The sequence below is a fragment of the Cryptotermes secundus genome, unplaced genomic scaffold (genome assembly GCF_002891405.2).
Source record: "Cryptotermes secundus unplaced genomic scaffold, Csec_1.0 scaffold261, whole genome shotgun sequence".
Taxonomy (NCBI): Eukaryota; Metazoa; Arthropoda; class Insecta; order Blattodea; family Kalotermitidae; genus Cryptotermes; species Cryptotermes secundus.
This window is the reverse complement of record NW_019738959.1, coordinates 1-71,314: the sequence shown is the minus strand read 5'-3', so window position 1 is coordinate 71,314 and position 71,314 is coordinate 1. Positions and strand designations below refer to the sequence as shown.

At 41.6% G+C, this 71,314-nt stretch overlaps 4 protein-coding genes and 1 long non-coding RNA gene across 9 annotated transcripts; 3 read left to right on the top strand and 2 right to left on the bottom strand.

Annotated features, from left to right (window-relative positions):
* Positions 1-21,581: 21,581 nt before the first annotated feature.
* On the bottom strand, positions 21,582-27,440 carry LOC111871404. The gene is made up of 4 exons (XM_023864491.2): positions 27,215-27,440; positions 24,181-24,278; positions 23,291-23,436; positions 21,582-21,847 (listed from the first exon to the last, which is right to left on the bottom strand). The coding sequence occupies exons 2-4, from the start codon at positions 24,272-24,274 to the stop codon at positions 21,680-21,682; spliced, it is 408 nt and encodes a 135-aa protein (XP_023720259.1). The 5' UTR covers positions 24,275-24,278; positions 27,215-27,440; the 3' UTR covers positions 21,582-21,679.
* Positions 27,441-29,660: 2,220 nt separating this feature from the next.
* On the top strand, positions 29,661-33,048 carry LOC111871413 (telomere length and silencing protein 1 homolog). Its single transcript, XM_023864504.2, has 6 exons — positions 29,661-29,884; positions 29,975-30,089; positions 30,395-30,543; positions 30,738-30,953; positions 31,791-31,924; positions 32,763-33,048. Exons 1-6 carry the CDS (start codon positions 29,754-29,756, stop codon positions 32,939-32,941), a joined length of 924 nt encoding a protein of 307 aa, XP_023720272.1. The 5' UTR covers positions 29,661-29,753; the 3' UTR covers positions 32,942-33,048.
* A 1,049-nt stretch (positions 33,049-34,097) lies between these two features.
* LOC111871417 (probable medium-chain specific acyl-CoA dehydrogenase, mitochondrial) lies at positions 34,098-47,301 on the top strand. Of its 4 annotated transcripts, none has more exons than XM_023864514.2 (12): positions 34,098-34,265; positions 35,740-35,799; positions 39,662-39,746; positions 40,343-40,510; positions 41,956-42,056; positions 43,115-43,195; positions 43,333-43,463; positions 44,456-44,564; positions 45,060-45,200; positions 45,299-45,400; positions 46,132-46,302; positions 46,723-47,301. In XM_023864514.2, exons 1-12 carry the CDS (start codon positions 34,260-34,262, stop codon positions 46,870-46,872), a joined length of 1,305 nt encoding a protein of 434 aa, XP_023720282.1. In that variant the 5' UTR covers positions 34,098-34,259; the 3' UTR covers positions 46,873-47,301. The 4 variants fall into 4 exon arrangements, with proteins under 4 accessions (XP_023720282.1, XP_023720281.1, XP_023720284.1 ...); XM_023864513.2 differs by having other exon boundaries at positions 34,098-34,313; XM_023864516.2 differs by lacking the exon at positions 35,740-35,799 and having other exon boundaries at positions 34,099-34,265.
* A 2,138-nt stretch (positions 47,302-49,439) lies between these two features.
* LOC111871420 lies at positions 49,440-62,944 on the bottom strand. 2 transcript variants are annotated; one of them, XM_033754243.1, is made up of 7 exons: positions 61,569-62,944; positions 59,669-60,068; positions 58,791-58,996; positions 55,594-55,729; positions 52,925-53,058; positions 52,126-52,333; positions 49,440-51,708 (listed from the first exon to the last, which is right to left on the bottom strand). In XM_033754243.1, the coding sequence occupies exons 2-7, from the start codon at positions 59,718-59,720 to the stop codon at positions 51,611-51,613; spliced, it is 834 nt and encodes a 277-aa protein (XP_033610134.1). In that variant the 5' UTR covers positions 59,721-60,068; positions 61,569-62,944; the 3' UTR covers positions 49,440-51,610. The 2 variants fall into 2 exon arrangements, with proteins under 2 accessions (XP_033610134.1, XP_023720287.1); XM_023864519.2 differs by having other exon boundaries at positions 62,389-62,944.
* On the top strand, positions 54,320-69,554 carry LOC117282859. The gene is made up of 3 exons (XR_004513772.1): positions 54,320-54,766; positions 67,034-67,133; positions 68,653-69,554. It is a non-coding gene; the product is annotated as an uncharacterized LOC117282859 (long non-coding RNA).
* The last annotated feature ends 1,760 nt before the right edge of the window (positions 69,555-71,314 follow it).

The window sequence follows — 71,314 nt, the reverse complement described above, 5'->3', positions numbered from 1 at the left end:
GCTTCGAAACATGTACCAGGTTACATATCGGCACATCCTAGAGGACACCATATTTATATAAACCTGTTTGTTTAAAATTAACCTGGTTGTGACGAAAGAAGGTTGTCATGGCAACGTGTATATCAACAATGCAATTTCTCCACAGGTTATTACATTTGGAACACGTAATTAAGAGTGTAATATAGATACGTATAATAACCAATCATAGGCCTATAGAGAGTTAACCTTTTTGCAATTTATGTGTATATAGAAGGATTGTTTTAAAAAGGATTGACTTTTGCAGAGCATAGAAATACGACAATCGATTCGAAGGTTCGATACGTCAAGAAAATGGAATTAACCTTAATTTACTGTGATGTTTAGTGCGCAGTGACGACAACAGGTGACCTTACTGTCGGCCTTCTTCGAGGACCAAACTGTTTCATAAACGAAGTCAGAATTATTCACAAAACAGAACATCAATCAGTAGATGGCAATTGTCTTAGAGATATATAAACATTAAGACTCATACATAATTTAATTGTGATATAATACTGAAATACGATATTTAAACACGTATAACTGTTTCTTGTATTTGCTGTGGTATTCAGTCCTCAATTGTTATTGATGATTACAAAAGAAAATATTGGTACTTACATATTAACGGGTGATGCAAGTATTTTTATAACTTACCGCCATGTTTTCCTCCACGTTAGCGCTACCGAAATTAGAAATTTATTTGTAAAACAAGAAACAAAGTCTTATCATAATGATTTGCCTCCAACAACAAAACCAGTAGATTATGTTTTTGTACGTAATCGAATGTAAGACCAGCTGAGAATTCAGAGGGAAATTTCGTCATTCGTTATGTAAGTTCATACCGTTATTTTCCCCCCTGCTTTCTCTCATATTCCCTTCCAGTCCTATATATTATCGAATGATGCATCGAAGCCGAAGTTTAACTTCGTCTGCCACGAATGACACGAACAAATATATATTGCAACCACACTTTACATATCCAGATCGAAACGTACCAGCACCCTGAGAATATACACGATACTCTGAAACAAAATACTCATTCGTGACCGAATATCTAAGTTACTAACATGCAGCGTGTTCACGCTGGAAACTTCGTTGTTTTTACGTCCCGTAATTGCGTAATTATTGAAATATCTCGCGTTTAACAGTATTCTTATGTAGTTAGAAGAAATTCTAAAAATTTAAGGTTAGGTTTTGGAGCTTGTTTTTACAAATACACTTCAGGGGTTGGCTGCACTGATGTAGCTGACAACATGGCGGTGAACTGTACGACTACTTGATCATTCCTTAATACTTGAGTACCAAAATTTGTTGTGTGAATGGAATAATACTGTGTGCAGTGAAACACTGAATAAGAAATATTTTGTGTATGATATATATATATTTAGAAAATTACATAAATACATAATAGATTAGAATCGATGGCCTTTGGGAAAGGGAATGAGTCAAATAAACATCTCCAAGATGTCGAATATAACTCTTTTATTTCATTGTTTACTCTCGTCCAGATGATACCGAACACTCGTCCAATCCTTAACCTCAATACTCGGACAGACACGGCCAAGCCTTCTGGTATTCACCACAGATGTCACTGGTTGCTGTTCATGACGTCATCTCTGACATGAGCGTGGTGTTGGACACGACGTAAGTAGGCTGTTAATAGACAAATTCAGTGCCACGAGGAGGTGGATAAGGGTAAACTAGGCATCTACACTCCCTTGTACTTTTGAAAAGTTAAGATTTGTAAAAAAAATTACGAAATTACTACTCTATTTTATTCCTGTGCCGTGAATACTATAGGGCGATCGGTAGAATAAGTTTTGAATGACGAAATCGTAAACAGTGCGATCTTGTCGGTTGTATAGCCTTGTAGTTCGGAGAAACATATTGCTGCCTTCTTCAGTGTAGAAGTGTTTACCAAGAAACCAGCAGAAGCATCTCCGCATGCTTCTACTGGTTAATTGTTTGTCGTGTACTTTGGACCTGAAGACGGAAGCGATATGTTCCTCCAGAACGTCTGGCTCTTTCCGAACTACACGGCGTCACCCAACCCAGACAACCCTTATTCATGAGAGACCTCAAATCTTCATAAAACTGGTTTCATCCCCCTGGAAAAGGATTTTGGCAACGTTCATGCTGAGACAATAATAGATAAGGTTGATGCTGTGCCCGGGCTTAACTAAGCACCACCCCATGACGACGTGGGGGAGTGGAAGTGAAGCTCTATTCTTAACCCCGGCACTAAGTGCAGGTGAGTGGTTAGCTTCACGCCCCTGCCGTATTACTGCCCGGGATGTAGCCCTCGATACGCGTTGTATAGGAGGGTGGGCCTCAGAGTCTGTCTGATGAAAATTCCCATGCTCCTACCGAGAATCGAACTCAGATTCCGCAGTCATCCAGTCCGTAGCCTAGTCACTACACCCACTGAGCTATACCTCCCAGCCAGTAGTACATTTCATTTCTGAAATTGTGACTGTTAGGTTCAGCAGTGGGGTACTGCACCCTCAGATTCTTGTATTCGACCAACTTGATGATAACTTGATTTCCATTTCATGACTGTACTTTATATCTCCTGGGCCACAGTTTTGAAATCCTTGTTTCTTTTGGATGACATAGAACTGGAACAATTGTTCCACTTTTCTAGTCCACTTGTTCGACTTGCAGCTTAGAGAGAACAGTTTTATATATACATATGACGTATGTGAACGCACCCTTTGTTTTGTGTTAATTCTTGAACATACCCAGTGATCCTGAAAACGAGTAGCCCCGGAAATTACGTCATATAAGTAATGGAGGAGAAACATCAATCAGAGACGTGTCGCTTGCAGGCACGGTTAAAGTAATTTTTACACAGTGTTCAGAGAATTTGGAATGGATGCAGTTTTGTCAAGCGTCACAACGCTTCTTTTGTTCCGGCGTGCTTATATTATTTGCCGGTAGATTTCGCTAGTTATATTATCAACGTTAGAACGGGTGTTTCCATTCATCTGTACAGGTTATGTTAAGTTAATTGCTTTAATTTACGTTCTGTGTTTGTGCTGTATATACTCGTAGTAAACATGAAACGTGAATTCTGTGACATGTTTCCCGTGTCAGTGCACACCAAAGCAGTTCAGACACTATTTTAGTGTCGTACAAACTTCCGAAGTCTGCGTATTGTCGAGTTCTTAGTGTGTTGATGTACAAGGAGCTTGAGCAAAGACGTGACAGGAATCTGCCCAAACGTAAGTGAAAATGATTGTAACCATTAATATTGACTAGTTTTCATTCAATTTTACATATCGCTAACTTGCCCGAAATTTAAAATCTGTCAGTCGGTATTTAATCATGTACAGTTATATAACCCATGAAGCATCAAAGATGAAGTGAAGAACCTTCTTCCTTTCCTTCGCCCCTTTCGTACTATTTATCTCTTTCTTCCGGTCGGTCGGTTAAGTGGCTGCTGGTCTTCACCAGCACAGTCACTCCTGACTTCAGTCTTCTCGAGATCCGTGACCAAGATTTTTTATTCTCGCCTAGACATGTTCGTGTTTCGAAATGGGGCCTCTTCGACGAAAGAGGGGGTCGGCCTCTCTGTGTAGGCGGTACTTTGTTGCGCCACAGTTTCAGCACGGGTATATCCGCGCTCTCACGGCGTCCAGGTCACTGTGGGCTCTGTGTTACTGCACTGCACTGCACTGCACTGTACAGGGGTCGGCCTCTCTGTGTAGGCGGTACGTTTGTTGCGCCACAGTTTCAGCACGGGTATATCCGCGCTCTCACGGCGTCCAGGTCACTGTGGGCTCTGTGTTACTGCACTGCACTGCACTGCACTGTACAGGGGTCGGTGTGTCTATGTAGGAGCTACGTTTGTTGCACCGCAGTTTCAGCACAGGTATATCCGCACTGTCACGGCGTCCAGGTCACTGTGGGCTCTGTCACTGCACTGTACATTTTTTCTTCTTTATGTGAGGGTTGAGTCCACTTGGTACGTCGGGCACTAAGTAGCCTATTGTACCAGCTCCGGATGATGAATTATGAATGTAGATCGGTCGGTAGATTGAGAATTCGCAGGGAAAATCGAAGTACTCGGAGAAAACCTGGGTCCGTGCCACTTTGTCCACCGCAAATCGAACCCGGGCCGCCTTGGGAAGCCGGCCTCTAACCGCCTGAGCTATGGCACGTTCCTTTGCACTATACCAAGTAATATTTATACAATCTCTCTCCTCCTGTGTTGCTTTCACTTTTCTAATAGCCCAACCAATCGCCCCCTTCCTGTATCCTAGGAAAGGCAAAAAATATTTCCGGCTTACCCTGTAACCTATCAACGGAGCCGTAACTGAGTGTAGGGGTTTCCTCAAACGTGTCAAATGTTGGCTGTTATTTACATGTGGATTAAACACGTGACATGCCAAATATAACGTCAGTTTCATGTGGTATCACGTACCATTCGACGCTATGTGTTTAGACACGACGCCTTACGCCCCCCAAAAATTATCTTTTTATGTGCATCAAATTCTCTGAGGCGGTGAAGTTTCCGGCATGTATCTGGAAGTGACCGGTTCAAATCTTGGCTCAGAGCCTCACGTAATTCATTATGGAATCAGGAGAAATAGTCATGAATCTCGTATCGTTGCTTTCCAGACACCCTGTTGTTCTCTGTTGCTCCGACTGTACCTGCTCTTGAGGATTGGCGTTACATTAATACGCTTCCATTCATCTGCCCCTGCTTGGTATGCAGCCCGGCGAGCCCTGCAAGAGGCGAACAGGATATAAAGAGTCTTAGGACGGAGTTGACCGTCATTACACGCCCATAGCCAGTCGCGTGTGTGTGTGTGGCAACCTGTGAAACTCGAACCCACGGTTTCTTCTCTTAATACCGTCTTTGGCAGATTAGACCGAGCAAGTTGATGCAGCAGCAACGCTCTAGACTCGTATTTGGGAGGTGCTGGATTCGAATCTCGGCCGGAACGTCGCTTATCGTGAATTATGTGTTTTGTTGCTTTTCCTCAGTAACTCCCATGTGATTTCCTGTACAGCAGCCGTATTACCATTCTGTGCTGTTGCGTCGGTATGTGACCTCTCTCTCTTCTACCGCCACCTCAGCAATGTTAGGGACTTCTACTTGAAGTGTACGGAGTTCGACAGTCGCTCTAGGCATCATCTGCCCTGATTCTACATTCTTCAGTAGCTCCCGATGTGATGGCTTCTGTTCTTGTTGCTCCTGTTGTGCTGTTGTTTTGTCTGTTTGTGACAACGCTTCTGAAAAACCCAGCCAGTCCTCGTTCTAATTGATGTGACCTTCCAACAAGATATTTATCCAGTGGATTCTGAAAGGCCCTGATGAAGGTGTACGACACTTAGGATTACTGGTTTCTGGACCTTGTCCATCGTTCGCTATTCTGAAGAACTAAGAACACAACTTTTCGGAAACTGGACCTCTTTCCGTCCACAGGTGAGGGGGAGACGTCTACTTTGTTGGGTCCCGTAGAAAGAGCTAACCTCAATCAAAGGGCCAGGTCCTCATGTGAGAGGGAGACACCTACTCTCTTGGGTCCCTTAGCGCTAACCCCGATCACTGGACAACCCGTATCCCATTCACTGCAGCTATATAAATACCTGAGACTAGTTTTTGTCGATGGAAGATGCTTATGTTTGTTACAAAAAAATCACCTCCCTTTCTATCTTAGTTTCAGGTCTGTACATGTTCTTTGACAATTTTTATTGCATATTTTCTTGATATCTCCCTTCGACAAAGCCTGGTCTCAGGTATTTATATATATCTGTAGTTATACTGACATGGGGGGTCCAGTGATTGAGGTTAGCTCTTTCTAAGGGACCCAACAGAGTAGGTGTCTCCCTCTCACATGAGGACCTGGCCCAGTGATTGAGGTTAGCTCTTTCTAAGAGACCCAACAGAGTAGGTTTCTCCCCCTCACGAGGACCTGGCCCTATGATTGAGGTTAGCTCATTCTAAGGGACCCAACAGAGTAGGTGTCTCCCTCTCACATGAGGACCTGGCCCAGTGATTGAGGTTAGCTCTTTCTAAGGGACCCAACAGAGTGTCTCCTCTCTCACCTGAGGACGGGAGCAGATCAAGTTTCCGAAACGGCGTGTTATCTAGTTTTTGTAGGATACCGGGCGACGGGCAAAGTCCAAAAACCCAGTAATTCTGAAGATATTTACCAGTTCATGCAAAGTCACTACACCTTATTGAGACGCGCCGCTCTTTATCGAAAAGCACAAGACCTCTGTTATGTCTGTTATTAAACCCCTCGCTACCCTAAGATGCCCTCTACGTCGCAGTGTGTTTAGTAATTAAGTAGCCGACAGGGAAACAAGTCGAGTTTAATAAACTCTCTTTCTTCTTTCTGTCTCAGCTTATTTAACGATGCTTCTTCAGCTGCACAGGTTATGTAACGCTAAGTGTCATGATAATTATGAAAAATTATATGCGAATTCACATTGAAGGAAGCAGATGGGTATTTTTTGTAAAGTCCTGTGTTCATGCCTATGTTGCGGGACAGAGAAATATTCCAAAGGTTCCTGTGTGTAATTTTCGAGATCCCTTATTAATACTTACTTACTTATTAATATTTACGTGCGAGGACTGAGGAAAGCCCCGGAACTTCTATCACTCTTGTGGCTTTTTATTTCTTAACTCCATCACGCTCTTTATGTTCGAGTGGTAAGTTAATGGTAAAATTGTCTGTATGGCTTAATAAGGCTATGATGATGATGTATGGAGGAGTAGACGTATAGCTCCATGGACTCATAACCTTAGCACTAGATGGAGGTAAGGCCGCTTTACTCTCGGAGGAAGAATCACTCAATACCCATTGGATATGAGGCTTGGTGAGCCGCTGCGCAGGAGAGGAACATTTCTGCCTCTATCGAGAAGCGAACCCCGGTTTCTCCTTAATACAACCTGTAACTTAGTCACTAGCTGTGTTGCGGGTGGAAAGCTGGAAATCGCTAATTTTGTTGGGAAGTGTAACGGGCTGAGACGTTGCAACAGACTGCCTCCCACCCAGCTCACAAACTTACGCTAATGATTATGGTTTCTTGAATGATGCGGCTTGTCTTTGTGATGAGTTGCCGCGCTATGGCACATCCGTTTATTCCGGTCCAAGTTGTACTCTTCTTCAAATGGCCGTACGGTCTCTCTCTACTGCGCATGCGGAGTCACGTCCCAGCAACTGCTGTGGACGGAGACACAACTTGACTCCAAAGTAGGACGCTCCAAGCTAAGTGGAACTGAGGTTGCCACAGCAGTGATAATGTGACGCAGAGCGCTGGTTCAGTATCCCTACAAATTCTTTTTCCGCCAATCCTACCTTTCCACTTTACGTAAATCACAAAGAAATGCAAGTACGGGGCTATGCACCACTTGCTTTGACATTAGAGAACTCTGCAATCTTTCCACACAATGTAATGTAGCATGTTGCTACGCAACGGTTGTTCAGATGGGCGCTTATACCACACCAGTTTCTCGGCAACGGCTCGGTAAACACTTTCCCGCGTAAAGGAAAACAAGAATGATGTTGTTTAAGCGGTCCGTGCCAAGGAGTTAGAAAGAAGAGAATTGTGGCAACCAAGTCAGTTGATAGTTGCCACTGAGTTCTGTACGGGACTTGAGCACGGAAACAGAGGAATAGTTATTGTTAGAAGTCGTTACCAGGAAACGTCTAGTAAGAGATCGAGAAGTCTTAGCGTGTACTATAGCAAACTGTGAAGTGCGTAAATCAGCAATGGCGTTAGAGTTACTTGTAGTTCCGAGTCGTGTGTGTATAAGTAGCCATTAAATTCATTCACCAATCCAAACCCCGTCTTTAGTCACACATATTCCTGACAGTATTTATGTGTTCGTATGATTCTCACAATAAACAGCAGTTATTTTCCCTAAACAGCATTAACCGGTTGGGTTTGTAGCGGTGACGTAATGTGTTTCCTGTGAGGTACGAACTGAATTTATATATATTATTTACATTATCTTCATGCTTCGAAAGGTAAATTAGGCAAGTACTAGCTTAGCTCTTTCTTTGGTTTTCTGTCTCATATATTTTGATTCCTTTACTGGTTTTCTGGCATTTTGGGCCCAGTTTTCTGGCTGCCATTGTTAGCAGCTGTACTGCCGGCCGCTCCGGCGAGGTCTGACAGTTCCACTGCGCGGTGACAAACTGAATTGCCTGGCTCTTTCAATTTTAAACAAGTTCCCTGCTGGAAATCGATACGACGGAATTAGGTGGCGTTTTCTCCCGCAATTCATGGACCATTACATCTTGCAATACATTTATTGCTGTTACAAATCTGCCTTGAACACTGTAGAACATAGCGTCGACTGTATGGGCTTCAGTTGTAACATGAAGAGACTTAGCTTGTGGTTTCTCTCACTCCGTCCAGGCAAGTTCTTCTTCTTTTTCTCCTCCGCTTACAATTCAAGCACTAGGCCCATGGCCTGTTCCGGCAGCTATGAATTCCACCTTCCGCATGGTCTACCAGGATGTCTTCTTCAGTTGGGACTATACCAAAATACCCTGCTTCCTATCCAATGGACGTCAAGGGCTGTTTTCCGGGGAGTAAGGCGGCCGGGGCTTGAAGCTGACCACTCACGTCCACATAGTGCTGAAGTCAATAATGGTGAAGCTATACCTCCACTCCCCACACACATCTTCATTATATGGTGCTTAATTAAGTGAAGACACGGATAATTTTACGTTTTACCGAGAACATCGTAATATAATACACAAAGGAAATGAAATTTCAGTGTCTCCTCAGAATTGGAATGAAAATTATGGATCTGCTTAAATCTAAGTTTAGGCTTTCGATTTTATTTTCACAAATCAGGTTCTATGTTGGCAGCTCTGACGTGACGAGCAACATCGCGTTAGGGCTTCAAAGGTGCTTAGGTGGCCCGATAATTTTTAGTATCAATTCTGGCACATTTTCTTCTTTTCCCAATTTTGATTTTTCCCCCCAGATCCAGGGGATTTATACCTCCACTCCGCCATACGTCTTCATGGAATAATCAATTTTTGATATTAATATTTGGTACATTTTTCTTTCCCCAATTCTTTATTTTCTTCAAAAATCCAGGGATCTATACCTGCACTCCCCCATACGTCTTCAGAGAGTAGTGGTTAAACACAGGGACAACTTTACTTTTACCTAGGGGAGGAGGCATATGCCTGACTCCCCCTCCCCTGTCTGCTCCCATTTTCGGTGCTGAATGAAATCTTAGAAACCTGCTAGGTTGAGACGCATTTGCGGAGCTCGGAATTCGTTTTTGTTCGCAGCCTGTAGTCCTGTAGCCTTGTTACGCCCACTCATTCTGTTGCTGGTGGCGGGGGAACAAATGGAGACGAAATTGCTAATTCAGAGTGGGCCGCGTCGGTTCCTTTTCCTGAACGCGTGTAGAGTTCTGAGAATTCTGAAACCGCGGCTGACGGAACGTGTATGAGGAGCATCCGATAAAGAAAATGGGCATAATAACATCCCAGCTTACTGCAGCCAATTTCCGGGCGTCACGTGATTCGTTGCTTGTTGCGTGGGATGTGACGCAACAATGAAGTGGAGGCATTCGAGACTAGGTCGAAGTTAAAATTTATACGAAGTACCAGAACACAGAAAATATTTAAATATAATCGTCGAATATAAAAAGCAAATTTTCCCCTGTGCTTAACTAATTAAGAACTACGCCGTGAAAGCGAGTAGGGAAGTGGATGTATAGATCCACGTGTTCTAGACCTCCGCACTAATTGAATGTGAGTGGTCAGCTTCACGCCCCGGCTGTTTTACCCCTTGGGAAACATGTAATACATTTTTTGTAATATTTTTAATTTTTGTTAATACGTTTCAATGGAAATTCAAAGGAATCTCACTTAGAGAAGGGGTTTGTCCCCTAGGATTTAACGCCAAGTAGTTCGGGGAAAGTTAACGGACGTTTCGGAAGAACATATCGCCTCTATATTCAGGGTCGAATAGTAAGCTAACCTCTGCTTCCTGCCGTATTCTTACTGGTTTCATGCTGAAGATCACGGTGGTATGTTCCTCCGAAACGTCAGTTGAATTTAATCAGACCACACGACTGTAGGCCTGTTCCGGAACATGCATACTCGTCATGGTGACTGCTATGACAACCTCAACAACGGCACCAGAACCTAGCGGCAATAAATGACCATCTTCGTGTCGGTATTGCAGTGTGCATCTTTGCCGGAAAAAGCTACACTTCTAGACCATTATTTGCGTGTTTTCCTTATTTTCAAAAAAAGAAAATAAATAAAAGGATGCTTATGATATCGTCCTGCTGTCTGTGTGTCTTTCTGTGCCTCCGTGTATCTCCCTGTGTACCCCCAGTATTTTGCCTTCTTCATGCGGTCAACGTCATATGTAAGGAAATTAGGCTGTTAATTCTTCCGAGAACTTATTCTTATATTATGCTTATTCTAAGAGGCTGTCTTTTTAGAATTTTTCAAGTCCATAAATTTCATATTCTGTGAAACTGTGCCCACGTATTTCACTCTAAGCCGGGATACTTCAGTCAGTACAGCAACGGGCTACCGGCTGGACAACCGGGGTTCGATTCCCAACAGGGATAAGAATTTTCTCTTCTCAGTTATGTCCAGACCAGTTCCTGGATCCCACCCAGCGTCAGAATGGTTACCGCGAACAAGATAAAAATGATGGAGCTCTACCTCCACTCCCCAATACGTATTCATGGCGTAGTGCTTAATTAAGTGCAGAGACAGCTTTACTTTTTACCTTCACAACAAGGGCTAAAATATGTAAGAATGGATCAATGGAAATTTATCTGTGGGCAGTGTACTGCCAAATTTTATGAAAATCCGTTCGGCTCTTCTCGAGTTGCTTCATGAGTAGGAGACAAGAGACAGACTAACAGACGGGGCGATATGGACAGGCTGGCCGCCACAGAGATGCCAACATAACAAGTGTCGCTGTTGCATCAACTTGTATTGCGCGGATGGATATTGCAGCGGTTGTTATATTGGTAATCCTGTTTGAGAGCCCCGATTGCGAGATGAGGCGTGTGAACAGAGACTTCAGTTGGTCAGTGTGTCCAACTTGACGTGTTAAAATAACAATAGAGCGCGATCACCGAACAAAAGAATATAAAGTGGAGTACGTAGGGCAAACAATGAAGGTGGGGTGTATCCCTGTAACAGTCGAACAATGGGCAGAAATAATTCCAAAGCCCACTGCGGTTTTAACGCAGGGCATTTACGTCCCGAAATAGCTGCTCTGAGCGTGTGAATGACTAGTATACTTTATTACGCGCAAGTTATTAGCCTAATCCCTTTATTTTGAATAAATTAAAGAAGGTTTATGAGATCCCCTTGCTGTCTGCGTGTCCCTGTGTTTCCAACTTAACTGCTGAAAGTCGGAATAGTGGAAGTAGAAAAGATGATCGTTGCTAGGCAACGGCTCTATGAACACATTCCCGCGGCAACGAATACAAACGGAACAATAGAATAACTGTTCGAAGTGGTGTTTTCTATTATTATTATTATTTGGATCCAAGAGGGGGAAATAACAGGAAACCAGAGTGAACTGCATAATCAGGAGCTTGAGGCTCCAGTGATTTGAAAATTTTTCTATTTCAGAACAGTGAGTCACTTTGATCGGAACTGTTATTTAAGTCGTGTGACTCGAAATGTGAGGCACCCGATTGTCACGGCTACTGGTTCGTGTTGTATCGACTTCAAACTGTGTGAGGCCAACAATCCATCCCTCGGCGGCGAGTAATCGATTATCCAGTGTCGATAGCACAGCTCGTGATGTCACTGGAAATTTGAGGCTACATGCTTACTGCCCCCCGCGTCCCGGCGTGGCCCTCTGACATAGACAATACAAGCTGAAAGATAAAGTTGCCCCAGTGCTTAATTAAACACAAAGACATTACGGCATATGGGGGAGTGGAGGTACAGCACCATTCATCCGTATATAAAGGAGTAGTTAGCCTCACTCTCCGGCCTCTCTACCCCCCGGGGATGGAGCCTACCGTAGCTTCAGAGCTAGTTTGGGCGCATCCCCTGCCGCGCATCGAAAACTGACTCCTCCGTTTCTAGCCTGCGATCTAGTCACTGTACTGACTGAGCTATGCTGGTCCTCTGCAATAAATAACTCGTAACTACAAGTGAGGATTATGCTCTGTACACCTCACAAATCACTGTAGGACACACTATGTCTTCTCAATGTGTCGCGGTCTTCACTAGCCGTTGCTTGGTAGCGGCTTTAAACGCCAGACTTTTCTCTTTCTCTGGGTTCCCGAACGGTTCACGGCCTCAGTTACAAGTTTCTAATGGCAACAGCTCACAACACTTGAATCGCAGCGGTTCTCTGATTGTCTCCTCTTCAAGACTCATTATATAACCCCGGCACGGACCGCACAGAAAACGCCACTTCCCACACGTGACCACGTGATCGATATTGAGCCATAACCTAGCAACTACTGCATCTGCTGGCTTCAGAATTCTGCCTTGAGCAAATATGACACAGTGGTTTACCTATTATCTGATATTCTTTAATCATCATTATCATCATCCATTTTTGCGTTTCCTTTTGTGTCCTTCCTGTAGCTGGTTTCATCTCTGTTCAGTCATCAGAGAAACACGTTCTGTCGAATTTAACGTCGTCTGTTATTTTAAAATGTTATCTTAAGGAAATTGGATGGGAGGGTGAGGATTGGATTCATCTGGGTTAGGGTAGGGACCAGTGATGGGTTCTTGTGACCACAGTAACGAACCCATGATGCTGATACGGCTGTGAAAACCCCTGACCACACATGTTTTTTTCATGCATCGGTGAAATATGCAGACAGACATGCATAAAGCAATATCTGATTTCCCGAAACGACGCTAAGCGTCATTTAGCGTGTTGACATGTCGATCACTGGAGCCTCCATTTTGATTCCACATGGCAGCGTTCCTTTGGACGGTAGGGAATGTCTCTAGTGCCTAGTGCATTCCTTTCTGAGCATTCCATCGCGGAACGAATTTCGGCACGTACAGCCTACTGCTTGGAGCTACCGCTCTATAATGAAATTGCTTAGCATGACGCATGCGCCCTCATGACTCTGTAACGCCAGATCAGTGGCGGCTCGTATGTATTCGCAGCACGAAGTTTATATATTTATCAATTGTAAGAATGAAAATAGCAGTGCATCAACTCACAGAACAAAAAAATATAAAACATGTAATCCATCCATAAATCGATATGCGTTTTAATAATATACTGTGTCTGAAATATGTGTTAGAGTACGCAATCCTAAGATACTGACATAGACAGTTATTATATTCTGTTTTCAACATGTGACCGCAAAAAGACGTGGATAATTTAGCTAAAATACCAAGATCAGTTAAGTGAACTCAAACGCAACACAGAAAACCCATCATGCCCGTAATCTCGATGAACACATGGGACAGTCCGCTTGCCCGCTCGGACCGTGACGTAACCTCAGAAATGGTTTAGACAGACAATAGTCGTAATATGAGTAATTAGTAAGTAATTACAAACCCGAAAACGTCGCTGTAAGATTTGTGCAGGTGACCGATAAATGTAAACAGTTAAGGGAGATGAAGGGGACTATATTTTGGAATGTGACGTCATGTAGCCTGAGAGCAGATAACCGACGTTTCGGAGAAAAGTATATCATCGATGTTCAATATCGAAGAGTAAGCCAAGGAAGCAGTAAGCAGAGTATTGATCCCTGAAAAAGAAAACAGTATTTTCTTCCGAAATATCTGTAAACTACCAGACTGAACGTTTGATATAGAATCCAATACACATAAACTCAAATAACAAAGGGAAGAGACATGTGTTTTTCTGATAATGTCACGTGACAGCATTGTTCATAACGGAAGTGGCCGATGTTCCTGAACGAATTAACTCGTTCGTAACAGGTTAAAGATTAAGCTAAAATCGACATTTCGGAGAAACGTAATGCTACCTTCTTCAATGTAGAAATGCAATCGAAACAGTAGGCGTACTCTGATTCATCTAATATTTACTCTACTCACTGGTTGCTTTACTTGCTGTTTGATATTGATTATGTAGACAGTACGTTCCTCCGAAACGTCTGCGAACTACCGGAATACACATCACAAGTTTTCATAGTTAGCTCTGCGGGAACCTCGAATCCACTGCTTTAATAATTTTCCTGCAATGACAGGGGAACACGTAAAATATCTGTCGGATGACTGGTGTTGCGACCTAGAATCGAACCAGACACCATACTAATGCAGTCTGACTAGCCAGTTACTCATCCAAACGACCTGCTCGTTTCAGAGTTCATGCAATGTATGGGCTGCTTAATGTTCGGGTGATGATAATGCGGTGATAGGATAAACGGGGACACAGTTAGGTCTCACCGCCACAGCGCACTGAGCTGAGCCCCAGTGGTCACAGACCCTCTGTCTCAGTGGCTAGACTATACAGAGTGTGTGGTCGCGCCATAGCTCAAGCTGTTAGTCGCTGGGTTTCCCGATCCCGGGTCTGGTCAAGTGGGATTTGTGGTGGACAAAGTGGCGCTGGGGCAGGTTTCTCCGAGTATTTCGGTTTCCCCTACCAATCTTCATTCCACCAATTGCTCCACAATCACCCTCAGCTATCATCTGGGGCTGGTACAATAGGCCAGAAGTGGCCGCAGTACAAGGGACTTAGTCCCACCCCACTAGCAATAAAAAAATTATATTGTTCAAGTGACAAAGTTGGTACAGTTACATTTACGAAAGTTCCACCAGCAACTTCAGCTCAGTGACTCATCAAACTCCCCACCTTTCATGGAACCTAAAGGCTCATTGCCGTATTCAAAATAGCCTACCATTGGTCCCTATCCTGAGCCAGATGAATCCAGTCCACACTCTCTTTTCCTGTTTCTTTAGTATTATTTTTAATAATTGACCTAATCCTTCCAGCCGCACTATGGCCCTGGGGTCGACTCAGCCTCTAACAGAAATGAGTACCAGGAATTTTCCTGGGGAGTAAAGCGCGGCCGTTGCGTAAGGCTGGCAACCTTACCGCCATCTGTGAGCAGATTGTCTAGATAATGTGCGACCCTCAGCGTCTCACAACCCTATGGGCCTTCACGGCCTGTTACAAGGATAGCTTTACTTTTTTTTTATCCTCCTATGTATGCTTAGGTCGTCATGCTATTGTATTGAATGGCTTAGAATCAAACAATGTGGAATTATATTAATTGAATAGAAAATAAGAATTTATAAAATTAATATGATAAGCACTAAACCTGGGGCTATGTTGCTTTATTACTGGTTGCTGCGTGGGTAAGGAATTGTAGTAGTTGAAGTTACGTTTATTGTTTGGATTTTCTACTGCGATATAAGCTGGAGGAGTTCCTGAATGTTTTTCAGAGGTCATCTCTCCCACGTCTTGGCAACCAGAGCTCGCCTGTTGCTACGGAAAAATTGCCAGCCAGCGTTCCCAACTTCCTCAGCGGCGATCGCTTTCAGAAGACGTCTTGTTCTTGCAGTCACATAGGCTGTCCTTGAGGACAACTTGAATTTTATCTCTGCATAGTCCTTTAATCCTTTCTAGGCTGAAGTTAAACTAAATCACAATGTAAAGTGGTTCTGTGTGAGATTCGAGATACCATAGCAACGAATTGCCTAACGTCAACACGATGCATTAACAAGTTATGCGGTAGGTCACAAACGTGAGCGCAGTGTTTTGAGAGCATCGCGTCTATTCTGTGAGTATTGATAATATTTTGGTAAAGTTATATACAAAGGAAAATACTGCTGTTGATTATTTGTGCGTGCTATTCGTGGCAGATGACGTTAAACGTTGACCTCGATGTATCAGTCAATAATATTGTGACATGTAGACCCGTTGCTGGGAAACGACCGCGATATAAGCAAATATACAACAGCCATTACTAAGTAACGACTTCGCAAACAAATGTGTTTCCGCGGCAATAATTAAATTCAGCAATAAGGAAACGTGTTTTTTGTGTGGTCCATGAGGTCGAGAGTTGTAGTAGCTGAGATCGGGACAGTTCGGGAACTCAGAGTAAGGGGAACTTCCGCCATTGAAACCGCTACCAAGCAACGGACTTTATGTGTGTTGTAGTTACAGTGATTTTTGGAGTGTCTAACTGAACGAGACTGACGTAATTATTTGTAGTTACGTTCTGTAAATGTCCAATAAATCCGATTGCCAATCGAACCCCCGCCTAAAATCACTCAGTCACGTGACAGTATGTATGACTGGAAAGGAATAGAAGAGAAAGGTATTTACTGGAGCTTTTCATGATTTACCTGTCCAGGCAGAGGTTAGGATAGTATATTAAATTAGGCCACGACAGTTTCTTTCCAGATCCCTTCCAGTTTATTATCTTACCGCTTAATGCTACATAATCCCACCCATTACAGCGTCAGCTCTCCGCACCGTTGAATCATAATAACGCTGCGTCGTATCGTGTTAGCACGGTGCTCCCATTCAAATAGCCCTGTAGTTTGTGCACCCCTGATATATTGTAAGATTAGAGATCTCGCGAGTCACGAATCCCTTCATAACAAGAACAACCTTTCATTTCAGTGGCTAATCCCATAATCCCTTGCGGAGATAGCTGGTCTAGCATATCACCTGTACGCAGCAGTCGTAACCCAGCCCACCGACTGCACCCAAAACATGTCCCGCTCTCGACTACATCTTCAGAAGTCTCTCCCACTCTTCCTTGGCTCATTCGTCAGCTGACCGATTCGAGTCTTGGCCAGGATGTGTGGTATTTCAACCCTTTGAAACCTGAGGACATCAGGAACTGTCTGCACCCCTACTGCAATTGTTAGTACAGTTGTGGGGCATCAGTATTGGGCCCAACATGAATAGCTTACCCTGGACTTCTGCCAGTCTGAAGATGCGAGTGTTTGAAACCTGTGAGGTGAGGCACATTGATGCTGCCCTGTAGTTTTTATAAATTCAGTTCGTACCTCACAGGGAACACACTCCGTCTCCATAACAACGCCCAACCGGTTAATGCTGTTTAGGGAAATAATCGCTGTTTACTGTGAGAACCATACGGAACACATAAATACACTGTGGGCAGAATGCAGAGTTTTAGTATCTTGAAGTCCGTACCTCACAGGGAACACAATCCGTCTCCATAACAACGCCAACCGGTTAATGCTGTTTAGGGAAATAATCGCTGATTACTGTGAGAACCATACGGAACACATAGATGCACTGTGGGCAGAATGCAGAGTTTTAGTATCTTGAAGTCCGTACCTCACAGGGAACACAATCCGTCTCCATAACAACGCCAACCGGTTAATGCTGTTTAGGGAAATAATCGCTGATTACTGTGAGAACCATACGGAACACATAGATGCACTGTGGGCAGAATGCAGAGTTTTAGTATCTTGAAGTCCGTACCTCACAGGGAACACAATCCGTCTCCATAACAACGCCAACCGGTTAATGCTGTTTAGGGAAATAATCGCTGATTACTGTGAGAACCATACGGAACACATAGATGCACTGTGGGCAGAATGCAGAGTTTTAGTATCTTGAAGTCCGTACCTCACAGGGAACACACTCCGTCTCCATAACAACGCCCAACCGGTTAATGCTGTTTAGGGAAATAATCGCTGTTTGTTGTGAGAAACATACGGAACACACAAATACACTGTGGGCGGAGTACAGGGTTTCTCTGTGTTAAAGCGAGAGGTGTTATGTGGGGTTTCAAAAAGTTAAACCAAGGATGGTCTTGGCCATTAACTATTTAATGTAAATTGCAGTGACGTATGCTCTTCGTAAGTTTCCTTCAGCATGTATTCGTTTGTATTAATGTAATACACGCTTATGCTCTGTATACGTAAATTTCCTTCGTAGAAAACCATATACTATACAGATGTTATGATATCACAGCCTGAAGTCGGCTGTAAGTTCAATCAGAGAGTTTCAAGTGCCTTACACTGCAATAATTCTGCGATTGATTTCTACTAATCCTGTAGAAAATGCTCCCGGAGATTATCCTGATATGTACGCGACACAAGGTGCCCAAATCACTTGGTGCTGTTACACCATGTTCCCTCGAGCCATCAGCATCGCTACTATATCAGTCGCGTTTGCTCATCACGAACACCAAAGGAAAATCCTGTTCAAATAAAACCCGTTCAGGGACTTTCTGTGTGAATTGGTAAAAGCTTTTTAAAACAGTCACACTGCTGCACCAGGGATGGGTCTCCTTACAAAGAACTCATTGACCTGCTACTAGTACCACTTCGCCACAGCGACCTTGACATCTTAGTTTGATCAAAATCCATCAGCTCCGGGAACGGGTTTCAGTTGAACATTCCTTATACGTGGGGGGGTATGCCGTAGTTACATTAGACATGTCTTTCATAGTTGAATTTAACATTTTTTCCCCACAGATAACTGCAAAATTGAGCAAAGAACACTCGAAAATATGGCGGTAAACATGGCCAACTTCGTGATATACATAATTCATACGAGATTAGGTAAGAGTTCATAACTCCAAAATTGAGCTATGTATCCTTATTTACACCACCATGAGACATAAACGCGTAAATTTATTCGAGATGAAACTTATCGACTAACACAAGCAATTCTTTTGAGTTCATTTTATATACTTTGTTCAAGTGGCCTATTGTAACAAGATACTTTGCCTTCTAAAGCATCAGGGCAACACACAAGATATAATCTAAAGGATAAAGATACATTTCATCCTCCTGTCACTTTACAACGCTTAAAAACGATTTAACAATCATAAACCGAGTTTATTTTGATAAGCAGAGATATTGAAATCCCCACTAAATGAGATTTATCCTGTGGTAAACAGAGGAATGGCTGTAGGATTGGAGTTCGGATCTGAGAATGTAATCCCACTCTCACTGATATCAGGCTCGAACAGAAATATACAAATGTCTGGAAAGTCCCACTAACGTGTTAGTTTTATTGACAGGAATAATAAATTCAATTTCAAAGTCTAACCATTAGGTAACAAGATTGGAGCATTCTGAGATGTGATGCCTTGGTACCTCTCTACCACACTACACGGCGCCACATCCCAGAAGACGGCATTCTGCGTAGTCACCGCCGTGAAAACCTCAAATCTTACGAAATTTATATTTGTTAATGTTAATTTAGCTCGCACATGTGACCACTGTACTTCAAAAGGTGAATACCCGACATCACTGTGGAGATCCTGTCAAAGTGATTGGACAGTCTATAGACTGTTATGGCAAGAGATTGGTTTAAATCTTACGAAATCTTATTAAATATCAACATGAGAATAATTATCAGTGACTGATTGTGGATTTGATGCTAAATGGCTTAATCCCTCTGTCTCTTACAAACAGTTTGATACCAGAATTAGATAAGGTTGTACAGTCGTAACTCTCGAAAGTTACGCAATTTCCTCTCTGTTCTCATTAAAATTCCCCGCATAAGCGAATGGCTCTTTGTACTCGCTTCCTTCAGGGTTGGAAAACTGAATTAAAACGAATATCGGGAGTTCCTTTATTGCTGATAATGTTGTAAAGAATTTGATTTGGGACGAAATTAAGAGGAGATTGAATTCGGGTAATGCTTGTTACCATTCAGTCCAAAAACTTTTGTCTTCTCGTCTGCTGTCTAAAAACGTAAAAATTATAATATATAAAACTACAATTTTGCCTATTGTTTTGTATGTGTGTGAACTTGGTCTCTGACATTAAGGGAGGAACATAGACTGAGGGTGTTGAGGAGAATATTTGGACCGAAGAGAGATGAAGTGACGGGAGGTTGGAGAAAACTGCATAATGAGGAGCTTCATAACTTGTACTCTTCTCCAAGTATAATTAGAATGATCAAGTCAAGTGAAGGATGGGATTGGGAGGGCATGTAGCACGAAAAAGTTCAGCTCCATGAAGTTAGTCAGGAGTTGGGGCAGATTCCTACATCTCCTCTGGCCTTTACCCATGGTCATTCCAAGTCACGTCACAAGATGACTCTGTATATCTCTACACAAGGAGTCAGGATAGCTCTATCTCGGAAACCGTTTCGAATAGGACACATTTTTTGCTTAGAATGACCGGCACTATGACCTCCCGGAATACTGACCTTTCCTCCTGGGAGACTCTGTATATTTCTATATAGAGACAACTTCATAAGATGAGTGACATGAAAGAAAATGAGCCACAGGATAAACTGGAAGATAAGACCGGCCGGCTGAATGTCTTCAGATCGCCGAGATGCAGCCCTACAGGGGGCTCACACATTTCTTCCTCGCCCACACACATCCGTAACTAAGTCAACATCTCGTTAGAGATCCAGCTACTATTTCTCTCTAACAAAATTCTGCATTCCAAAAATGTTATCGGCGTCCAAGTATTACACAGCGTTTTCTTCAGCCGATAGATCTGATTGTCTGCCGCGTGGGTGCGAGATTTTGAGCCATCAAGGACAGAGTTTTATCAGCGATACATGAACATCAAGATGAATGAGTTGTAGGGTAGATCTTGTTCAGTTTTGTTTTATCTGAGTGCGGTACTGGGGTTTCAGTAGTCTTCTGTTATTACATAAACACCTTTCGCTCTTGCTGTCTCATTTTAAACTACTTTCTTTATTTTGAAAAAAAAATGAGAGTAGGCTTATGCTTTCATCATGCTCTCTGCATGTCTGTATCCCCACTATCGACTCCTGAATGCCAACGAATCTTTATGAAACTTGGTACTGAGCCCATCTCAACGGCGTAATTCATAAATCCCTCCCATCAGTCTCTGTGTCTGTATGTGTATCACCCTATCGTTGCTAGGCAACGGCTCGGTAAATTATATCCCCTCCCTTCAATTCTAGGTAATAACTCAGTGAAGACCTTCCCGCGGCAACGAAGAATTTTTGAGGCGTCATTTTCTACGCGATCCATGTCATATGAATAGAAAGTAGGCTATTACTCTTTGCCAGAACTCCTTGTTCAAGTTTCACACCCATAACGCAAGTATAGAATGCCTATAAATTCAATCCCTTTTGGAGTGCCTTGGTTTCAAGTTATGAAACACAGTGCTGGAACCATGGGCCTATGTTTTATGCAATACATATCGCTTTCAAAATGAAAAGAGAAGGAAAATCTGGTACATTCCCAGCCAAAGACTTGATATTCATTATCGAGCATGGACCTGAGCGGTGCCCATTAGCCTGGGTCTTGAAGTAAATAATTTGATGAGTCACGTTAGATAATAAGTTTTGCCGGTCGGTCGGGTAAATTGCTGCTGGCCCTCGCCAGGACAGTCAATCTTGGTTTCGGGCCCAGTGGGACCCATGGCCCATACTTTTCTGTCTCATGACTCAAAATATTGTGAACCTTTATGTATAAAAATATAAATTTCTCTTTCCTGCCGCGTACCCAACAGGTAACACCCAAATGTTGCGACTGGTCCTCCGTGCTGTTGCCAGCATGCGTCTGGTGGCTTAATATGACTGAGAATTCTTGTTTAAATCCTATCTGCTCTGCTCTGATGAGATTGTCACAAGAAAGGAACCATTTTGCGGGCGAGGAATGGATGCTTCTACCTGTAGACAAATTTTTAATAAAGATTTTATTGTATAAGTCGTCTTGGTAGTTTATTCATACAAGTTAGGCATGGCACACAACATAAATTTCCACGTGGGTACATGAAGGCTGGAGACACACTGTAACGGCGTCGTGTCAACAGCAATTGCTACCAACATCCCCGAGGTCCCAGCATCCTGAGTAGGTCTCTTGGCAGGGATAATTATATTGGATCATATGAACAACTTGGAAAATATTCATTCCGAATTTCTGTGTGGCCAGTCTGTAGAGGTGAGTGCTGAATCCACTTGGTGTGTTCAGTGCCTGAAGCAAAACAAGAAATGTCAATCCTTGAACATGAGTTTCATGAAGCGTTGTCTGTTTCGCCGTTCCTTTGGTGGGTCATTTAAGGTCTTTTTCACTGTGTAGACTATACAGGATGTCCTAGGAAGAAATATCAATATTATGGAATTACATCTCGGAATATTTTCTCGTGGGACACTCTGTATAGCTTTAGGCTGACGGATGAATAATGAATGGAGCTTTGGAAAGGATTTGGAAGGAAGCTGCCGTGTTCTAATCGACCTACTATTCCGGTACTTAACTAGAGTAACTGAGTAAAACTGAGAAAACTATCAGGATAGATGATGGTGCTACCGAGATTCGAAAGGAGCACCCCCGTAACACAGTCCACACGTTACTTGCGTGGTGTGTTAGGCCATTGTATGAAGCGAAATATCATTGATAGAAAAATGTTCCTGTTAAATGTGTTTTCACTTGCATTATTTTTTATTGCTAGTGGGGTGGGACTAAGTCCCTTGCACTGCGGCCACTTCTGGCCTATTGTACCAGCCCCAGATGATAGGTGAGGGTGATTGTGGAGCAATTGGTGGAATGAAGATTGGCAGGGGAAACCGAAGTACTCGGAGAAAACTTGTCCCAGCGCCACTTTGTCTACCACAAATCCCACTTGACCAGACCCGGGATCGAACCCGGGCCGCCGCGCTGGGAAGCCAGCGACTAACCGCTTGAGCTATAGCGCGGCCCCTAGTTGCACCTTCTCTGAGTTTTGTTGTCTCTGCGAGCACGCATCCAAGCGGAAGAGACAGACGTTACTGCCGTCAAGTCTGGCAGATCCATGACGTATAGTGTCGCTTCACGGAAACGCTGTGGAAAATTGTGTTGTAATCATCAACGTAGTCTTCAGGCTTTTAACTACAAGCCATACAATTCAGTTAGGATATAACAAAATTTGAGGTGTGCGATTCCTTTCGCTCTATGTTCTGTTAGAAAAATGTAAGGTTACACTGGAGTTGCACGCATAACCGCATGTAGGTCTTCATACAAAGTATCCTTTATTTTTCTTCGAGTTTAACCAAAATTGAAATATATATACAATTGTTGATGAAACTTCCCATTATAAACTTTCATGAAAAACTGTTCAACGGATTTTGAGTTGTTACAATTGGACAGACATGCTTGGGGGTCATCTTTACAACTCTTCACCGCATACTCGCCAAAAAAGAAACAAAAATACGAAGGAAGAGACACAGTAAACAGCGCGAGAGTCAGTCAGTGTGTGAGTGTGTGTGCCGTGCGCGATACAAGAGACACATTAAAGAGCGCGTGAGTCAGTCAGTGTGTGAGTGTGTGTGTGCCGTGCGCGATACAAGAGAGACAGTAAAGAGCGCGTGAGTCAGTCAGTGTGTGAGTGTGTGTGCCATGCGAGACACAAGAGACTCAGTGAAGAAATAAAGAAACGGTTACCTCCAAGTTGGAAAATATTCTGTCAGGTACCCCTAGACCCTCTGGCGTCAGAAGATGGTCTGCGTAAGGGTATGGTTTGATCTTGGATTCAGCGCTGTGCTGAATGACGCCCACAGCCAGCTGATATCTGAGGAACGGCGCCTTCACTGCATGACAGATTCATGTCATTCGTAGTATTAAATCGTTAAACACAGGAAGATTACTTAGAAATGCCTCACAGGAAAGCCTGTGGAACTCATGGGGAATTTTCTGCTATATGGTTTATCAACAGTGGATACTGAACTTTGGATACTGTGGTCATTACAGCGGTTGACGGCTTATCAACCGTGGATACTCAAATTCGAATTGTTACGCTGATACATTGCTACAAATATTATGTTTCTGGACATTGCCCATCGTCCTGTTTTCTCTAAAAAAACTGGCCTTTTTTTATTTACAAACAGAACGTTTCGGAGACTGAGTTCTGTCTCCGTCTTTACGTAAAATCTAACGTTTCGGAGACTGAATTCTGTCTCCGTCTTCACATAAAACCTACCGTTTCGGAGACTGGATTCTGTCTCCGTCTTTAAAACCAACTCAGTAAAACCGAACGTTTCGGAGACTGGCTTCTGTCTCTGTCTTCCGGTGAAACCAACTTACAATAAATAAAAGTGTTTTAGAAAAGGACAGGACGATGGATAATGTCCAGAAACGTAATGTTTGTGTCGAATAATGTAGGTTGTAAATCTGTTTACAGTTTATCAGCCGTTTAATCCTGACTGCTAAGAGACCAGCGAGCATGACATTTCCGTGACAGGTTTTAGCAGAATCTCTCCCTCTCACGGTATGCAGTCTTGTACGTGAATTCTGAGAGGCTCTCTCGTATTGGGAGGAACTAGATTCTGACTTACGCTCGTCCGCCAAATTGTTGTAGAAACTGCCATACTCGCTCTTGGCCAAGCAGGGCCCAGCTGCAAGCAACAAACACACCACCAGGTACTTCATCTTCCTGTGGAGAGGAGAAATTTCTGTCTTCAGGTTTTATAATTTTTATTCTATCATCAGGGTAGAAGGTAGAAGCGTACTCTTCATCTCTGAAGATGGAGGCAGTAACTTCCTCCGAAACGTTGGTAATGATCTACCAGACTACAAGGGGTCATATACCAGAAAACACTAATCTTAATAGTTACTGCCGTAAGAACTCATATCTCACAATTAGTAAATTGGGTAATCAGTTGGTTCGTTAATCTTTTGTTAGGTTTTCGCTGGTGAGTTTAATATATGAGTTTGGCTTTCGGGAATGCACCGTGTAGAATGTTGAAGGTTTTTGTAGAATGTTGAAGGTTTTCGAGCGTTTCGCTAAATATTACGNTGAGTTTGGCTTTCGGGAATGCACCGTGTAGAATGTTGAAGGTTTTCGAGCGTTTCGCTAAATATTACGACTGTTATTTGCAAGGTTAATGCCTTTGTTCGTTGGAAAGTTTCAACATGGCGATGACACGAACTCACTTCCTGTTTACAAAGGTAACTAGAAATATTCGTAGGTTGGGCCTGAATTGAATTGGTAGGTAATTCACTTCTTGAATTTAGTCCATTGACAGTTTTACTCCTGCTACAAGAGATAAGAAGTGTAACTTTCCACCTTAGCCTCAATTTATAACTCAAGGTATCGATTTACAGGACGAGAAAGATGGCGCTTTCATTACGCAGATTTTATTGTCACATCGATTTCGATATCTCGAAGGACAAGCCACATAACGGCTACTGATGTGAGGTTAAATACATAATAAAAGTGGAAACTCGAGCTTTTAGTGGTGAATCTGCGCAGATGGATGCTGCGCACGTCTTACTAACAAAATACAAACGATGGACATTAAAAAAAACAGCCACATTACAAAATGGTTGTAATGTATCACACATAAAATGTATCATTAAAAACGTTTAAATTCTGCTCTATATTACAGTCGTTTACACAGATTTACGACCATCCACATGTAGAGATTTTCATAATACCGTATTTTTTTATTTTAACTTATAAATAAGTTAGCGGGAGCTAAAAATTGTTGCCTTAAAATGCTGAGATATGGCAGAAAATGTTCCTTTTACTGATAATGCCACATGAGCAGTAACACACATATTGCAAAAACCTGTCTCGCTAAGTGACACGGAAAGTTTTAGAAGGCGTCGTTTGTTTGTGTCTGTTAGGTTTTAAGAGGCGTTATGATTTACAAACGCACAGCTCATGAAAACCAGATGCTCAAAATGTTAATGAAGCTATTCTGGACGTTTTCTGAAACGAAAACTCAGTCCGAATTCTCAATAGAGCACAGTTCTCTACCGCTCATTCCCCATGTCATTTCTTCCGCAGAATTTATTTACGCGTTTATTTGTCGTCTGGGTTCTCAGCGGTTGAGGATATTTTCTTCCTGTGGAGTATAAGTAAGACCGTATTCCGGTCGCGCCATAGCTCAAGCGGTTAGTCGCTGGCTTCCCACCGCGACGGCCCGGATTCGATCCCGGGTCTGGTTAAGTGGGATTTGTGGTGGACAAAGTGGCGCTGGGGCAGGTTTTCTCTGAGCACTTCGGTTTCTCCTGCCAATCTTCATTCCACCAATTGCTCCACAATCACCCTCACCTATCATCTGGGGCTGGTACAATAGGCCAGAAGTGGCCGCAGTACAAGGGGCTTAGTCCCACCCCACTAGCAATAGAAAAAAAGGACCGTATTCCAGTAGCTTCAGTTACAAATTTCCCTTCCTCTCTCTTCTAGATGGCCATTTGTCTCGCGTTATTTTATTTCTATTTTCATATCCATCTTACGTTGAATATATTAGTGCATACAAGCGTGGCGCAAACACATACATGTCTACTGTTATATTAGCCCTTTGAAACATAGTGGTAATTATATGTACCACCTGCTTCGATACTCAAAGCTCTGCATTATGCCCATACAGTGTATAAGTGCTAGTTTCGTATTAGTGTGATTATCATATTAAGCATCGAGTATTATCCTAACAGCATTAAGAGATTGTTAAAAAAACGCAATTTCCTCTGAAGTAGGAAATTAACTTTAAAATATTATTTATATAATTCCGGGCTCCATACGTTGTAACTGATGTCCTCACAACCGATGTGCTTGTCCTGGTTACCAGTTAATGTACAAGTAAAATGAGGTTTGTCCCTGTGCCTAACTAATTAAGCACTGCGCCGTGAAGACGCATGGGGGAGTGGATTTGTAGATCTGCGTATTCTTGACCTCGGCTTTGGTTGGAGGTGAATGGTCAGCTTCACGCTCCGACGGCTTTGCCCTTGGGGAAATAGTCCCCGGTATCCTATGGATAGGAAGTTAAATGGGCCTCAGAGCTGGTCTGGACGACGTGGAGAAGAGGAAATTTTGGACCCTACCAGGACTCGAACTCCGACCTCTCAGCCGTCGAGCTCGTACAAGATAAGAGGTAATCCTTAATTAAGTGCACTCACAAAATGTTCACTGCCTGAACGTTTTCAAACAAAACCTCAAACGTTCACACCGCCTCCTCCGTAGTTTGATATAACACGTAATGTTTTCTGAAACAGAGCATGCGCACTGATGGGAATTCCCCTCTGTTATATTTCGTTAAGTAGACGGGACAATGGTGTACATTCCTCTGAAATGAATATTCGTTTTGGAAAGTTACTTAAGACCTCAAAGTTTCGTCACTCAGGAAAATAAATGTGTAGATGTAGGCTCTAAATATTTTCCGCAATAAAATTTCGTATCCATTTTACACTTACGACCGACCTCATTTTCATGAAATTTGTCATTCTAATAATATTTGATGAAGTGTACACTTTATTAAAATCCTGACTATGTAATTTTCGCGAATATGAGACGCCAGAGAGTATTATATTCCAGTAGAATACACACCTATTGGAATTTCAGCGATCTATATTCCCTTGTCTTACCTTGGTTTAAAATATGGAAACACGTTCCAAAAGTCCAGGATACAACTTTACTAGACCAGTCCAGACATTAAAGTGATCTGAGTTATCACAAAAAATCTCTCTCACAATTTCATTTCTGTCCGTGTATAAAAATGGGAAGTTAACTATCACAGACCTACGTGACGTAGGTCATAATAATCCTCTCTTCCAGATAATCGCGATTCAAATACGTAAGTGTGAAAAATTGATTGATCGGTACAGTATTTGTGCAATCATGGAGGTACAAATATCATCCTTCACATATAACCTCAATAAATCTACACCTTATTGCGTGTGATCTGTGAGTGATCAAGGATTAGGAGATTTGTGTTTAAATCCTTTAATCCCACTGCCTTCAGTAAATAAACAGTTAACAAACTCTGACAATAAATAGATAAGACCTCGTAAGAAAATCATCGAGACAGGGCAGGAAATTGCTCGTACAAGAAATATTGCCTAATAGCCCAATGTCCATAAGGTATACAAACGCAATTATTCATAAAGGATTCTGACCTCTATTAATATATGCATCAAAGTATAATGCTACAAATTATTACCAGAATCCTTTTTAAGTATATTGACTTTTTTAAAGAAGGAATACAAGAGAGAGAAACCATTACGCTTGCGTGTTGAAAGAGAAAGTTTAATGTAACCGACATTTAATGTTTTGTGTTTCAAATTAGTGTCAACCATGAAGTCATTCTGAATATTGTAGGTCTGTCGTTGGTTCGGGGTCAGGTACTAATCAACAAACATTAAATAATATCATGGTGTAAAATTTAATATCGTTTATAGGATTTCCGTTGGGTTTTAGCATTTAATAATAAGAGTGTGTAACTTCTTTAACATATGATTCAAAGTTGTGTACCGTAGAGCGCCACACAGAAGTAGTAAAAACAGATCTGATTTCAAAGCAGTCCAAATTCAGTCAAGATTGTATTATTGTTATTATTATTGCTGAAACATCTGACGCGTTTGTTTTTGTGTATTTTACCATTTATGTTCGAGAATAAACGACATCCGTAGCACTATCAAGTATACTTTAATTCATTAATTTAATTTATAAAAAGAATGCATGCAAGGTTTTGGTGGGAAAGCCAGAAGGAAGGAGACCACTATAGGATGTAGACGTAGGAGGCAGGATAATATTAAAATTGGTGTTAGAGAAATTGACTGGGATGTTATGGACTGAAATCATCTGGCTTAAGATAGAGACCAGTGAAGGGCTCTTGTGAACACGGTAATGAACCTCGGGTTCCATAAAATATTGTGGAGTTCTTGAGTGGCTGAGCGACTGGCGGCTTCTCGGGAAGGGCTCAGCTCTATGGGGTTGGTTAATTTATGTATACATACAGGTCTATAATTCAGGTTCGTTTAATTATTTTCGCAAATCTCGCATGTTCGAAAACCATAGTTGAATGTTAATGTGCACTGCTTGGTATTTGCTTCATGCTGGCTTTCGCTTGCCTTATTCTTCAGACCTGAAGATGGAAGTGACTTGTTCCTGGAACGTCAGTTGACCTTCAATAGACTACACTGTGTTATGATCCAGAAGGCAGAACCCTTCTTTCTAAAACATACAACTTCATAAATCTACGCATACCTTCCGTTTTTGTTTAATTAACAGGAAAACCGTAAGATTTACAGAAAATGTGTTTCGGATGTGAAAAATGTTTTTTTTTGTGCAACATTTGTTCAGAACATTATTCGGTCTGATTCATCACGTGAGTACTGAGCATACTTTGTCCATCAACACCAATTTCTGAGAAAGTGGATTTGATGTAAGGTAGTCATGTGCAGTTTAAATGTGACTTAGAACAAAACACACACTAAAATCTCAGAGTTGCAACTGAGGTAAAGCTATGGAAGTGTGTGCAGATAGTGCAACGCAGTATGGAGACTCAGAAAGGTTAATTGGTTCATTTTCGCCTAAAGAAAAATGGAAACAAAACTCAGACGATGAAATATTTAGCAAATTATCCTCGAGGTGTGCGTAAAGAAACGTGTAGGTTTTCGTGCAAAGGAGGTATTGCTTTTGTCCGATTTTACCCCAAATTGGATTGGCCCACAAATATTACTGAAAATCTCTAATATCAAGTTCCAATTAATCTGTTCAGCATGGGAATGCGTGCGCTCATAAAAATTGCTGAAAAATTAGGATCTATATCATTTCCCAACAATTGAGTATCCATGGATCTTCCATATGTCTACCAAAATTCAACTGAAAAATACCTTATAAGACGGCTGGATTATCCGGCGGGCTCATAGGAATTCATGTAAGTTGTAGACATTTCTTAACGTAACAGAAGTAAATTGTAAGCTTCCTTCGAAACGCTGAAAATTACACAGCGGCTCTCTCGCCATCTTGTGATTGTGCGGGTGTACTAACTAATCAGGTTTGTTATCCGTGCCGAATACGTACATTTGTATACTCTGTGTAATTGTGAAGATTGTGAACAAAGCAGAGCAAGCAGACGAAAGAAGAATTGCGTGTAACATACTGAAGTGTTTTGATACAATAATGACAGAAACTCAGGAAGCAATGTTATCAGAAAATATAACATTCAAGAAGAAGAAAACAAAACAGCTTAGAAAACGAACCGACTCTTCCGAGGAAAGTAATCATAGTGAAGAAGAAGATAATGACGTCAGGTAAACAATAGTAAACATAACCTCGTTAGGATATATTTTAATTCTTCCATTGCTAATAGATACGTGATAACTAAAAATAATTTATTTCAGACTAAAATTGGAGGAAATGAAAACCCTACAGAAACTCAGGAAGAGGCAGAATGGAGTTAGCATTGTCACTTTGGCACTTGGAAAGAAGGTCGTAACAGAGGATGAAGCACTGGTGGTAAGGGATTATCACATTGAAAACTAATGAAATTTTAAATGAGGTTTGTATCATAGAAACAAAACTGAAAGCGTATCCTTGTGTGGACTTACTGCTGGAGGCAAAGTCTAAGGTTAGGTTATGGATCTTGTTATAAACAATGGTTGACATCATTAAGATGGTGGTAAATTTTAAAGTTTCTTGCGTCACCCATTAATGCGTAAGAACTGGAGAATTCTGTGATGCATTTATCTCACTTTTATCAATTTTTCTTAACCTTCTTTTTTGTACACCACAGAAATGTGTTTAATTTTTTTTTTTTGTAGACTGATCCGTTTAAGCTAAAAACTGGAGGGATGGTGCATATGAAGACACTTAAGAGTGGCAAAGTGAAACGAATAGATGATGCATATGATACGGGAATTGGGACGCAGTTTTCTGCCGAAACCAATAAGAGGGATGAAGATGAAGAAATGTGAGTTTTGTTTTCTGTTACTGTCACATAGTACCTCTCCAAAGTTCAGCGAGTGACTGATTTCATATTTTTAACCATTAACGTTTATCTTGAATTTGGGTAGGGATGTTTGTTACTTACATACTCACTTATTCATAGGTGATCCACATATCTTTAAAAGGTATACTTTAGTTTTACGTATGCATGTGCTGTAGGATGAAGTACATAGAAGAACAGCTGTCAAAACGGAAGGGCAAAGTAAAGGCAGAAGGCCAAGTGTCTGCAAGTGAAGATTCCAAGTACTGTTCTCCAGAAGAGGCGGCTCTGCAAGCAGTACCTGACTATTTGCGTGCTTCTTCCACGCACCGCTCAGAGGAGATGCTGTCCAATCAGATGCTAAGTGGGATTCCAGAAGTAGATCTGGGCATAGAGTGAGTTATATCAATATGCCATGAAATTATGTTTAGATGTTGTGTAAATACCATGAATGTCGAGATGATGCTTGAAGGTTTACCATCTAGCTGACGCAGTGCCGTAGAGTGTTACTTGAATGGATTCTAATAACATCAACATGAAATTTCCCATCATTAAATAACATGGTACCTAGGTTGGTTGGTTTCCAATGGCTGCATTTGGGATCATTTAACCCATTTTGCTTCCTGCTTCCCAATAGTGAGCGAGTTCTTGCTTTGTTGCATCTCCTTGTTAAGATTAGGGCATTGAAGGTGTTCTTTTCCCATAGACGATCCTGGCAAGTTGCACGGTGTAGATTCTTCTGTGTTATATATTCCTGTCTTACAAAGATGTGCTGCAAGGCAGTCATGTCCTGTATTCAATCAGAAATTTGCAACAGCTTCTTTTCTGGGTTTCTTGCTGTTAATTTCCCAAAGTTTTCATATTTCTGACCATTTCTTGTTGTATGGTTCCTTTCTTTCTTTACATGGTACCTTATCACAACAAAAACACCACACAGGCTGGTCTAGAAGTAAAACTCTTAGGCTTGTATGTGGGAAATGCTTGGTACACATCTCAGCTGGGACATATACTATCATGATTGATGTGGTTCATGGCTTTCTTCAGTTGTTCAGACCACTTTCTTCCAGATTGTTTCCTATTCATCATCCATTAATCAACACTGTCTAGTCTAGCTGGTGAAAGCGCTGTAAAATGACCTGTAAAGAAAGAACACACTGGTCTTCTCACCAAATTTTCCAACCAAAATTTTTGTTAGCTGCATCATTAAACTAGCTTGTATATTTTTCTTTCAGTGCCAAGATACGTAACATAGAAGCTACTGAAGAGGCGAAATTGAAACTATTGTGGGAGCGTCACAGTAAGAAAGATGGCCCCTCACAGTTTGTGCCCACCAACATGGCTGTCAACTTTGTACAGCATAACAGATGTGAGTTCATGTGTGTGTATTTATGCAGCCTATACTCCACAAACCTAGATTCTGCTATACTAATACCCTTAATTTTCCTGCCTTGAACAGTTGTATTTAGAGCATTGATCAAGCGGGAAAGGTATAGTCTTTTGGACACATCTGTTGGCAGACATGCAGGTTTTAACACTTTCAGGTATCTGATATTTATGTTTTGTATTTTGGCGATTTGTTCACATCACAGGAAAACGTTAATTACATGTATGGCCGGTGTAGTTCAGTCAGTATAGCGGCTGGCTATGGGCTGGATGACCGAGGGGCCGGAGTTCGAGTCCTGGTAGGGTGAAGAATTTTCTCCAAATCATCCAGACTAGCTCTGAGGTCCACCAAACTTCCTATCCAATGGGTACCAGGGGCTTGTCCCGGCGGTAAAGCGACAGGAGCGTGAAACTGATCACTCGCCTCCAGCTAGCACCGAGGTCAAGAAAACGTGGATCTATACATCCACTCTCCCATACGCCTTCATGGCATAGTGCTTAATTAGTTAAGCAATGGGACAACTTTATCTTTACCTTTCACTAGTATCCTACAATATTAAACTTTTGAGATCTTAGCCAGGGAACTGATTACCATGACTTAGGTTCCAGTGAGTTGGCTCAGTTCATTATGGCGAGTGCTCGGATAGTACACTGAAACAGGCAATGATCACTTTCAGATCTTTCTTTACTGGCCAGTCATTAACTTCACATCTTGTTCAGTGCTGTATATCACCTGCAGCTGAAACAGAATTGTTAAACAGAGTAAGTAAATCATCCAGTGTCTTCAGTTTGCACCCTCTCATTTCTGTTTCATTTTTTAGTTAACATTGAAGACCCAGAACCACCCAGAAAACGAGAAAGACAAATGGAAGAAAAGACAAAAATGGTTGTTGTTGGATCAACACCAGAAGATAAAGTGAAGAGATCAACAGGGAATGGGGAGAAAGCTACAGATGATTATCACTATGAAAGGTTTAAGAAACAATTCCGACGGTACTGACTGTTTCAGAAGCCTTGTGTGACATGTTCAGTACATAATCCATGCCATTTGTTTTTGTCCTTGTATAAATTAATGTCTATGTTAATAAAGGAAGAAACTGTAAGAAATCAACTGTATTTAATCATAGGCAAGAGTAAATGTATCCCTCTGTCTGAGCACTGTGCTATGAAGGTGTCTAGGTGGCATGGAGGTAAAACTCTTTGTATTTCAAACTCTACCAGATGGAAATGTTAACTTTATCCTAACGGAAAGGAACCACCAGTGACTCTCCAATTTACCCTCAACTAAAAAGAATAAAGAATTTTAAGCCTTTTACAAAACATTTCATTCTCTACAGGAGTTTTTTTAGTAACAATGATAGATGGTAGTTCGTTAATTTGAGTTAGTTTTGATATGATGCGGAAGTATATATAATTATAAAAGACAAGTCCGTCCAGTGTGACTATTTCAGTTATCTCACTTGATGATTCACTAGCCTTACATGTTTCGATCCATTTGGATCATCTTCAGAGGCACCAAACACGTTTTTGAAACCACTATCACAACAATTGTCAATCAAATACACATGTAATGTCCAAGTACACAATGTTCCATCTATCAGTCACAGCAGCCTTTCTGGTTATAGAAATATTTAAAGTTGTTTTAAAAACTTTGTTAAAAATTAAAATTCATAAACCTTACGGTTTGTGTCAATAACCCCTATAACGGACTATATTAAGAATCTCTCTACTCGGTTACATAAGCGGCACAACATCNTGGACGGACTTGTCTTTTATAATTGTAACAGTTGGTGTGACGACCAAAATGAAACAAATAAAAAAAAGTATATATAGTTAGTGCCTTGTAACTTTAGCCGCACGGAAAGGTAAACGCTATTGTGGAGCACGCAAAGCACAATTCAGCGTGGAGTGATGCAGTGTATTGTTGGTCCTGGTTTAATATTTTCGTTAGAACCTTCATACTTCCTCTTGGTCCCACAATTTCCAGGGTAGAGTTATGGCATTCTGCAGGCACAGATGTTTACGATAACTTGTCATAGATGGCAGAAGAGTAGGATGAGACCGGAAGCGATCGTATGCCCGTTCACATGTACTTCCGTGTGATTAGGCCGTCAGCACGGTCAGCACGGTCAGCACGGTTTGAAAGTAACGAGCGGCAAAGAGACAATGTTTACTATTCTGTGACGTCAATGTTTCCGTGCTCTTTCTGATTATAATTTTTCGCAAACATTGAATGGTTGAAAGTTCACAGAGGGTGAACTTTGTACAGGGCGGAGCTGAATGGTATTCACTGCGAGAATATAGTTGCCATCGTTGCAATGAAGGTAAGTTAAGCAAGTCATCGAGTTGGAAAGATGGGACGTGTTGCACAGGTATGTTGTTAAATATTATTTAAAGCTATGTTCAGTGTAATTCTGTGATCAGAACTTATTTTACAACCAGCAGTTTGAGAATCGTCATTGAGACGAAATAGAGGCATTTAGTTTATTTGTATTTATTGTAAGTTCAAGAGATCCAAAAATGGATATAGAACATGTCATAAAATATAGAGCATAGAATGCATACATACTTATTACACAACTAGACAGTACAGTGAATACAAAAATAATAAAAATGATCTGTTTAGATATTCATCCACAGTATAAAACGAATGAGTATTCAAGAAATGCCTTAGTACAACCTTAAACTTTTTAAAATTATTGGATGTGTTCTTGATCTCTGTGGGCAATTTACTAATATTTTTATACCCCCATAATAAACTCCTTTTTAATAAATAGTTAAATTAGCTTGAGGTAGATACAAATTTTGTCTTTGGTATCAATAGTATGAGAATCAATGTTTGATGGAAAAAGAAATTTATTTTGCAATGCAAACACTAACAACGAAAATATATATTGTGATTCAAATGATAAAATATTTAAATCTTTAAATATGTTTCTACACAAAACTTTATTGCCATATCCCAACATCGCTCTGATAGCCTTTCTTTGGAGAAAAAAAATATCAGAACTATGAGATGAGTTTCCCCAAAAGATGATACCATAGTATCATAGTGAAAGAAGGAATAATAGATTACCTTTAGAGCCGAAATAGATGTATAATATTTCATATTTCTAAGTATGTAACAAGCCTTACTTAATTTTCTTTTACAAGTAAATCAGTATGATTCTTCTATATTAAGGCACTAACAATTATAACTCCCAAGAATTTATTATTGAGGGTATTGTTGATAAACTTATTATTATGATTTATTGTAAATGCATCTGACATTATTGTCTTAGTTTTAAATTGAATACAATGTGTCTTATTAAAATTTAAAGATAATTTATTAGCTCTAAACCATCCATTTATGATTTCAATTGTTATAAGAATATTCCTGTAAAGATCATTTATATTAGAATGTGAAAATAAGATGCTAGCATCATCAGCAGAAATTATAGGTGTAGAAAATTTATTTAATATTTTAGGCAAGTCATTTTTATATAAGAGAGACAACAAAGATCCTAATATGGACCCTTGTGGCACTCCCTGTCTAACACTAAGCCAATCTGAAGATACTGTATTCACATCACTTTTATGTATTACTGTTTTAATATATCTGTTACTTAAATAAGATTCATAAAGTGCATAATCTTTCCCAGTGATACCATAAAATTTAAGTTTGAACAAGGTATCGTGATCTACACAGTCAAAGGCTTTCTCCAGATTACAAAAAACACCTGCCAGTAATTGTTTGTTGTTCATGGAATTTTAAAATCTCTGTAGTCAGTAGTCATAGAATCACATTACATTCCGCAGGTGTTCGTGAAGAGTTTGCTGAAAGAAAGGCGTATGGTATACTGCAGCACTACAGTAGAGGCAAGTTACGATTTACAAAGAGACCAGATCTGAATGTCAGGATTTCTTCAAGAGTTATTGACATGTTTTGAGTTTATTTCCAATTACATTGGATTAATTTTAGTGTGTTGCATCTCTATCCGTGAGATAACTCATATGTCCTACAGATAGTATTGCAAGAAAACATAAATTTTAAATGATATGGCTGTTGTGTACAGTCATGTGGTTAATTTTCTTTACCTTGGTACTAGTTGGAGGTAAGTGGTCAGCTTCATGCCCCAGCCACTTTACCCATTGGGTAGGAGGTTTGGTGGGCCACAGAGCCAGTTTTTATAACGTGGAGACCATTGACCCAACTGGGACTCGAAGTCTTATGCTTAAGTTGTCCAGCCTGTAGCCAGTCGCTATACCAACTATGCTATCCCTGCTCGTTTCATTACGGTTTGTAACCAAAAATGAAAATTTGGTTGTACGTTAAGGTAGCTGGAATTAAGCTTCAGATTCAGTGAACATAGCATAAAGTTGTTCTTTTCTAATTTAAAATTGTCACAGATCACAAATTTAACCCAGAAAAATTGAAGGCTTGGCTACTGTTTCCCATCATTTCTATTCCCTTTCACAGAAAAACAATTGAAATATTGTTTTTTAATCAAAAAAGTATTGTGTGCTATGAACTGTAACAACATAACACATCTAAAGTGTCACACGCTTCTGTTTGTACATGGAAGATAATCATGTACACCTCCTTTAGATCTGTTTGTAGCATGTCTGCCATGTTATGGAAGTCAGATGCACTGTACGCAAGAAGAGGCATTCTACTTGCTGAAATTGTGGGGGCGTGTGTAAGGATGTGCACAGACTTCGGCTTTTACTGAAGTTCGGTATACGGGAGTTAAGCAGCCAACTCCATGCAACAGAGGCATTAGGCTAGTAGTTGCTTAGACAGTCAAGAAATTCCCCATATTTTATGGAACCTCAAATGTTTGTTACTGTGTTCCCAGGAGCTCACTTAGTGGGGGGTGGAGTCCAACTGGGTCCACTCGGCACGGCGGCCACTGATTGGCCTATTGTAGCCTGCCCAGGTGATTATGATGGTGGAGAATTTGGTGGAATGAAGATTGGCAGGGGAAACCAAAGTTCTCGGAGAGAACCCACCCCAGCCCCACTTTGTCCACCACAAATCCCACTTGACCAGACATGGGATCGAACCCGGGCTGCCGTGGTGGGAAGCCAGTGACTAACTGCTTGAGCTATGGCATGGCCATTCCCAGGAGCTCACCGCCAGTCACAATCCTGACCCTGATGAATGAACCCAGTCCACACCCTCCAATTCTTCTACATTTTAATATCCTTCCATCTGTGTCTGGGTATTCCAAGTGGTCTCTTTCCTTCAAGTTTGTCAACCAGAACTTTGCTTGCATTTGTCTTCTCTCCTGTGTGTGCTGCATGCATTGCACACATCATTACCAGTGATATGATCATGTTAACTATATTTTGCCAGTAAAAATTGTGGAGCTCCTTATTATGCAGTTCTGTTCATACTCCTGTTACCTCCTCCCTCTTGGGGCCCAGATGTGCTCAGACACTCCAAGAATATGTTACTCTGTTAATCTGAGAGACCAAGTATCACCCACAAATTGTAACTTTGTGTATTTTAATTTTTAAATTTTTGAGGCATTGTTTAATAGAAGAGAAATTACCAAGTGTTTCTTCTTATTGCTATTCATAAATTCTACTTTCATGGACAACTCCATCTTGAATATCCAGTGCCCTTGTATTGTAGAAATTTTTCATTAAAAGAAAAGTTACAAATCTGAGTTATCAAGTTTCTTCTCAGCGTATATGAAATACTGTTGTTCGAGACCCATTGGCCAAGTTGAGAGTGGTATTGAAGGATTTCTCTTTGGGTTACAGCAGTTTCAGTAGATCTTGGATGCCATGCATTATCATAAGCTTAACAGGTCTTGAAACACTGATTGGTACTGCACACAGTTGAGTGTGACTAAGACGGGATTTTAATTGGTAATTGGATTTATTGAACTCGCACACAATTTGAGACTACACTTTGCAGTTCATTAGTGTCTACAGTCATGCATTTACTAGCCATTGCTTGGTAGCAGCTTTCAGCAGTGGACATTCCTCTTCCTGTGGGTTTCTGAACTGTCCCTGGCCTTAGCTACAAGCTTCTAACAGCAACAGTTCACAACTGACTGGACTGCAACATTCTTCTCACTAACTCACCAACCAAGTGACTGACTCCTCATTTGTCCTGCTTATAACATGTCGGCACAGACTCCACAGAAAACGCCATACCTTTATTGCTGTTTACGGGCCATTGTCTTGTTGTTTGTTTCACAGTCATTGCCTAGTAATGGGTCTGCATGTCTTNTGTCCTGCTTATAACATGTCGGCACAGACTCCACAGAAAACGCCATCCCTTTATTGCTGTTTACGGGCCATTGCCTAGTAATGGGTCTGCATGTCTCAATACTGTAACTTAGAAGAAACATTATCTTTAATATATTCTTGCAGGTGAACCACCTGATGATGATCTTTGCAGATTGAAACAGGTAGTTGGATTAAAATAAATGAACCTGAATATTAAAAATTTTAATGTCGGTTTGTAGAGACCACTAGGAAGACCAAGACATAGGTGGGTGAACAATATTAAAATGGATCTTAGCGAGATAGGATGGGATGGCATGGTTTGGATTGATCTGGCTCAGGATAGAGACCAGTCAAAGGCTCTTGTGAACATAGTAATGAACCTTTGGGTTCCATAAAATGCTAAGAAATTCTTGAGTAACTGCACAATTTTCGGCTTCTCAAGAAGAGCTCAGCTCCATGAGTGAACGAACGAATATTCTTGCAGGTTATTAGGACAGAAGTTACTACACAGTTGTAGTATCAGATAAACAGAAAGATATAATTTTTCCAGTCCATATAGACATTTAAGTTAAAGGTATTTTGGACTTTGTCATGTACAAGATAAATTTTCTTTGTTATGTTTGCGATAACTTCTTCACACTTAATGAGTGGCAGTTCCTTGCCTGAACAAGGTCTAAAGTATATTTTCATGTTATAATTTTAAACCTTGAATCCAAATAAATGTAAAAGTATTGAAATAACATACAGAGATGTTCTCTGAACTGTTCCCAGCACAACTGCCATGACATACTGAGTGGGGTGGCATAGCGGTAACACTTGACACTCATATTCCAGAGGTGCTCAGTCTGAAGCTTGACCAAGACACGAGGAATCCTTACTGAAGATTTTTTGTTTTTCCTCAGTCGCTCCATGCAAGTGCGAGGCTATTGTCTTGGCTAGGCTTTACAGTTCATCAACCCCCCCATTTCGTTCTGGCTACGGACACTGTAGTACAGTAACCCATATATACATGGGCACAGGACATGTGTCCTTTCATTCTTCAGTTTATGATAATAGACTATGACCATTTTAGCCTACTATCATAATTTAAAAAAAAAGTAAAAGTGGGTTATGAGATCACCTCGCTGTCTGTGTGTCCCCGCGTAACAAGTTTTTTTTTTTTTTAAGAGAACGTGTTTTGTTTTCCAGGAGAACTTCTTTACCATGTTGTTGCCTAATAACAGCCATCTCTTCTGGTTCCACTGTTCCAGCATTCAGGCATGATGTCATGTGGACATTTTTTCTATGCAGTCCATGTCATATCAAATACTTAGTATGTAGTGAAATGAAAGTAGGCAATTACTTCTTCCCAGAACTTCTTATCACTTGTTAGAAAGATCTCTGCTTATGGAAGCAGCATGTTCCTGTAGGACATCTGTACTCGTCCATTAGACTAGGGAGTTCATTAAGCCAGAATTTCCATTTTATAGTCTGAAGTATTGCTCGTTTGTTTCAGCTCGCTCGCCAAAGTTTCTGCCGAGGATTGAGAGCATTTTCAACTGCTGCAACAGAAGCAAAGCCTTCAAGTGGTGTTTGCTTCGGTACGTGAACATTTCTAAACATGTTGGAAGCATGGTTACTCAGCAGAGATATCCTACATGTACCTAGTTAATACAGCAGAAATCAAACATCAAGATTAATGCAAATATTATGTTTTTGGACAGTATCATTCATCCTGTTCTTATCTAAACAGGACAATGGTTAATGTCTGGAAGCATAATATTTGTACTAACATACCTTCATCACAGACTTTTAGATCTTAGTGAGATTAATATTATTGATTGTCTGGGATGTGACACCATGTAGTGCAGTAGAAAGGAGGGATAGTTCTACCCTGAAGATGAAGGTAGTAGATTCCTTTGAAACACTGGTACCGCTCTACCAGACTACACATAGTGTTAGATCCTAGAAAACAGCAGCAGTCTTCAAGATATCATTTGCTGTTCAAATTTTTTGTGTCTGCAGAGAAATCAAAGAAGGGAACAGGAAGGAATTTTAGTGAATAGATTCAGACATCTTTTTTGCTTGTTAGTCTTGACTTGTCACTCATGGAGGAGCCCTGCTTATGTATAAATAACTTTATGTATCCCTGTTCAGGCACAGCGGTGTGCAGTATATGGTGTTTATACGGTTTCAGAGCTCAGCGAAGAACAGAAAGAGGTTCAAGAACTTGCCAGGAAGTTCACAAGAGATGAAATCATACCCAAAGCAGCAGAATATGATCGTACAATGGAGTACCCATGGGATATAGTGAAGAAGGCATGGGCGGTGGGCCTCACCAACACCCACATTCCAAAACATTGTGGTGAGAAAATCATTTGAAGTTGCAGACAAGTAGTAGCTTATGTTCCCTATCTTCCCACAGAAATTACTTTAAAAGGAAATTCTGACTTAGATCAGTTCTGAAATACAAGCCATTAAGATTTAAATTTTTAAAGAATCTCAGGATGTCCTGTCATGTGCTTTTTGTGACTGTGTACAGCATGTTCATGTTTTGCCACTCTCAGAAAATTGTTTCCTTTATTGACAGTAGCTGAGTCATTATAGTAAGTAGGATAATGCTGGCGAGTTTGGCAATTTGGGTTTGGTTCCCAGCAGGAGGAGAGATTTTTTTGACCTCCAGAATGGCTGGACCAGCTCTGTGGCCCACCAAGTCTCCTGTCTGTTGGGTACCGGGGTTCTTTCCCCAGGGGTAAAGTGTCCAGGGATTGAGGCTGACCATTTGAAATACGTGCACCTATATGCTTACTGTTCATGACAACTTCTGCTGTACATTTTATTTATAACTATGAAGTGACATTAGATCTGTTGCTTGAGAAATGCCAACCACAGAATATTTTTCTGTAACTGTAATTTGAATGTTTTTGTAACATACTTATTTTTTATGGTGAGGAGTTGTTACCCCCACACCTATCACCCAAGCTGGAGGCGAACCCCTTGTCAGTTGTCTGCAACTGCTTATTCAATATATTACAGCTGCACTTCATATCTGGAGGCCATCCTCTGTCCACAACCTAAGGACGGGCCATGTCATGGTGACACCAGAACCTATTGTCTTCTTTCCTGTCTTCTGTCTAAAAATGTAAAAATTAGGCTATACAATACTGTAATTTTGCCTGTGGTTCTGTATGGATGTGAAGCTTGGTCTCTGATACAAGGGGGGAACAGACTGAGGGTGTTTGAGGACAGGGTGCTGAGGGGAATATTTGGACCAAAGAGAGAGGAAGTGACGGGAGGTTGGAAAAAACTGCATAATGGGTAGCTTCATAAATTGTACTCTTGGCCAAGTATAATTGGAATGATTAAGTCAAGGAGGATGAGATTGGCAGGTCATGTGGCACGAATAGGTGCGAAGCGGAATGCCTGTAGGATATTGGTAGGAAAGCAGAAAGATCAAGATATAGGTTGGTGGATAATATTAAAGCAGATCTTATAGGATAGGGTGATATGGATTGTATTGACCTGGCTCAGGATAGGGACAGGTGGAGGGCTCTTGTGAACACGGTAATGAACCTTCAGGTTCCATGAAATGCTGGGAAATGCTTGAGTAGCTGCACAACTGGCCACTTCTCAAGAAGGGCTCAGCTCCATGAAGTTGGTTAGTTNGGTTCCATGAAATGCTGGGAAATTCTTGAGTAGCTGCACAACTGGCCACTTCTCAAGAAGTTGGTTAGTAATTTTAGTATTCCATTGATACAACAGCTGCTGATAATTGCTGCTGTTGAATTCATACATCTTCCGACGTTGCAGGAGGTGTCGAGATGGGTGTTTTTGAAGGCTGCCTGATTGCTGAAGAACTGGCCTATGGATGTTCTGGTATAAAGACTGCAATTGAAGGTTCTGGTCTGGGTGTAAGTACTGCTGCGTTAACCTAGATTGCTGCAGAAGGCTCCTTTAACTGAACTTACTAGGCTCATATGCAGAAGGTATTCAGTTTGAATCTTGGCTGGGACATCAGCTATTCTGTCTCATGTTTCTATTGATTTTCCTTACACCCTGTAGGCAAATGATCGGGTTTCCTTGCAAGTCTTCTGGTTTGTCAGTCATCTGCAATCCTACCGTTTGGTGCCGTATAGTCTGCCTAGTGACAGCACCATAAAATAGCCCACAAAGTAAATGCCATGTTGGAATTTTAAAGAGTATCTAATATATCATGCATTGACCATTTACTGGGAAGCCCCATAATTTGTTACATAAACTTTCATGTTATTTAGTTCCCTAACTTCCTCCAGCCTTACATGTTATCACATTATATGCCACAGCTGATATGAACAGCATGGACAGTCAGTCATAAACTGCCTCCTCCATGTGGTGTAGTGCTTAATTAGTTAAGCAGAACCGCGCCATAGCTCAAGCGGTTAGTCACTGACTTCCCACCGCGACGGCCCGGGTTCGATCCCGGGTCTGGTCAAGTGGGATTTGTGGTGGACAAAGTGGCGCTGGGGCAGGTTTTCTCAGAGTACTTCGGTTTCCCCTGCCAATCTTCATTTCACCAATTGCTCCACAATCACCCTCACCTATCATCTGGGGCTGGTACAATAGGCCAGAAGTATCCGCAGTACAAGGGACTTAGTCCCACCCCACTAACAATAAAAAAATAGTTAAGCACAGGGACAACCTTATAGATATTTCTTAATGTAGATGCTTGTAGAAACATTATTGTTACATTTGATTTGTTTGATTCTGGTCCGTCATACTAACAATTACAAATACAAATCACTCCATCCAATGTGACATATAAGTTTCACTACCTATTGTGATAGTAGTTTCCAGCTTGTAATGATGTTCCCTCCGAAGATGGTCCATAAGGACCAAAACATGTAAGGGTTGATAGGTTTTCATGTAGTAAAACTTATATGTCACATTGGATGGAGTGATTTGTATTTGTTATTATTGTTACATTTCACAGCAAACACCTGTCATCATAGCTGGAAATAAGGAACAACAGAAGAAATACTTGGGACGGCTGATAGAGGAGCCACTAGTTACCGTAAGTATATATCATATCTACAGAATCAGGATTCAAAAACAAAACAAAAGTCAGTGATTAGTATCAAAGAATTTTGTGTCCATAAATCGTTTTTCTTCAAATGAAAACTGGCATTGTATGTATTTTCAATTTTACAGGCTTATTGTGTCACAGAACCGGGAGCGGGATCAGATGTGAACGGGGTGAAAACACGAGCAGAGAAGAAGGGAGATGACTACATCCTAAATGGCCAGAAGATGTGGATTACAAATGGAGGCGTTGCAAACTGGTTAGTAGTTCTGAAGACCTGTTGTGTTGCGTTACATCTGCAGTGTTTTAGAGGCTCGTCTTCAGGTGAAAAAACAGAAGCAGTACATGCATAAGTAGCCTTGAATTTCAGCAATTCATAGGTATAATTTTTTCCAATTACAGCACACAGATATCTTTACATGTGTCTTTATATCGTCGTGTGACAGAGTGACTACAGATGGGGTTTGGAGTGGTGATATGATTTACTGAACACTTATAGAACGTAACTACAAATAGCTACGACAGTCTCACTGAGTTACGCACTCCAAATATCACTGTAACTGCAGCACACACAAAGTTTTCTCAGTCTTTACTAGCTGTTTCCCGGTGATGAATACTAATGTTGCCCTCTGCTTATGTCCTTACTGTCTGGCACATATCCCACAACTGAACTAAGCTCTAAACTTCGTCCCCCTTATAACCACTCGGCATGAACCAACAGAAGACACAGCTCTTCTGTTAAATGTTGACCCTTGCAGGGTAGAGGTAAGAAGGTAAAGCTATTCCTGTAACAGTCCATGAAGGCTCATAAGGTTATAAGACACTGAGGCTCCCACCTTTCCTAGACAGTCTGCTCACAGATGACAGGTTGTCAGCCTGGGTACAATTCTTTAGTGTGTGAACTGATATATGCATTAGACAAACCCATTCCTTGTCTTCATACATCTAAGTAAATGTGATGTGTGTTTATGTAATCATGTAATAGAGGTACAGTCTTTTCTTCAGGTGCCACAAAAGATGGAGGATTTCTTTAGTAGCTTGGTGACTAGCTTCTCAACAAGAATTCTGCTACATGGAGTTGGGAGTTAGCTTGCTGGGTAATCAGATTCTGACATGGTGCCTGAGGGAATTACAGAAGAGATCTCACTCATGATAATATGTTTTCCACCTTCCGGTACAAGTCAGGTGCACTGCCACAAGCATGCACAGTCTCTTCTTCTTGCATCAAAGTGAATTATGTCCATTTCTCAGGTACTTCGTACTGGCTCGAACAAACCCTGACCCAAAGTGTCCGGCAAATAAAGCGTTTAGTGGCTTCATTGTGGACCGCGACACACCTGGAATCACACCAGGAAGGAAGGTAAGCAGAACGATCACAGAAACTGTGGATAAGCATTACTTGTAAGCCAAACTGCAACTGGTTTACTTGAATCAAAAAGCATTCTTGCACAGAAACTGATTTTTATACAGTTAATGAGGGGACGAAGTGTGCATACAAACTTAGAGACAGGCCAGGAGAATAATTTTTGAAAATAGTTTCTCTTCTTTTATTCTGATATTTTTCTGTGTATTCCTCTTTCAATTTTAAATGTTTTTAAGAGGGGGGGCAGATGTTCGACTTGCACTCTCTCTCTCCTGCCAGCATCAACATCTTCACTATAATAACTCTTGATGCAGAGTGGTATGTTGGGTAAACTTGTGCTAGCTCACTGCACCAGACCTTCAGAAATATATTCTGGCTGTCTTGCTTTTGTGAATTGTAGCAGAAACTCATTTCAGGCGTTGTGTACATTTTGTACCCAAATTCAGGATACCCTATCATTTAACATTGAATTTAAAATTTCTTCAATTTCAGGAAATTAACATGGGACAACGCTGCTCTGATACGAGGGGCATTACGTTTGAAGATGTCCGTGTTCCAAAAGCAAATCTTCTCCTTGGTGAGGGAGCAGGTTTCAAAATCGCAATGGGGGCCTTTGACAAGACGCGGCCACCTGTAAGTCATATGACAGACATTGCTCTGCAGAGTGTATGTGTTACTGTTTTGCTTCATGACAAATTTGGAACTTTAATGTGTTAGTTTCTGTGCTTCAGGTTGCTTCAGGAGCAACAGGAGTAGCTCGTCGGGCCCTGGATGAAGCAACAAAGTATTCTTTGGAAAGGAAGACGTTCGGTGTTCCAATTGCAAATCATCAGGCAAGTTGAGTAATAATGATAGCGTACTGGTGTGTCAGACCTGTCGTAGAGGCTGGAGTATCCAGAATGTAGGCTTGGATCATCAGCTGTTGACATTATCATTGTCTTGGCATTGTTGCAAACCAAATAAATTTTAGTGCTTTTGTATACCATTTTAAGACTTATAGCTTGTATGTCTTTGTCCTGAGTTTTGTTACATGGATTTCACAGTCTCACTGATATGCCTCTGTATAATGTGGCATTTCTATAGTTTATCTTGCCTTGAGTAGGCAACCTTCCAGAAGAAAAATCCCCTGTCTTCAGTGAGATTTCTTGGGATGGAGGTTTTGGTTCTCATCATCTTGTGAAATGACAGCTGAAAGCTGGAATAGTGGAATGAATAGATACGGCCATTGCTAGTCAACAGCATGGGAAACAGGTGTCCAGGGCAGTGAATTAGCATACAGCAATAGAAGACCTATTTGAAGTAATGTTCTCTTTGTGGGTCGTGCTGAGGCTGTATAAAGAGGACCAAAGGGGTTTGGCAGTTAGCAGGCAGTCATGTGTTGTTAGCAGCCATTACCAGGCATTACTAGTGAGCAAACAGAAGACTTTATGTGTGTTAAGTCAGTGACACTGTGTCAATCATTTGCAGTTATATGAGATATATATATATTCTAAATAAACTGAAACCTCAGGATCGTCCGTAGCCAGATTGCGCTTAGCACTGACAACTGATTCTGTGTTCCTAGGCTGTTGCATTCATGCTGGCTGACATGGCAATAAGCATCGAGACTGCACGTCTTGCATATATGATGGCAGCTTGGCAGACAGACAACGGCATAAGGAATTCATACTTTTCATCTATCGCAAAGGCACACGCGGCCGATATTGCTAACAAGTGTGTTTCAGATGCTGTTCAGGTAGGAAAGTGCAACACAACACAGGCACTCTGAGCTGGGTGTTCAGGAGTACTTTGTATCTGCTTGTTAACTTCTTTGTAGAAGGAATTTGAAGTTTTTATTCAGTTATTATTCAGCTTGGAGCTCTAATAGCTCCATTGATATAGCAACCAGGATATGGGCTGGACAACTGAGGAATTGAGGTTCGATTCCTGGCTGCAGTAAGTTTTGTCTCTTCATAGTGTCCAGACTGCCTGTGGACACTGCTTATACCAGGCTACAACACAGCATCACATGCCAAGCATAGTAATCTTCATAATCATTGCTGTGAGATCATCGAACTCGAACTCCTACTTCCCTCCCCTTAGTGTCTGTTACTTAAAAATATGTGATTTCAAAGTTGTTTTGATGTTACTGTGTGTAGTTCTCATTGCATTGTAGATATTTGGAGGAGCTGGCTTCAATAGCGAATATCCTGTGGAGAAGCTAATGAGAGATGCCAAGATATACCAGATTTATGAAGGAACGTCCCAGATTCAGCGACTTGTAATATCACGACAGCTCATAGAAAGTTTTAAACAGAGGGCCTGAAAACAATTGTGCCCCTTCCCTGATTTCTGAATTGCACATTTCTTTGTTTGTTCATGTTTGGGCCAAATATGAATTTAACCTTTTAAAGCACAGTGGTTCATGTTGGCAGTGTATTCATATGTTTTGTATCTTCCTAAGAATAAGCAGTGATTATTGGCCGAAATCATTCCGTCCTACGTTATGTCACATTCCAGAAACCAATGATACTTAAATCCTATGGTGCAGGGTCCAACCATAAGAACAACTCTACATTTTGCCCAACCAGATTGAGCTGTGTCACTGTACAGACTTATTTTTATACCAAATATTATTACTGTAATGTTAGAGTATTTTTTTCTTGTATTTTCAGATATGGTAACTGAATTTTGTACATACAAGTTGTTGGAATGGTTCACTGTTTTATAATAAAACACTTACTTTTTAATCATGTACACACAAAGTGATATGTAACCATCTCAAAATAACTAAACCATTAATAGTGGACATTTGCCCTGCCTAAGTACTGATGAAGGTTTCATTTAAATTAAAGGGGACTCACAATATGAATCTGTATTTGTCTGTTTCCACTCAATTGCACTGAGAAATATCTGCAACAGGCCATGCAATTCGGGCATTTGATTGCTGGTTTCCTATCATAACACACCAGGAGATTCAATGTAGGATTTGTGGTCCGAGAAGTGGCATTGGCACGGACTGTTCTCCAAGTATTTGCTTTGCCTGAGAATCACCGTTCCACCGATGCCCCATACTGATCTGTCATCAGGGACTGATACAGTAGTCCCATTTGAGGCCAAAGTACCGAGGGACTCATCCCACTAAGTATAACTTTGTATCGTAGCATCCTCCAAATCACTTATTTATTCCTGTTAGTTATTAGCCATCTTACATGCAACTTGCTTTCTAAAATCTTCAAACGTTTTAAGCGTTAAAATCTCTTCTTCATCACTGGTGTATGCACACTACATATTTTGACCAACACTGATCACCCTCAGGTGTCTCTAAAATTGCTGATGAAACTGTTGTGCTCATGTAACTTCAATTTTTGGGATATGGCCTTGTCTCCGTGCATCTATATGTCCTATGGTGGTTGGTACACTACAGCTACACATGACAATAAGAGGGACTACCAACGACCATAGGACATGGATGCATAGACAACGGCATATCCCAAAAATTGAAATTAGATTAGCACAGCAGTTTTAGACACCTTAAGATGATCAGTGTTGGTAAAAATATGTAGTGTGCATACACCAGTGATGAAGAAGAGATATTAATATTAATGTTTAAAACTTTTTTAAGTTTTTAAAAAGCAAGTTGCATGTGAGATGGCTAATAACCCAGTAATTTTCATTTACTGATTGTCTTTTGCAGTCCAGTACACCCTTCTTGTTTAGTAACGGTTGTGTAATTTCAGTACGAATATGTTAAATTTATAAATATTTAGTTTGGAGGATAGAACGCTAGGCATAATTAAGAGATGAAGTGGCATAATGTCCTTCAAATATGTGCAGAAAAATTATGTCACTAAGTCAGAATCACTTCCCAGTTGCCTCTGGACACACACAACCTCATACATCTGGAGCCCACCCAGCATCCTATCCAATGAGTAATGGGGGTTCTTTCACCAGGGAGTGAAGCTGACCATTCATCTCCAACTAATGCCGAGGTCAATGAAACGTGGAGCTATACATCCACTGCCCCATACGTCTTCATGTTATAGTGCTTACTTAGTTAAGCACAGGAACAAATCTACTTTTTTTTACTTTATGTATTTTATTCTTAAATATTTTTAGATGACAGTGTAGCCAAACACTGTGATTTTAGTCTGCAGGAAAACTATACCGACCGAGCAACCGCTGCTTGTCAGCAAAGTTAGTGCCAACTCTAGTGGATAGAGGGTGTCATGTGGTCAGCGCAACAAATCCCCACGGCCGTTAATTTCGGTTTTCTAGACTGGAGTCGCTATCTCCTTGAAACAGCTCCTCAGATATCCTCATGAGGCTGAGTGGACCCCGTTCCAGACCCACTACTTCTCAGAAAATCTGGCCGGGAATCGAACCCCAGACCTCTGGATGTGTAGCCAGGAACTCTGACCACTAGACCACAGAGGTGGTCAGCCAAACACTTTATATTAATAATAAGGAAATAATAGAATTGAACAGTCACTGATGTCATATTATGTGGCTTCCTAAGTAGATTCAGTGGAAAATCACTGAGTAGTGTGGGTGTGTGTTCAGGAGGAGGAGGAGGAGGTGGAAGCACGTGATTGCAGTTCTAGAGAAGGGGATTGAACTGGCTGAAACAAATCAATAGCATTGAATTTTAAATTTATGGTTGTCCTGACTGAATCACTGGAGGATTTCCTCAGCCCATTGAGGCAGATGCCAGGATTAGGCCTGAGATACATCCTTCCCAGTTCTTACCCACAGATCGTACTGCCACTTGCTGCCGTATAGTCTGACCCACTGGGCAGCGGCATTGAATAAGTTAATGGAGTAAGTGACATGGTATAAAGCAGGATAATGAGATGCATAGTTGACTGTTTACAAGTATAAGTAACCACAATCAGTACATCTAATTACTGTATTTACTAATACAAATATAGTTTATAAATGTTCTATATACAAGTGACTACTTGTTAGGCAGAGAAAGCACTTCACATCTGTTGAAACAATACATATGCCTGTAAATGCAGAAAACTTTTATTGCTGTGTTCATTAGAAGATTATGGAGTTTCAGGATGTGATCCAAGTTATCTGGTTTGTAGGTACCAGTGTACACCATCTTCAGTTCTACTCCAAAATTGATGCAACAGGCTGGTCCAAAACATTGGCTTCAGTCACATCTCAAAACACTGTAACTTTCATTTTCACTGCAATGAAAATCTCAAGCCCCACAAATTTAACTAGTGCACATTTTTAAGTTTGTAATTTCACAGAATTACTGGGGTTTTGGACTTTTCCCATCGTCCGGAATTTTAGGTAATACAGAACATAATGTTTCAGAAACTGGATCTGTTTCCGTCTTCGGGTGAGAAGGAAGTCACCTACTCAGTTGCACCCCTCAGAAAGTGCTAATCTCAATCACTGGACAACTGTCAGATTTAAGCAGCTATTTCAACATATAGGACTAGGCTAGGTCAGTGAAATAGCTGGGTAAATCTGACAGTTGTCCAGTGATTGAGATTAGCACTTTCTGAGGGGTGCAACAGTAGGTGTCTTCATTTTGCACCTGAAGATGGAAACAGATCCAGTTTCTGAAACGTTGTGTCCTCTATTACCTAAAATTCCGGACAATGGAAAAGTCCGAAACCCCAGTAATTCTGTATGTCATCCATCATCGTTAGAACCCTTTAGAATCTATTTGTAATTTCAGCTGAGTCCTGATTGTGTTTATGTTAGTGAATGGTGCAGATCCTCCCTTTGGGCTACTAGGAGAGTTATGCTAGCGGGAGTGTCAGCTCCTGGTAGGGGCCAGATGTAAAGCAGCCCATAGTCATCCCAGTGTTACCTTCAGTAACAGTGTATGTCACGGAACCTCACGATATATGGGCATCTGTTGTAAAGGAGACAAAGGTACTTGGAGGGCCTTAGCGTCAAGGAGTGAATAGGATGATTCCTATTTTTCTGAGATTTGAGATTCTCGTGGTAGTGACCCAAAACTCCGAGATATGATGATGTGTAGTCTGGTAGATGGTTACCAATATTTTGGAGGAAATCGGCCCTAAGCAGTTGTTCCTCTTAAATGTTGGCCTACAAAACTCTTCTGCTTCACATCACAGACGGCACTAGTCTTCAAATCTATTTTTATTTGTGAAAGTCCATTTTCCTCCACTGATCCCATGACTTGTATTACACTTCTTTGGAATCTGTTTGCACATTTGGTATCACATAACATACAAATGCACTAAATTGCTGTTAATTGCACAAGTGTTAAAAGAAGTTACTCTTTATAATATCCAGGTTTAAACCTACTGCTGCGATATTTGACTGAAATCGAATAAGCATCCATTACCATAGAGTGCAACATTCAGCTTTGGTCCACGTCAAGAGATAGTCATCTCCTTTTTCAGCGTCTTTCGTCTTCATTCATTGGGAACTAAAAAATGCATTTTGTTGCATTTATCTTCAAATTTTTACTGTATAATTGCATTATTTTAGGAAAAGTGGTGAGGAAATAATTCACAGTGGAAGAGTTAAGAACATAAACGAATTGAGCGGTATCACTCCTGCTTTGTATTCAGAAGGACCAAAGTTCTGTTCTCAGGCTTGAGATCAGCTATCCTGAGGTCTTTTTGAGGTTTCTCAAAGTGTACCATGGCTATTTTGTTCCACTTCGCTTCTAATTCATTATTTGCTAATCGTTTGACCCTATTTAGTCTAATTTACCAGTACTGAAAGCATCACTAATTAAACCATGAATAAATAAACAACCTAAGCAGTATTATCAATTGTATCCTTTATCATCACATTTGTAAAGCTGTTACTATCACTAATTCAGTCACAAGATGAATCATTTTAGATTTTATTTAAGATGTTGAAATGGTAACTTATATATGGTGGCATGAGCTTCCAGCATTAGGGATATCTTAAAGTGTTGTATGAAGCAGTTCATAGGAGAGATATTGATGAAATATCAGCTAGCCCTGACCACAGTGACTAATTAAAATGGGGCATCATTTCATGTAACTTCTAAGACGGTAGTTGTCGCTATTTTGCAGACCAAATATTGCAGTTGCCTATCTTAAAGCCTCCATGAACTGAGCAGAACGTACGGAGAACGTCCACAGAACCATTCCTGGTAACATGAGACCATTCTGTGCTGAATTCTTGGATCCTGAAAAGAAAAATTTGTTAGTACAGTTCCTTTCATACAAATGGAAACAACGTGATGGAGTTAATGTCTTCTGTATAACAGTTCTTCCTATACATAATTGTTAGTGTTTGCAGTGATACTACAACCATCTTAGCCACAATTCATCAGGGGTACATGGTTCATAGTGATTCTTCCCATGCTGAAATCAGGTGACCAAGGGGGCCAGGCAGTAGGAAATCCACTATTTTACTTTGTGCCTGTTGTCAGCACTATAAGCAGCCAAAAGCATAACCTCACAAACGAAATACTTCCTTTATCCACAGTACAAGTACACTGTTTCAGAATATTATCATTCCATTTGATCTGTACTCATTGAGAGATATGATTGTCCAGAAGCGTGATCTGTGTTAGAAAGATTCTGTATTTGCTGAGTATCACCTGCACTCAGTGTGTCTTCAGCTCCAAATGCAGGTGATTTGCCTTGCTCCAGCCATATGGCCACACTTCCGCTGCTGATATTGTATAGCCCCATAACAGAGGCCACACACTTAAGCCGCAACTCTCCTCTTGTTGAGAAGTCTGACTTCTTCAGTGTTGTTCTTAACATAGCACCTCCCTCCCAAGTTGTCACTACATCCTGTGATAGCTGGAACAACAGATGAGAGATCACTAGTTATTTAATTCTGATGAATTGACTGCCCAGGTTATTTTAACACTAAATTAAATGAAGGCATGATAACATGGCCTGGGTTCGATTCCAGGTCGGGTCAAGTGGGCTTTCTGGTGGACAAAGTGGCAGTGGGAAGGGTTTTCTCAGAGTACTTCGGTTTCCCCTGCCAATTTTCATTCCAACAAATTCTCCATCATAATCACCCGGGGCTGGCTACAATAGGCCAATGAGTGGCCGCCGTGCCGAGTGGACCCATGTCAGTATCCCATATCTGCAGGTCAATGTAGCAATAACAATCTAGACTCATATGCAAGAGGTTTGCATCTCAGCCAAGATGGGTTTTCGTGATTTTCTCAGTCCCTTCAGGCATACTCTGGGATGGTGTATCAATATGGCCACAACTGCTTCCTTCCAAATCCTTTCTAATTGCTTCCTTCCAAATCCTTTCTAATTAGTTATCCACCAATCAGCCTCTCATTTGATGATGTATAGCTTAAGATACTGACAGAATAAAAAAAAAATGAAATTTGCCTTTACTCATAGCAGCTGTGCCTGTGATAGACTTACTGCATGATTGTTGATGTAGAATGTGAGGGTTGGTGGTGATTTTGATGCCTGTGACGTACAGTTCACTGTCAGCTGCTCGCCTTCTCTGTAGCTTGTGTTCATCACAGTCATCACAGGTCGGGAATCAGGGAACTCTGGAACCGTTACAGCCAATTTATAAAGTTAGAGGAATGATTTATTTCATGCCCTTGTATTTTGTTCTGTCATGGAGAGGTGTCAAATGTGTAAGTACATAATAGCTATAATGGAATGAGAACAAAATGATATATGCGCATAGTTCAGCTATGTTCGTGTCATTGAGTATCTCCGTTATACAGAGTGTAAATAAATATATATATTACAACCCTCTGTGGTAGATAGATGGGTTGAATCTGATCATATTTTCTTAACATGCCAACGTCCAGAAACGCTTTCTTTTGGCACTAAGGGCCACAAAAATTTCTGAGAAGATTCATAAGTTTTAGGGGATGTTATTGTTCTACATTATAGAAGTTGCTCAAAATGGTAGCCGCTGACTTCATTGCATGTTCTGCACCGCCTGGCTATGTTATGCTGAACTATTTGAAAGATTCCTGGCATTTCCTGAATGTTTCTAGTTGCTACTGCAATTCTTGCCACAAGATCATGTGTCTTCATTGGTGTCTCATACACCAGGCTTTGCATGTACCCCCAGAGAAGGAAATCCAGTGGAGTCAAGTCAGAGGATCGAGGGGGCCAGGTTATTGGGCCCCCATGTCCAATCCATCTGTTGCCAAATTCTTCATCCACATACGGACAAAATTAGTGCAGTGTGCCGGGGCACAATTATGCTGGAACCACATTTCACAGCGAACTTCCAAAGGCACCGCTTCCAGCAGCTTGGGTAAGGTCTCTTGGAGATATGTTAGGTAAATGTTACCAGTAAGCCGCAGAGGTAAGAGGTAAGAGGTAAGGGCGTCCTCCACATTTCAGAGGCCCTAGCGTGTAAACAAAGCATTTCCAGACATGGGTGTATTAACAAAATACAGATTGAACAAATCTACCACAGAGCACTGTAACATAGATACAATTGGGTGGACAAAATAATGGAAACGCTAAGAAATTGATGAGGAACCGGTATAGCGACTGACTACAGGCTGGATGACCTAGCGGTCAGAGTTCGAGTCCCGTTAGGGTCAAGAATTTTCTCTTCTCCATGTCATCCAGACCTGCTCTGCGGTCCACCCAACATCCTGTCCTATAGGTACGGGGGTAAAGTGGCCACTCACCTCCAGCTAATGCCGAGGTCAAGTAAATGTGGATCTACATCCACTCCCCCATACGCCTTCATGGCGTATTGCTTAATTAGCTGAGCACAGGGACAACTTCAAATTTTACCAAAGAAATGGAGGAATATAATTTGTATTGGCAACATTGAAAGAACTTCAGTTGGCAAGACTGGACGTTCTTCTGTTTGTTTACACTCTGTCGTGTCGTTAGATTAGTGATCGTTAGTGATTGTGTTAAGTGACGATATGTGTGAAAGAAACAGATAATTGGAGATTTGTCCGATTCTGAAGGAGGTTAGATTGTTGGTGTGCGTTTAGCTGGAGCATCTGTGACAAAAACTGCCATATTGGGTGCATCGAGAGCGACAGTTTCTAAGGTTATGTCGGCATGCACGAATCGTGGGAGGACAATAACAGCGAAGAGGAACAGTGGCGAAAATCAACTTTGACAGAGATCGTCGTACATGGAGAAGGAATGTGTCGAAAATTCACAGAATTAATGCAGCGCAGGTTACAGGAGAACTGTATATTCGTCTTGAAGACCCTGTTTCCACATAAACTGTCTGGCGTGAGCTTCACAAATCCAGCACCCACGGTAAGGCTGCAATTGCTAAACCTCTAATTACTGAAAGTAATGTTCAGATTCGTAAACGATGGTGTCACGACCATAATACCTGGACATCAGACGACTGGAAACGCGTGCGTGATATGGTCAGATGTGTACGTATCTTTAGGCACTGTGTTTTTCATTTTCCTCTTATTATTCCTCCCCACAACACTGTCTCACAGATGAAAATCTAATCTGATATTGTATATGTCCACATCACACAATGATTCACCCACATCCATTCAGTAAAAGTCTCCTTTACTGATGTTCATAAAATATAATTTTTCATCTTCCCTCCACACCATTGAACAGATGATATAATTTGATATTTTGGTTGTCCACTCAACACTGCATCATCACTCAAAAATTCACTCGCACTCAGAATTACTTCACTCTTTTTAATTAAAAGTATATTTTCTTGTTCCTCCCACACCTTTCAGCAAATGCTGATGGAGTTTTATATTGTTCACGTCCATCACGAATGCATTTCAATGCTATGATTAATGCAACGGAGTGCTTCTACCTGGTTCTGAACTGGAGTCTCTATGTAATGTCTACTGGAATGCCTTTCTAAGATTCTGTCTATCTTTCAACTAGAGTCACTGGCTGGTTCTGAGCTCAAACCACTGCTTTATTCTGAAGTATACTGTGTACCTAGTTCTGAACTAGAGTGTCTACCTAATTCTGAACTGGCACGTTTGTGTGATATTGATAAGGAGCTGTCACTTAGTTCTGAATCCCCCCCCACCAGGTTTTTGTCAGTTGCTGGGCCCTGTGAAAGCTCCCACATGTTAAACCGCTGCTTCCCTCCTTACCTAATACAGTGAGTTCATCTTCGATGCATTTCGTAGTAAACAAAGGAGCATCAGCTGATACTTCACAGCGAAATTTTCCTGACAGGTGGAGGGGTATGTTCTTCAGTGTCACCTGGTTTGCATTTGATGCTGACATCTGTGAAATATCAAGACAAATTAGATGAGTCATGATCCTATATACAGTAATAGACATTTTCTTATAATCTGCATTTCTGCAGGATAACATCAAAATTTTGCTCTGGTACTGACTAATATTCTGCATCAGGGCCAGTGGCGATAAAACCATCCCCGAAATCTGCATACAGTGAGTCTCACCAGCCTCCAGAAGTTCCCATTCATTTCTGGTCATGAACACCCAACAACCGAGATATCGGCAAGCGAGCCACAGCTATTGCCCTCCCACCATGAGAGCAACACAGTATTAAGCTTCCAGAGGAACACTTAGGCTAATTGCCTCCACTTTAATTTGCATTGGAAATTTAACTTAAAATTGTTAACTTTAAATGACTTAGGGGCTGGAGTTCGAGTCCCGGTAGGGTCAAGAATTTTCTGTTCTCCACAGCATCCACCCCAGCTCTGGGGTCCACCCAACCTCCTACCTCATGGGTACTCGGGGCTCTTTCTCTGGGGGTAAAACAACTTGCGCATGAAGCTGACCACTCACCTCCAGCTAGTGCCGAGGTCAAGAAAATGTGGATCTGTACATCCACCTCCCCATACGCCTTCATGGCATAGTGCTTAGTTAGTTAAGCACCGGGACAGCTTTACCTTTTTACCTTTTTGAATTAATTTTACATGAGTCACATCAGTCGTTGTGCCTTATATCGATAATTAAGCGCTAAGAACCGTCAAATGTAACAGTTACTAATTATGAACTTTATTTATTGGGTAAAATATGCCTTAAATGTTTCAGCCCCATAGACTTAACATTTAGTAGGGATGAGTACAGAAACATGCTTCTCCACGACATGGTTGGACGGAAGGGCTGATAACCTTGCTCTATGGGAAAAAATTATTGTTTCACAATCCAAAGAATGAAAAGTGGGTGGCCTAATTCAGTAGACAAATTTTGCAGAATTTTATAAGGAAGGCTGTGTCTTTTCTTTTTATTTAATTTGCGTATTGGGGGTGGAGTCCAACTGGGTCCACTCGGCACATCGGCCACTGATTGGCCTATTGTAGCCTGCCCCGGGTGATTATGATGATGGAGAATTTGGTGAATGAAGATTGGCAGAGGAAACCGAAGTACTTGGAGAAAACCTGCCCCAACGCCACTTTGTCCGCCACAAATCCCACTTGACCAGACCCTGGATTAAACCCGAGCCGCCGCGGTGGGAAGCCAGAGACTAACCGCTTGGGCTATGGCTTAGTCATTTTATAATTAAAAGCATAGGGGGTCCTTGCTTATATATGAAATGCTGATAGACTGCTTACCACCCCAGACACCGCACACCATGGCAAGGGATGGACACATTCAAAATCATTCGTGTTCTGCGGGAAGTCTACAGAGAAAAGCAACAGCAGTACAGGCAAGATTATCTGCAAAATTTTGCAGTCCACCAGAAATTCATACATACTCTTTCCCTTATACAGGGATCTAAATTACTGCTAGAAATTGGTGCATACTAAGCAATCTCGTCTCCAACACGTAAGCCTCTGGGGATGGCCCTGTATGGCTGAAACATTTAAGGAATACTTTATCCAATAAATACTCGTAAGATTTCTGGCTACTATTCATGGTTCTTATTACTAAATTTTGAATTTAGTTTGCAATTATAGTTTTAGTAGTGATTTACTTGATTGCAATTATAGTTTTAGTAGTGATTTACTTGATAACAGAAACACTGAAGCAAATTACACCTGAAGATGGTCATATTGCATTAGTAAAAAAGGTGGTTAAATATGGCAGTGTGGTTATAACTGCGCAGTCGCCGAAACGCTTACGAATGTTACAGTAATAAGACTGAAGTAACTGATTAAGAAGCAGGATTTGAGGTGCTGACACCAGTGGTTATGAAGAGTACCCCTTGGATATAACGTCGTGTAGTCCGATGAAAGTCAACTGACATTTCAGAGAAGCATATCACAGGTGGCAAGCCAGCTGCTTTCACGCTGGTATCTTGCTCGGCTTATTCGACCCTGAAGATGGAGGCGATATGTTCCCCCGAAACGTCTGTTGACTTTCAGTGGACACACAACGTTATATCCCAGAAGACAGAATTATTCTGTTTCCATGCTTGTCTCACAATGAACTATCCTTGTCTGCACATGGGAGCCCCCAGGAACATTTTTGAAAGCGGGGGGCAGACAGAAATCGCCCTAGTGTCTTCAAGATAGAAGCCTGCGATTGTTGTCATTAGCGCCCCGTGTACTTCCTCTTCTTTACCGATTTTGATTTTATTTGCAGAAGTTTTTGGAATAAGTAATCGATTGGTCGGACGTTCGGGTAAATTGCTGCGGGCCCTCGCCAGAACAGTCAGTCTGGTACCCATGGCCATATCTTTGTTCTTTCCAAGACTCTTTTATGTTTTGAAATGGGGCCTCCTTTTCGACGAGAGGAGGGGATGTGACCGCTACTGGGGCAGTGACTCCAAGATCTGGGGAGAACTAAGCGCCCACTTTCCAAAAGGAGAGAGAAGAGAAAGAAAATTGGGAGGTAGTGAGAGAGACTACATTTGGAGGAGGAGCAAGAAGCTACATCTCCACTTTTCAAAGTTTCTGCTTTTCTCTCATTGCATGCTGAGTACTTGGTACGGCACGGACCGCACAGAAAACACCGTGGCCAACAGTTCTTTTATTGTCTCATGTATATTCGTCTTCGCGGGAAGGTGTTTACCGAGCCGTTGCCTAGCAACGTTAGAAGGGACACGCAGCAAAGTGATGTCATAAATCATCTTTTGTTTTCTTTTCAAAAGAAGGAAAGTACTCTGAAATCCAATGCGGGACTGCAGACGGCTATTCTGAGTGTTTTGTGGTTTTTCTCAGCCTCTCCAGTCGAATACTTGAATAATACTTCGATTAGACCACAGTCGTTTCCTTCCAAATTCTTTCCAATTCATCGGTCAACCTACTATTCGAAGCCATATAGTATAGCTACTGGCAGCGTCGTGAAATAACCCCCCCCCCAGTATATCAGTACTTGATAGAGATTCATTTACATAACACAGTGTATCGTCGTCCCTCCGCGCCGTACTTACATCCACTACTATTCCCGCAAAGGCAAAGATGCGGCCCGGTGGAGAATCCTTCGGCGTGTACCGGTAGAACTCATGGTTACCCCGATACCACTTCACGGAGTACAGAGGTTCACCTTCCAGGTCATAGAGACACAGAAGCGTCGCTTCTCCTCCCACGCGCACCACCGGTGGAAATACCAACTTCACGTTTTGTAGGCTGTCAACACCTGAAATATCCGCCAGCACATGTACACACATCACTCGAGATTAACCCTAGAAGTGCCAAGTGTCGATCATTACGACGTTTACAAAAATTCCTCTATCCGTTACCATAACAACCTTTTTGATTAGTAAAATTAATAAGTTAGGAAATGTAAGAACCAAGGGGTGTAAATGACTGTTCTGATCTAGGCAGACGCTCAAAGCGTCAGTTGGAAAATCCGAAGAGTGAAGACATAACAAAGGGAATTGCAGATTATCTGTTCCCTTGTTATTTGCGACAGGAGATTTCACTTCTACGCGTCTCGTTGTTGTGAACGGTTTTAAACACTGGTCCGGAGACAGACTAGCTCTGTCGATTGGGCCCAACTCAGTAGGTTTTACCTGAAGACGGAGACAGAAACCAGTCTCCGAAACGTTGTTTTGGAAAATAAACATGGCGGTTTCTAGATAAAGACAAGAAGATGGATAATGTCCAGAAACATAATATTTGTACAGACGTACCATCGTCACAAACTTTTAGATCTTACTTAAACATATTTTTGACACAGCAGATTAGGCGCAATTTAGCAGCGATTAAAACAATTGATGTGACGTTCGGTGGCATGCTGTTCATATCGAGTTGGACTCAGTTACCTTCATATTCGTGTTCAGACGGGAATAAGGCATGCAGGACTTACCGATGACGGCTGCGTACAAGGAGACCAACGTCCAGAATTCCGGGGCCTTCATTCCTTCATTTTCAGACTTTCCTCGTTAAATTTTCGGTAACATTTTCACTGCTCTCGATAAGGACACGTTGTAACTCCTGAGTTAGTCTTACGGTGTGGTTAGCCGAGAGCTCCTCTTGATGCTACAGACGCACGGTGTTGAACTGTCACCAGTCCCCAGTCCGGACAACATTTACATCGACGAAAAGTTAACAGTCGGTTTTGTTCGATTCCAGACAGGGGCAAGAGACTTTTTTCCACGCGTCCACACCGAGCCTGGGACCCATCCGACCTCCTATCCAATGGGTAGCATGGGCTCATTCCCCGAGGGTAAAGCGGACGAGGCGTGAAGCTGACCACTCAGCTCCATCTAGTACAGAATGTAAGAATACATGGATCTATTCCACCACTACCCCATACATCTTCATGGAGTGGTGCTTCATTAAACACAAAGACTGCTTTACAGTTTACATTGTAAGTGCACGCTTCACACAATTATTAGGCGTTCTTCATAACGTTAAAAGACAAGTGGAAAGTCGTTGCAAACATTTTCTCAGTTGCAACTCAACCTGACTGCGTTGCGTTGGAAACTAAATGTTTTGTTGTGTGGCAATCATTGTTAGCTGCTGAATACCGAACAACAATGAAATCCGTCCCACCGGTAAAGCCGGTTAGAAAAAATTTGCATTCAACAATTCTGCCCCTGGTGTGTGTACCGTTACTTGCCTGTAGTTACCACCTGTAGGGCTTATCTGGGGAGGCAGTCTGAAATTGAAACAAACCGTTACAGACGATTTCGAGAAAATTGCCATTTTGTTTTTGGGGCTATCCGTCGACCAATGATGGACGAACTCTTTAACTATGGAATATGAACAGAGTCCGTCCAACCGTTCAGGCGCTACATACATACATAAACAGAATAACTGACAGCATTTCAGAATCAGGGAAACCGATAAACGCATAAATCCATCAAAATCTCCAGATACATTTTGGTCGCGATCAGGACTGCGTCTAGAGGAAATTGCGTCTGTCTGTTGGATCGAGCGGGTTAGCGTCGCGGTAACGTTCTAAACTTTTGTTCATGAGATATTCAGTTCGAATTCCGGCCGGGACATGCATTCTTCTGGCTGAGGTTAGGTTTTACCCAGTTCCTCCAAGCAAATTCCGGGATAGTGACCTGATTAGGACACAGTCGCCTCCTTTCAAATTCATTTTACTTCACCATTCATCGTTGCCATTGTCCGCCGTACAGTCTAGACAGTAATGCCATCGTGAATAACCCACGAGAGAATTGCAGTAAGAAGTTGTCAGGCAACTCCTTTTCTCGGCATAAGTGGAACCAAACAAACTGAACTTTGTGTGCTACATTTCGGGGTACAGCCTTTTTTTCTTTATTGCTAGTGGGGTGGGACTAAGTCCCTTGTACTGCGCCCACTTCTGGCCTATTGTACCAGCCCCAGATGATAGGTGAGGGTGATTGTGGAGCAATTGGTGGAATGAAGATTGGCAGGGGAAACCGAAGTACTCGGAGAAAACCTGCCCCAGCAACACTTTGTGCATCACAAATTCCACTTGAGCAGACCCGGGATCGAACCCGGGCCGCCGCGGTGGGAAACCAGCGACTAACCGCTTGAGCTATGGCGCGGCCCGGGGTACAGCCTTTTTTTCATCTTCCTAATATGATGTTTATGTGATCAGTCTTTGCTGCAACTAATACTTGCAGTATGTACAATTTAAATTCAAGGATCTCCAAACACGGAAATGAACGTAGAAAAGTGTTACATGTCTTACAGAACGAACAGATTTGTCGCTATTTTTGGGCGCGTTCGCTTGTTTTATAAGTTATAACCCCATATAGAACTCCACTAACCTATACGTCTTGATGGCATGGTGCTTAGGCACAGGGACTTTACTTTTTACGTAATTTTAATTCAGTGGATGTACAGTTTATGTGTTTAGTGAATCCGCATCTGCACTACAGCAGGGCGTATCAGTTTCGGCGCCTTTGCTCACGTTTATTTATTTTTCGCGAAACCCGCAAAACTTAATAAACAAGCCATACAGCATAAAATGTCCGTCTCACTCTTCTCTCCAACTTTTATCTGAGATTTTCTCTCTCCGATAAACATTAAACGAGTTACGTTCAAGGTGCGCGCGCAGAAACGCCAGCAGATCTTCGTGTGAAGTGTCCGGTATTGTTGGCCGATTTTAAGCAAAGTTGAGGTTTGTTGACAGATTTAAGTAAAATTTGCCAACACCAAATTTTATGAGGATGTACTCAGCCGTTCTCAGTTTGCAGCGTGCTGGTGCGAGCACCACAGAACTTTGTGTAGTCTGTAAAGACAAGCGATAACTGTGCGTCTTAGGCGCTGAAGAGAAACAAGTCGCTACCATAACACATGACGTCACATAACACAGTGTTCTTCATGCGCACAAACGTGAGAGCCTCGAATCCACAATAATAACAAAATTACTGAGAAGCCACTAGTTGCGCAGCCACTCTACGAATTCCCAGAATTCTGGAACCAGAATGTTCATTACCGTGTTCACAACAGCCAGCCACTAGTCCATATTCTAAGCCAGATATGTCTAGTCCACACACCCCCAAAATTATTATTTAATATCAATTTTAGCTTTATCTCCCCATCTACGGCTAGGTCTTTCTAGTTGTATCTTCAAGGTTTTCCTACCAAAACTTTATATGCATTTCCCTCTTGCCTTCTCCCGTAAGTGCTACATGCCCCTCCAATCCTCCTTCATTTGATCATTCTAATAACATTTGGCGAGGTGTACAAATCATGAAGCTCCTTGTGCAGTCATTTGCAGCTTAGTCTTACATACAAAATGATTAGTGCTTTAAATATTTAATTCCAAGTATAGGAAGCGGTTTATGGCGCCGTGGATTAGCTATCAGCACTCGGAGGGATCACTTAGTTGGAACACTGAAACCAACAGCCCCATCCACCTGTGAACAGAAACCCTCCGAAAACAACAAAAAGCACTTCCTGAACCGTTCACCGATTGTCTCTTGTTTCCGAGCTGGTGACACTGCGGGCCTCTCGCGGCAAACTGAAATAACACGCGCGTAAGTCAGTTGTCTGGAGCCCCCCCCCCCTGCGACACACATTTTTCTGAATGGAAAATGCTTAAGGCGGCTTCATATATTTAACTAAGCTAATAACTGGTCAGCTGGCCAAAAAACTCCTCGCGTTTTGTGGAACCCATAAGGTTCATTACCGAATTCACAAAAGCCCGAAACTGCATAAGAAATAACACTCCGAACACACAGTGGATCTTGCGATCAGAGGTTCAACTCAAAGCCAGGATCCCCCCTTACCAAAAATAAAATATAACGCTGGGAGAATACCATGGACGCGGCTAGGATATTTTCCAAGGGGGAGGGGCGTGGTAGTTGACAGGAAGTAGTCAAACCCCTCTTCTCGTCGAAGAGGAGGCCCCATTTCAAAACACGTAAGTGGTCTCGGAACGAACAAAATTTTGGTCATGGACCCCACAGGGTCCGAAACCAGCAATGACTATGCTGGCGAAGGCCAGCAACAGATTACTGCTGTGCTCCCACGTCCCGGGCGGTTAATAATCTATATTAAATTTTCGCGCTTGTCCTTCTGCTAGAGTTACGTTTGAGAAAGGGTAAAGCTTTGGGAAGTGAAGAAGGTAACCGGTTAGAAAGTGGATTTTGTTGTGAGCAGAGGAGAGAAGTTGAGCAGGGACTTTACTGCGCATGGTCGGAATTTTGATAATAACGTCGGAAGGGCAGCATTACGGTGACATTTGGGGGGCTACATTAGGGCGCAATTTTGATGTAAATATTGGGAGGGCTGCAGGGTACCTCTCCATCCCCAAATAATATTTTGCTGTATATCCAGTAAAATCTCCTCAGCTGTGTAGATCTGGAATTCGTATCAGACGTTTCGGAGAGTGTCTCTTCAGGAATTCATTAAGTAAAGGATGGTGAGAAGCGGAGCACGTAGCACGCATGAGGACAATTAGAAATACAAAATTTTGGGACGGAAAATCTGAAAGGAAGAGACAACATGTACTGGGGGCACCAAGCGTCTGGTGGTGATGGTGGTGGGGGGCTTTGTTGTCCCCTTCTCAAAGCATACTGCGCGATCTTAATGATGAATAAAAATAATCATCTTTGGCTGGTGACATGCGCACAGCTGCACCTGGCAGAGGAAGAATGGAAGTTGCCAAGAAAAGAAAATGACAGACGTGATTTCACGTACAGTCACTGCCGAAGTCTCAGGACCTCCCAGCAGAAGCAAAGCTGAAGAACCCAACCTCTCGCCCTCTCCTTTCCAGCCCCTGTTTCATGACAATTGTGTCGCCGGACCGAGGTTTCAACCCGAGTCCCCCAAAGTCACAGAGAGGGCTATGAGTTAAGTACACTCCGTCTGCTAGACAAACGAGAACGCGTCATGCTGAGTTAATGACGCACTTGTTATGTCAACAGGAAGTTGCTAATTTTATTTTCAACGTACTTCCGGTATCCATTCATACGTACACAGGCCTTTCCTTCCGTAAGGTTCACAGGAGTACCCACTCCTGTGAACCGCTTGCCGTCCGTCCAGCGGACAGGATGTGGTTGGAAGAGATCGCGCAGTAATAGTCATCTCGGACATTATCCAGCGTCTTGTATTAAATACATCATGTTTCGGAAGCCGGATTCGCTTCCATCCTCAGTTGTATGATGAAAGTAGGAGGTATTAAGTCGACGGACAGTAAAGGTAAAGTTGTCCCTGTACTTAACTAAGTGTGCACTACGCCATAAAGGTGTATGGAGAAGTGGGTGTATAGACACGTTTTCTTGACCTTGGCACTAGTTGGAGTGGTCAGCTTCACGCCCCGGTATCCATTGGGTAGGAGGTGGGGTGGACCTCAGAGCCGGTCTGGACAATGTGGAGTGAAAATATTTGCCCCCACCGGAACTCAGACTTCGACTATTGTCACAAACGTTTACAGGATCATTAGATGACAGTGGCCTATTTCTAGGTACTATCCTGCAATTCGCCTGGATGAACTGAGAAAAAGCATGTAAAATCTCAGCCAAGTCGGCACCGAGATTCGAACCAGACATCTGCCGAATACAAGTGACAAGCTTTTACGCAGGTTTGAGAACGCACCTTTTCTGCAGACAGACATCCATACAGACGCGTGGCTGAGACGTTAGCACATCCATCCTCAACTCGCCTTGTTTCCAGAAAGAATGTCGGTGTTCCAAGATTGAAAATAGTCGTGACACTGAGGAATGGACTACGGACTGGGGCTGCTAATAATACACTGAGTCCACAGGGGAGGGGGGCCTAATAATACAACTTAATTCATTTTCAGTCGTCATGAAGCGGCCAGGTGTCTGCGCGCGCCTCATCTGTCAGATCTGCTGTCCACTGTCCACCTGGCGAGGAAGATAAACATTTAACTCACAAGATGTACCAGACAATTCGCCAACAATAAAAAAAACAAGGTTGGCTCAGCGGTCACGCGTGCCCGGGGTGCAAGCGATAGTCAGTACATCCTGACTGACAAGTGTCCGGCTTCAGCTGAACGGACATCAAGCGTTTCGAACCCTAAACACAGCTGTGATCTTCGGGGCGCTGTAAAGTTCTCCCTGCTCTTAAGTAATTAAAGCACCACGCCACGAAGACGTATGGAGGAGATGAGGTATAGGTCCACGTATTCTTGACCTCTACACTAGTTGGAGGTGGTCAGCTTCACGTCCGGGGAATTATTGCCCGGTACCCTTTGGATAGAGGGTTGGGTGGGCATAAGAACCGGTCTGGACGCTGTGAAGAGGAGTAAAATTTCGTCCCTGCCGGTACTCGAACTCGGAACCCTCAGCCAGTCGCGACCCGTTCACAGTTGGCGGAGCACAGACATTGCATATATTTGGGCCCCTAATACGTGTACCGTTATTTTCCTGAAGATACCGCCCTCGCTGTTCTATTTGGGGAGGTGGTCTCCATGAGGTACCGAATTTGAATCAAAATTGCTTTAACCGTTTTCGAGAAAATCTTCGTTCTGTGGTTGAGGGCATTCACGGAACGTCGACCTGTGATGAAAGACTCTGAATGCCGAATACAAATCAGTTCAGCCCAGACCAGGGGGGCAGCGAGTCGCCCACTAGAACCCACTTCTTCATATTAAAGGGGGCCCAAAGCGTGTAAATCCCTTAAAATGTAGAGATCTGTATTTTTGTCCGTCCCAACGCTTTCTCGCGCTACAGCGCGTACACACGGGAACCAAAACGTGTAGGGGCCAGCAAGCATTCTTCCACGGGGAGAAACCGTAAGTACTATTTACTGTTTTGTATATTTGTTTCTTTTCTTCGATGGCCGGGAGAGCGTAGTGAGAACAGCGACTGGCTGCGGGCTGGACGACCGAGGAGTTGGAGTTCGAGTCCTTGTGGGGTCAAGAATTTTTCTTTTCTTCACTTCATCCAGACCGGCTCTGGCGTCCACCCAACCTACTATCCGGTGGGTACAGGGGGAGCTCTTTCCCAGAGGGTAAAGCGGCCGGTGCGTGAAGCTGACTAGTCACCTCCAGCTAGTGCCGAGTTTAAGAAAACACCTCCCCCATACGCCTTCATGGTGTAGAGCTTAATTAGTTAAGCACAGGGACAACTTTACCTTTCGTTTCTTCAATTTTGACCTGTTTCTAAAAATCCGGATGTGGGGGCACATACTTAGCTGACCCCTCAGCCATGCCGGTGCCTCGCTTTCATGTCCAAATATCCTCTGAAGCAAGAGGAACTCCTCTTGTCTGGGCCTAGTCATCAGTTTCCTTCAAGCAAATGCCAGGAGAGCATCTTGAAGAGGGCTGAACCACCTCCATAGCCTTTCCAATTCATGCAGCTGCTAATTAACGGCGTCGTGAAACAATCCACACACGCTCCACCATTCACAGTCCGTCTCGCGCTGTAACGACCCGCTTTCCTATTTTTAAACAATAAAATTCAGTATCTCTTGGCGCCGTTGTTAGTGCTCAAGTCAGTATGGTGAGCGGGAGCAAACCACGTGACCGATCCTGCATGACGTCACAGCTGATCGCTCCAGATTTGATTTGGAACGAGAGTCGACGTTTACACAAGAATTTACATCCGTGTGTTATTTTTGTATATGGATTATTATGCTTACTACTCCCAGTAAAATTAAAAACAAACATGAAGTCAAAAAGTGTTGCTACGATATTTCATCGAATTCGTATTTCTGTATTTTAAGCACCTTTTGGTGTAGCCTAAAGAAGGACCGTAGATTCTCAAGAACATCTGAGTGTACTGTGATTGTGTTATAATTTTTGTATTGTTTCTTGCAGGATAATTGGGAAGAATAGGAAAATGTTTTGCTCCTGGGTGCGTGTCATGCAGTGAGCACACTGGAATGAAATTCTTCTGTTTTCCCAGGGATTCAGCACGGTATGAGCCAGATGTAAAATAATATTATAAAACATACTGTAAAATTTTGGCCAGTGTTATTAAAGGAGCTAAGAATCTTCATTATAATTAATTTCCAATTCTATGGGGGGAGACAAGGAATGCGTATAGGATATTGGTGGGAAAGCCAGAAGGAAAGAGACCACAGGGAAGACCAAGGCGTAGGTGGGTGGACAATATTAAAATGGATCTTAGAGAGATAGGATGGGATGGTATGGATTGGATTGACAGGACAGGGACCAGTGGAGGGCTCTTGTGAACATGGTAATGAAACTTTGGGTTCCATAAAATGCTGAGAAATTCTTGAGTACCTGCAGAATTGGCGGCTCCTCCAGAAGGGCTCAGCTCCATGAGTGAGTAAGTAAGTAAGTAACAAAATGAAAACCACCTGGAGCATTATAAAATCAGACACAGGTAGAAGAATTAATAATGCAGGTGTACAGTTTTTAAACATTGATGGGAAGTTGACTGATAATCATGATGTGATTACAGATTCTAATAAGAATAATTTTTGAACAATAGCTGACAAGATCAATACCAATATTGCAAACGTTGGCCACATTATAGAGTTGGATGCTGACAAATAGTCAAATTATCTGTCTCGAGCTTTCACGATTCCCTTTTCAAAAATTAAACTGAACCATACCTCTACTAAAGAAAATGAAAATATAACTAAGTATTTAAAACCCCCAAAATATAGTGTGTATGATGAAATTCAGGTTAAATATCAGCACGACCNTAGCAAATGAACCATATGGTTTTAGGAGTAATTCATCTACAAAAATGGCCTAACACAAATTCATTAACTATATATTAAATGTACTGAATAACACAATATTAGTGGGTGGCATTTTCTGTGATTTGAAGAAAGCTTTTGACTGTGTCAATATCTGTCTGCCTGCCTAAAGTAGAATTTAATGGAATAGTTGGTAAGGCCAATGCATTGATAAAATCCTGTCTCAAAGATAGGTTCCAAAGGGTTCTAAATTCATTTTACTCGGAGGAATATTTTAACTTCAATATTAATTAATGATCTTGGTCTGTTATACGCTGGATGCCTAGTAGTATACTTTTATGTTTCATTATAATAGTCTTGTGTCTAGTGTGTTGCATTCTTTTACATATATATTTTATAACTGTGTTAATGATTTACTCACTGTAATTTGTCTTTGATAATATGTGTAATTGTTATGGATAAAGTATAATTAATTTGTATTTATATAATTGATGCAACTTGTCCTGTTGTTTTTGACTGTTACTATATCCACTGTTCTTCCAGCCATGTAAGGATTCATGGGATGCAAATAAATGAATGAATCTCTGTTTTAGTGTGTGCTGCAATGGTTTTCTTCTGCTGCTTTATACGATGAAGAAATTAAGTGTAGCCAGTGTCTGCATTAAATGAATTAAACATAACCCCACAATGTAGCACCTACATTATGTTTGTAATGTTTACTCATGAATTATTTCAGGGTTGTGAGACAACGTAATATTCTTACAGGGCTATGATATGGGCAGGAGGAGTTGGATTATCCTGTACTACTGATTCTGCTGGAATGCTGTACTGCTGATGACTGAAGCAGCCAGGCAGAGGGCCACAGAGAGGAAGATGAAGATACTGACTCATCAGTAAGTCATTGGGAAAGTAATGCTTCTTCATTTTTCCCTTATAATGTCCTGCCCATACCAACCCTGGAAATAGACAGCAGTTATGGAATTACTGTTAGAATATGTGTGCCAACTAGTCATATGAGCATCATTAGATGTTTCATAAGTTGGAGAAAGTAACCCTGGTGACAAGCAGTTGCAGTGCAGCAACAGGAACTACTGTGCAGCGAATGATAACATCGTCATCCACAGTTCAATTGCACACAGGAAACTTATTTTGAACTTGAGCTCCCTCTCCTCCCCTCTTTGCAAACATGTTTCCTTCATCTCAGAATATTAGAACTTCACTGGGTCAGAGTTCATTCTGACCTTTATCTTCAAGAAATTGTATTTCAGTCGCGTGTGTGGGAAATTGTTTTCTGACACACATGGGTCTTGTTTATGTGTAGGTAAGAATGAAGAGGCATTACTTTATAATTGACTTGCAAAGTTCAGGTTATCCACTTCAGTGTGAAACTCTGAGAAACAAAATCAGTATCAGGGTTGAATGTGGGTAGGACTATTTATGTAATTTCTTTACCTATTTCATTTTCATTACATTGTTATTCACTTTTGTTGTTATAAGTAATACCTTCTCTTGCTTTTGTGTTATTCACTTTTGTTGTTATAAGTAATACCTTCTCTTGCTTTTGCTGTATAATGCTACCTGTACTGGACTGGTGAACATGAACATAAGATTTTCAATATTAATTGCATTTCTTTAAGATATGTTATTATTTTTGCCATATTATTCTGCCCAGTATTGAACTGGTGAAGATGAATATATCAGATTTTCTTATATAATTAAATGCAGTCTTAATCTTGTTGACAAGAGTGTGTCTCACATTCTCGAATTCCATCATTCTAATGAAAATGGGAACATGAGTATTGTTGCTTACAATACATGATTTATAATACTTAAATGTAACCGAAAAACTGTGTTCTGTATGGCTTTCAAGTGTAAGTTATGAGGAAATTATGGGGTTTAATATATGTATCTCTGATGGAAACAGAATTTTCTTTCAAGTTTCCCCACCTTCAGCTTTCCCAAATACAAGTATTCCATGTTTGTCACAGTTCACAATGTTCAGTTCCTTTGGTTAAAGAGGTGTTTCATGTGAAAGAAAGGTTATGACTTTCCAGGCACTGGTGACAAACTTTCTCAAGATAAATAATTTGCAACCTGATCTCTTGTACTACACAGCTGCAGAGGCTCCAATTCCCTTGTTTTTTTTTGTTTTTTTTGGAAAGGGTGGGGGACCAAGTTTTAATAGCACTTCACTCAAATCCAACAAAATGATATGATTGATTGATATGATTGAACTTACTTATGCAGCTGAGCCCTTCTTGAGAAGCTGCCAATTGTGCAGCCACTCAAGAATTGTCCAGCCTTTTATGGAACCCGAAGGTTCATTACCATGTTCACAAGAGCCCTCCACTGGTCCCTATGTTGAGCCAGATAAATCCAATCCATATCATACCATCCTATCTCTAGGATACATTTTAATATTGTGCACACACCTACACCTTCGCCTTATCAGTAGTCTCTTTCCTTCTGACTTTCCCACCAATATCCTATATGCATTCCTCGCCTTCCCCATTTGTGCTACATGCCCTACCAACCTCATCCTCCTTGACTATTGATACTGAACACAGTTCAAAAATAGAAATAGGAGGGGGGGGGGTGACCTCTGCAGTACAAGAGATCTGGTTGTAAAAGAATTTATTGCTCTTCTAGCGAACAAAGCATTGGGGGGGGGGCACTCAAAATAGTTGCTATGTTAGCATACCTTCTTACCGATTGTGCTCTCGGCCATGTTAAATTTAGTTAATGTAGAATGCATAGAGATGGCAGAAGCATTGCACCGTAGCGTCATGGCGGCAATGTTGCCCACAAATAACATGGGAGTTTCACGGGGCTGCCCAGTGTTAACGTTTTCCTCCACAGATAGCGCTAAAGTTTTTATTTCATTTTTTCCTTCTTAAATCGAGTTGTTTTAGCTTGATCTCAGGCGTTTAAATAGCTGCGTGATATCAGGGTTGGGCTGACACTTCGTGGCTTTCCATGAGGATTTAGTCGCGAGTGTTCACGTTTTGCTGCACAGATGATACTAAGTTTTTATTGCATTTTCCTTGTTAACTCCCGCTGTTTTAGCTTAGTCTCAAGCATTTAAATATCTGTGTGATAGCAAACGTGGGCTGATGCTTTGTGGCTTTCCGTGAGGGTTTAGTCTCGAGTGTTCAAGTTTTGTTCCACAGGTGGCGCTAAGTTTTTATTTCAATGACCAAAGTACCCCGTTTTGGTCAGTCTGGAATTTAAACTCCGCTACTGGAACGGTGCGCACACGCTGCTAGTGGAATCGCATTCCGGTCACGGTAGCCGAGCCGTCTAAGGCATGTATTGTCTTCGCTTGCTTGGAAGCCGAGATCCCCAGGCTTTTGAGATGGTAGTAAGCTTCAGCTGGCCGGACTTTATTTAAATGCCCGTTGTTACTCTGCGTTTAAATGTCCGTCCC

Excerpts from the sequence above, each read along its gene's own strand:
- LOC111871404 (XM_023864491.2), bottom strand. The coding sequence starts at position 24,274 with ATGAAGTACCTGGTGGTGTGTTTGTTGCTTGCAGCTGGGCCCTGCTTG. Across the intron at positions 23,437-24,180 it reads CAACAATTTGGCGGACGAGC|TGAAGGCGCCGTTCCTCAGA; the intron begins GTAAGTCAGAAT and ends TCTGTCATGCAG. Across the intron at positions 21,848-23,290 it reads GAATATTTTCCAACTTGGAG|GCACTGAACACACCAAGTGG; the intron begins GTAACCGTTTCT and ends GTTTTGCTTCAG.
- LOC111871413 (XM_023864504.2), top strand. The coding sequence starts at position 29,754 with ATGACAGAAACTCAGGAAGCAATGTTATCAGAAAATATAACATTCAAG. Across the intron at positions 30,544-30,737 it reads AGGGATGAAGATGAAGAAAT|GATGAAGTACATAGAAGAAC; the intron begins GTGAGTTTTGTT and ends CATGTGCTGTAG. Across the intron at positions 31,925-32,762 it reads CTTTGTACAGCATAACAGAT|TTAACATTGAAGACCCAGAA; the intron begins GTGAGTTCATGT and ends TTCATTTTTTAG.
- LOC111871417 (XM_023864513.2), top strand. Across the intron at positions 39,747-40,342 it reads TTCAAGTGGTGTTTGCTTCG|AGCTCAGCGAAGAACAGAAA; the intron begins GTACGTGAACAT and ends ATACGGTTTCAG. Across the intron at positions 46,303-46,722 it reads GTGTTTCAGATGCTGTTCAG|ATATTTGGAGGAGCTGGCTT; the intron begins GTAGGAAAGTGC and ends ATTGCATTGTAG.
- LOC111871420 (XM_033754243.1), bottom strand. The coding sequence starts at position 59,720 with ATGAAGGCCCCGGAATTCTGGACGTTGGTCTCCTTGTACGCAGCCGTC. Across the intron at positions 52,334-52,924 it reads TCTACATCAACAATCATGCA|CTATCACAGGATGTAGTGAC; the intron begins GTAAGTCTATCA and ends CTGTTGTTCCAG. Across the intron at positions 51,709-52,125 it reads TGAAGACACACTGAGTGCAG|GATCCAAGAATTCAGCACAG; the intron begins GTGATACTCAGC and ends TTTTCTTTTCAG.